The following is a 72,089-nucleotide window of genomic DNA, read 5'->3' on the forward strand; positions in this document are numbered from 1 at the left end:
AAATAAAAATAAAACCTAAGCTAGCTTCAATATAACTAATAGTTATATTGTAGCTAGCTTAGGTTTTATTTTATAGGTAAGTATTTAGTTTTAAATAGGAATTATTTAGGTAATAATTGTAAGGTTTATTTAGATTTATTTTATTTTTATTTAAGTTAGGGGGTGTTAGGGTTAGGGTTAGACTTAGGCTTAGGGTTACGTTAGGGTTAGGTTTAAAGGTTAATAGGTTTATTATAGCGGCAGAGTTGGTGGATGGCAGATTAGGGGTTAATATTATTTGAATAGTGTTTGCGATGCAAGAGGGCTGCGGTTTAGGGGTTAATAGGTTTATTGTAGTGGTGACGATGTCAGGGAATGGCGGAATAGGGGTGAATACATTTTTTAAGTGGCGACGATGTCCTGAGTGACAGATTATATATAAAGGGTTTTTAAAAATCCAGTTGTCCAGTGGTCCAAGACACCTTAGGAATTTGCTTATTTGCAAAAGAGTTTTGTGTTATTTTTTCTTCCCCTCATTTATTATAATCTTATTTATTGCACACAAGTTGCTTTAAACACTGCTCACATGCTTCTAAAACAAAGGGGTGGATCTGGGAAGGCCTTGTGTAGCAGCTGTCACAGAGGATTCTGGAGAGAGTAAAGAACTACCAGGGGCCTCGGCTCACAAGGTAAGGGCTACAGCCTACCCCTCCCTTCCCCTCTGTGCCTTCCCTCACCTCTATGGCTCCCTTCTACTCTGTGCCTCCTCTCCCCTCTGTGGCTCCCCTCCGTGACACCTCTCCCATCTATGGCTCCCTTCCCCTCTGTGGCTCCCTTGAAGCCCTTCCTTCAGCCTGGCTCCTCTCCATTTTGCAGCCCCTCCCCATTTTCACAGCTCCCTTTTGTGCCCCCCCCATTCCCCCCCATTTTCGTGCACCACCGTTTTTGCAGACCCCCATTTTCATGACCCCCCTCTGCCCTCTTTTGCTTCCTTCCCTTCTGTTTCTCCTATTCCCTTTTGTGCTCCCCTTCCCTTCTGTGGCTCTAGTTCTTCCTCTGTGATTCCCTACCACTCCCCTATGTGGCTCCCTACCTCTCCCATCCTCTCTGTGGCTCCCCACCCTTCCCTTCCTCTGTGTGTCTCTCTCCCCCCTTCCTCTGTGTCTCTGTCTCTCTCTCTTCCCATTCCTCTGTGTCTGTCTCTCTCTCTCCCCTTCCTCTGTGTCTCTGTCTCTCTCTCTCTCATTCTCTCTCTCTCTCTCTCTCTCTCACTCTCTCTCTCTCTGACCCCTTCCTCAGTGTGTCTCTCTTTTTCTCTGTCTCTCTTTCTCTGTATATCTCTCTCTGTCTCTCTCTGTCTCTCTGTCTCTCTCCCCTGTGTCCCTGTCTCTCTCTCTCCTTCCTCTGTGTCTCTGTCTCTCTCTTTCCCATTTATCTGTGTCTCTGTCTCTCTCCCCTTACTCTGTGTCTCTGTCTCTATCTCTCTCCCCTTTTTCTGTGTCTCTGTCTCCCTTCCCTTCCCAAACTGGCCCAGAGGAAAGAGAGAGGAGAACTGGCCCAGAGGTAGATGTGGATCTGCTGAAACCCCGGCAGTGAGGAGGCCCTGCGCCACTGACAGAATTAAAGCCCATAATGCTGGCCCTAACCCGAATGTTTGTGCCGTGTGTGGGGGTCTGGAGAAGCGCTCAACTGTCAGCAAGTCCTGGGCTGCAATATGTGAAGACTTTGGGGCTAGTCATGGTCATTGGCAAGCAAGGTAACGGCTGGAGTCTGCTGATTAAATGCATTTTTAAAAGGCTTGCATGTGGTCTCTTTCTTCCTTCCTCTGTCTCTCTCTCTCTTCCTTCCTCTTTCTCCCTTCCCCTGTCTCTCTCTTTCTACCTTCCTCTGTCTCTTTCTCTCTCTATCTCTCTTCCTCTGTCTCTTTCTGTCTGTCTATCTCTCTCTTTCTCTCTCTATTTTTCCTCTCTATCTCTCTCTAAAATTGGGGCAAAATAATGTGAAGGATTCCAATTCTTTGAAGGGGCATTTAAGGGGTAGTATACACCAATTTACATTGAACTGCATGTAATAGACACTACTATAAAGAATAATATGCACAGATACTGATATAAAAATACAGTATAAAACCTTTTAAAAACTTATTTAGAAGCTCCCAATATAACACTGTTAATGAGATAAGCCTGGGACAACCACTGAAAGAGGCTGATAGCAGAACTTCCCCCCTCCCCCTTCCCTGCATATGAAAAGACTCATTATACAAACAGAAGAAGCAGTCTGAAGTCTGTAGAAATCAGTATGCATCTAAAACGTTGGGGCTTTGTAAGGAGTCTGAAAATCAGCACATTGTTATTTAAAAATAAGCAAAACTATAAAGTTTAACAAAAACACACCCAGATGGGCTATATAAACAGACCATCTACAAAACATTTATGCAAAGAAATATCTAGTGTTTAATGTCCCTTTAAGTGAAAGGTTATTCAGGTTTATTCTATTCCTTTAATGGGAACTGTTAAAAATTTAAAAAAAAACAACACTTAGAGGTGTGCAAGACCAGGAGGAGCTTTTCTCAAGCACTTTTAGAGCTTCATATTCATTTTGAGTGCATAGAAAGTGTATTTTTGTTAATACTAATGGGTAATACAAGCATGTATCATGAAAGTTCAATTTTACACATTCCACGACGCAAAAATATAAATGGGACCACTAGCTCTTGGGCAACTTTTTCAACCTCTGGAGAGAACATTGTAATTTAAAATATTTACAGTACACAGTCAGTAAAAAAGATTCCTAAGTGTATATACATATGTATGTATGTTTATGTGGTTTATATGTATATTTATATGCATGTAAATACATATATAAATATTAAGTACACATGCATATGCATGTATGTATATATATTTCTATAGCCCTTTCCATTCCAAAACCTTTACATATGCCATATACCTTTTAACCCTTATATCTTTTTAAAATATTTTTTTATAGTGTATATATTAGTGTAACTGTTATTTTTAATGTATTTATGTTGTGTTTATTGGTTTAGCCCAACCCGAAAATTTTAATATAGCATGCTATTAGTAATCTAGCCCTATAGGTTCAAAATCAAAAGGGCCCCATGTACTAAGGCTGGTGTGGCAAGGACCTTGACTTGGGAACCTGTCTGTGCCGTTTGGCATTGAATGGACAGCGGACAATGTACATCCGCTGCTCATATGTATCATTACACACTCACTTAAAGTTTGAAATTCCACCCCTTTCTATTGCACAACCAATATCGCAAGAGAAGAGCCTGTAAATAAGCCTGAACAAATGTGTTCAGTACTTTGTAATTAGCTGGTGACTGCTCCTTCATACATTATGGAAATATATATAATATACATACACAAATTCATACAGATAGATGATAGATAGATAGATAGATAGATAGATAGATAGATAGATAGATAGATGATAGATAGATAGATAGATAGATAGATAGATAGATAGATAGATAGATAGATAGATAGATAGATAGATATTATTACAGAAGTGGACATGCACAAGGAAATTGGCTAATCATACTTGGTTGAGTGACATACCGTATATCTATTATCATGAGTTCTTCCAAAAAGGCTGCAATCACATCTTGTATTCATATGAGGGAATTGCAGCCAAGTTACATAAATATAGAATGAAGTTGAAGCTTATTTCTCAAGGGCAGTCTGAGAGCAAAATAGGTAAAATCAATGGGTCACAAAGATATAAGACAAACCTCTAACTAATAAATATTGCTTGTTAACAACTATAATTTTTCATGGTTACTTAGAAGTGTGTTAAGTCTCCTGCATCGGTTTCCTCATGACATTGACAAATTGTCCTTATGACTAAAATAATGCAGATCTGGTCATCCAATAACTATCTGTTCTAATAATTAAAAAAAGTATATAAGTAAAAACTTAATTAAATCTCAAATCTAGACTATTTTAAACTGTATTTAAATTGTCAAACAAATTATATCAATTCCAAATAGGCATTTTTTTTTATAATACATTCTTTGCATAATAATTTTTTTATTTTTTTTTATAATACATTCTTTGCATAAGACCTTTTTTATTTTTTTTTTAGTAATACAGTACGGTGTAACCAGGAAATAAAGAAGTAAACATTTTAACACATTTTTTCTATCAAATGAAACTAATAACACCAAACATAATTAAATCTGCTGCTGAAGCTACAATATACATAACTAATTATAGCTGATTAAACATAGGGTAACCTATAGCTTTATTGTTAATTTAACTTGAGCCTGGATGATGACTAACAAAGTTTATTTGCTGGTGGATTTATTAACTCAGGTTTTCTCTTGTTACAAGCTGTATAATCATGGTTGTGCCCAAGAAACCAAGAAACTTTTGATATGCTTTGCTGTAAATAACACATACTGAGGCCTAATTATCAAAGGTCTGTTGGACCTGATCCGAAAGTGCGGATTAGGTCCGACAGACCTCGCTGAATGCGGAGAGCAATACGCTCTCCGTATTCAGCATTGCACCAACAGCTCTTGTGAGCTGCTGGTGCAACGCCTCCCCCTGCAGATTCGTGGCCACCAGCAGGGGGTGTCAATCAACCCGATCGTACTTGATCGGGTTGAATTGTGGCGATCTCTGTCTGCCTGCTCAGAGCAGGCGGACAGGGTTATGGAGCAGCGGTCTTTAGACCGCTGCTTCATAACTATATGTTTCTGGCGAGCCTGCAGGCTTGCGACAAACATGGGCCCCATTTGGAGCTTGATAAATGGGCCTCATTATGTATGTAATAAAAGTTATTTTGAGAATGGTTTATGTTCTGTGAAAAGAAGTCATATTTTTTACAGAAAGGTTTAGTTCATGGAATAAACTTCCATTAGAGGTAGTAAAGACAAGAATTGTGAAGAACTTCAAGAATTCCTGGGATAAGCATAAGGCTGTCCTACAAATAGGGAGACTTAATTGGCCTATGATTTGTATCTGTTATCAAAATCTGTTTCTATGTTTTGTGGCACCAAATGGGATCTGATAAATTCTTACTATTCTGTTTAGTTCAAATGTAAAGGATTGAAACAAAAATGGTTTTATTAAATTTATGATTTTAAAGGTGAACAAAATATTGGCTGAAATTGTGTTTTTTGCTTTTTATCTTTTTAAAAGTATAACAACATCTTATATATTTCACATTTTATACAAATATTAGCACTTCCTCTGAAGAAATCTATAAGCTGTATTTTATATGGCATAATCTATATGATTCCTTTTACCAATTTTTTATGGATTCAGCTGTAGAAATACGTGACGTTCGTGCGTGATATGGTTTTCTCACAAACAATTTCTACTGCGCAGATATTACAAATCTTGAAAAAATCGAGATTGCAAGCTCGCAATTGCCTTTTACGCAACAATCCTTTCCACGTTCGAAGAGCTGTAGTTAACATTTTTTTATAGCGAGATATGTATATGAATATATATATATATATATATATATATATATATATATATAATGTTAAAAGAAAACTAGTAACTCTTAGTCCAGCACAATGGGATAGATATAAATAAATTAACCAGGGTTAGTACTTCCTTAGAGAAACACAGTCAGATAACAGATATTGCTGTTTAAACTATTTATCTGCAATCCTGCAATCAAATTATAACAAAAAACAGTTACAATTATATGTGGCAACAATTTTTAACGAAATATCTGAAAGTCCCATATTTCAAGATGAGCAGTATACCTAACCCTATATAGAGGCCTCTATTTCAGGGTAAAACTTGAAAGCTTATTCCTGGTTAACATGTCGAAAAAAACAAGTTCCATTACTAAGTTTCCAAGCAAATTATGCGTCCTGCAATATATAAAAGTCTTTTTATTGACTCTTTAGAGAAGACAGGTAAACTGAGCAGTTCCTCTGGTAGTTACAATTTTCACCACAGCAAGTATAGTGGTATTGGCGGTTTCCCTAAGATTGACTTAGGACAAAATAAACCAATGTCAGTATGGAAAAGACAGGTACATTGAATACTTCCGCTGTTTGATCACATTTTTTCCCAGCAGTAAGTGTAGCGGTCTTGGCGGTTACCCTAAGATCGACTTAGGATCAAGTATTACAATGTCAATCTTTTTCCGCTTCTTATAATAAGAGATAATTTTACCTGTTCTTCTGTCTCCGAGATTTAACAAAGTAGGAAAGGCACTTAGTGGTAGGTTCCACACCTTACTTGTTTGCAGGTCGCTTTGCTCTTTTGCTCCTTACGACTTCATAACCTGATCAGGGCTTCAGCGTGTGCTCGGCAGAGATCAGCTGTTTCTCCACCGGCAATCCAAAATTGCTACGCGCGTTTCACCCACAAAGCATTCGGCTTCTTCTGGCTGAGTTTGTAATTACTTGCAGACCTGTGTTGCCTTAAGTCTGCCTGGAAACTCCTCCTTTTTTCTTACTTTAATTACCAGGTGTGAAAGATGTGTTAACGTTAAAGTACTATGTTGCCACAAATGTTGCCAAACTGCTATATTTTTTACAAAAAACACAATATCTTTCCAAAACATTGTTATACTTCACAGAAAAATACCTCCTTTATACATACAAGATTATTATGTTTTTCCTAATGATATATACAGAAATTTTAATAGAATTTACTAATATTGCTTGTCTGCATATAATAATTCTAACTCATCTTTTTACCCCAATTAGTTATGGGATTCAACAGAGCCCTAAATTTATTACAATTCACAATCTTATTGTAATAGTACAAATTGCCTATACTTCCATCATATTCCTACTTCATGTTCCTTTGTAATTCATAGAAACGGAGCATAGTTAATTTCTTCATTTAAGCCTAGGGGTTTCAATGATTTTAAATTAAATATCCATTTACATTCTAGCTGTAAGAGTTTTTTATCTAGATCACCCCCTCTTCCTTTGAAATCTACTGCTTCAGCCTCTAAATCTTAGTTGTTTTTTATCGCTTTGATGGCATTCTAGGAAATGTCTTGCCACTGCACTTGTTTTTATATTAACATTTTTAATCTCTTTTATGTTCCTTAATATGTTCCCATAGTTCCCCGTAGGTTTTTCCTATATAATACATTGGACATTTGCAGAATAGCATATATACAATTCCCTCACTACCACAAGATATATGCCCTTTGATTTTTATCAGTAAATTTACTATCTGTTGCCATATTCTAGCAAACTGAACAGTGGCTACATTTGTAATTCCCATCTTGTTTCTCCATTTTTCCAACCAAGATGATTTGGATTTATTGCTGAAATGGCTTCTTACTAGATTATCGTTTAAATTATTTGCTTTCCTAGCTGTTAAAGATGGTTTATCTGCTATAATGTCTGCTAAAGATGATTCTGCTTGTAAAATGTGCCAGTGTCTTTCCAAAATTCTTTTTACTGCTTGCCATTTATTATGGTAATTTGTTATAAATCTTACAGGGCTTGAATTTAATGATTTATTCTCATTGCTCATATACAGTAGATCCTCTCTAGTTTTAAGTTTTTAACGATTATAGGCTAATTTTTTTTTTTTTTTAACTTTATTTTTATTGAGGTTAAGTAACATGTACAACATTGAGTATTAACACTTAAAAATGTGAGTTCAGGATATAGCATAAATACCATCTGACATTTTCAAGATGTACAGAGTAAAAAACATTTAAGAATCACTTCACATGCCAAGTAAATTTACGGTATGCCACCCAAGGAAAAAAAATTAAATATATAAATAAAGGAAGTCTGCGTAAGGCGACCATAAAAATGAAGTAAGCTATGTTGCAGTGATCCTTGTCGGTGAGTTACAAGGGTAAAGGGCTAGAGAAAAGTCACCTATGAGTATGAATAATTTATCAAAATCAAGAAATGTGTATAAATTTGATATATGAGGAGTGACAATGGTCTGTTTAGTATAAGAAATAAAAAAGTGGTTAGCGTGCTATACAATATTAATGAGTCAGTGATAATGAGTGTTAATTGTTTCAGGAACCTCATTTTTTTAGTATGTTAGGTCAAGGGTAGGGACAAACAGCAGTCAAGAGCTGCTTTAGTTTAAGGGAGGGATTTTTAGTGTAAAAAGAGAGTATTTGGTCTCAGCAGGGAGGTATATTTCTGGTGGAAGAGTTTTGCTAATTGTTGTAACAATTTAGAATCACAAATAAGGTCTGCTAAAAATGGGGTATACAGTGAACCAGGTAACCACTAATTTCCAAATATTATTGCTGCAAATGGGGGCTAAGGAAACAAGAGGAGAGAGAAAAATAAAGAAATAAAAACAGCCTTAGGTGAAGGTGGAGTGTTCTAGTTATGCAGAATTGCTATATAAATAAAGGTTGAACAAATCTGCTTTTTAGTGACAAATCATCAGAAGGGCATTATGATATCAGCTCGAGAGGGATGGAGTTCGGACTGTCAGATGCATAAGTAGAGTTTTCAATGTGGGCAGTACTAGGCGGAAGTAACCATCAAAGTAAAGTACTAGAGTTAGGCTAAGGAGCTATGTTTGTGAGGTAGGGGAGCGAAGGTCAATTAGGTAAGGCAGCTAGAGAAGGTGTGTGACAACCGTAATAACCAGAGTAAGCTCTAGGGGCAGGGTGTGTATATGGGCTACAGTTAATTGTTAACCAAGGTAGATTGCTTTATTAATTGGGTCTCCTGAGTGTAATGTTAGATGACAGGTATATAGTATGTAGGTCTCCCTCTTAAATATTAATTAAGGGGTGGGTCTATTAATGTATGAGCTTCTAGTAAGCTTCTAGAAAGTTGCTAAGTTCTATGTGTCTGAGCTGATTTAAGTAAATGGGGTATATCAAATCTATGAGTATACCTGTAATAATGTAGGGAGTGACAGGTCAAGCCGGTAGCCATTCATAAATTACGGAGTGTATTTCCATTGACCAAACCCATAGTATAATTACAGCTATTCTAATAGGTTAGCCCAAACAGGCATCCTAACGTGACACTCATACTTAAAACCATATATGAAGAGGGAAACTCTAGAAAATTAAAGAACTGTGTGAACAATAGCAGGAAAGCCTAAAATAAAGGAAGAAAAACAGGCAACTTTACAAATACATCTCTCCAGTATAGAGGAGTACAGTAAACGTGTGTTGAGAGACAAAATCCCTAAGAAAAAAAAGGGTAGCACACATCTCTCCGTGGTATCACAAGTGCCCCTCTCCCTACCCCACACCACATCTGCCTAGAGTGTTCAATTGAGAGAATATATTACTTCCGCAGTGGAATTGCAGCGTGTGCAGTCTCTGTGGAGAGAAACTCACTGTCCCCTGAAAGAGATGGAGCTTGGGTACAAGAGGCCTGGGTGGAGAGATGAGGAGTCCTATGTCGTGAGGAGCTACTGTGGGGTTCTGCAGCACTGTCCACTGTGATTTGTATCCTGGAAGTCTGGAAGCTAAGCTCCTGTCGGCTAGTCGGACCGGGGCTGCTGTGAAGAGATGTATCGTTGCAGGCTGATGTACACTCCGGTATTCAGGAGGATTATGAGAGAGCCAGGGACAATGATCATTCAGGTCGCCCCCCCGGAAGCCGGCCGCATCCCCCCGAGGGGCCACCGCTGGCAAGTCCTCTCTATCAAGCCGGAGCTTATGCGCAGCAGCTGGTGTAGCAGAGTGATCTAGGTCATCAGCTAGCTCCGTATAGTACTGGGTGCTGTGTAGGTGTGGATCAGGCGGGTATTGGTTGTTCAGTGTTAACAGTGGTACCTCGTTCTCTGCAGTAGTGGTCTTGGGTTCATCTCTTCTTATTAATGTATTATCAGGGATAGAGTGAGCCATAAGTACCACCCAAGGGCAGGAGGCCTCCACCTTAGCTTGGGTCTGGGTTGCGGAAGGTGCACCGGGGGCCATATTAGCAGGTTTCAGCGGCGCCTCTCCACTTGCACTCCCTTTGAGTATCAAAATTAGATCGCTGAAGCAATGTTCCATTTGCTGTTCGAAGCTAGAAAGGAGCATATTTAGTGTGCCATAAAATTCCTCCCTGCTGAGAGTGGGCATGATGAGCTTATTTCACCCCGTGCTCCGGGGGGGGGGTTCCGTAGTTAAATGAGATAGGCCGCAGGCTGAGATCTCGTCGGCTGATTTAATCACTATGCAGATATGGAGATTCTGGTATGAATCTGATCAGCAAGTCTTTAGAAAGCCGATGATGTGCTTTGTGGTGAATATTGTTGAGTAAATCAAGCAATATGTCTTGAATCGAGGAGAACTTTGTTAGAGGCTTAAAATATGTGACCTGTCATGGCCGCTGCTTAGACACGCCCCCGATTATAGGCTAATTTTAAAGTTTTCTCAGGGTATCCTCTGTCTCTGAATCTATTTTTGAGATCTCTGGCTTCCAGTCTAAATTTCTCATCTTCTGAACAATTTCTTTTTAATCTTAAATATTGTCCATAAGGTATATTATTTATTAAAGCTTGTGGGTGGTGGCTATTATAGGCTAGTAGTGTATTTCCTGCTGCTGGTTTCCTATATGTAGATGTTTCTATCCTATTTTGAATTATCATCACATTTAAGTCAAGGAATGAAACGGCCGATTTATTTTGTGTAAATGTAAATTTCAAATTCCATTTATTGAGATTCAGCTTTTCCATAAATTTAATTAGATTTTCTTCTGTATTTTCCCAGATAACTAGAATATCATCTAGAAATATTAACCATAATCCTATGCTATTATTCTGGTTGTATTCACTATCAAGAACACAATCCTGTTCCCATTTGCCCAGATATAGGCAGGCATAGGTTGGGGCACAACATGTCCCCATCGCTGTTCCAAGTATCTGTTCGTAATATTTACCATTAAATGTGAAAAAGTTATGTTCCAGGATGAATTTTAATAACTCTAATACAAACTCTGTATGTTTCTCATATATTGGTCCTCTTTGTTGTAGATAGAATTTGCATGCTTCCATTCCTAAATTGTGTGGAATTGAGGAATATAGCATTTCTACATCTATTGCTACCAAAATTGTGTTTTGTTTAACTGTGATATCATCTAATTTTTTGAGGACATCCAGAGTATCTTTTATGTATGATGGTAAATTTTGTAGGTGTGGGCGTAAGCAAAAATCAACATATTGGGAGATGTTTTCTGTGATTGATACTTGGCCTGAAACTATTGGTCTCCCTGGTGGGGGGAACTTCGCTTTATGAAGTTTTTGGATGGTACAAAATGTCGGTACTGTGGGATGTTTGACATAAATATATTGAAATTCTTTTTTGGTAATTAAATTATCTTCTAAGACCTTAGAAAGTATAAATTTTAATTGGTCATTGTATCTTTGTGTTGGATCAGATTTTAAGAGTTTATATTGTTTCTTATCTTTAGTTGTCTTTCACATTCATCAATGTAATCTTTAGTATTGAGCACCACTACATTTCCACCTTTATCCGATGGCTTTATTGTAATGGATGTATCCTCATTTAACTCTCTCATTGCTTGCCTTTGTGCCTGGCTTATATTATCCACAAAGTCACTATCTACATCTAAAAGGTTTATGTCTTTTTCTACCATTTTTACAAAATTATGGACCAGTGGTACTGATGAAAGTGGCGGCATATATTCTGCACAGGTAAAGGGTATGAGATTGGGGGATGCCCCATTAATCCTTTTATTTTTGGGATATATATATATATGTCTAGATATCTCAAGATCTATATGCAAATATCTCTTTGAAAATTCCTCTGAGATACAGAGAGAGAGAGACAGAGAGAGAGAGAGAGAGAGAGAGAGACAGAGAGAGAGACACAGAGAGAGAGAGAGAGAGGGAGACACACAGAGAGAGAGAGAAAATCCCTCTGAGATACAGAGCAAAACATTTTCACAAAACACTTCAAAAATGCATTACAAAGTACAGTTACACTCATATTAACACTGTCTAATAAAAATTATTTTATAAAAATATTACACACAAAAGTTATAAGGGCTAAAAGATAGGCGATCCCGGGTGTTAGAAAAAAAAAGCTAACGCAGGGATTTTACTAGACTTGTCCGCGGTGGAAAAATTTGTTTTGGTTCGTTTTGGACCGATTCGGATATTTTCAAATTTCATTTTCAGATCATTCAAATTTCGGATACATTCAAATGCATTTGTTTCGGATTCATTCGGATTCATTCGGATTCCAATAAATTTAGATGTATTCGGTTCGGATTCGATTAATAGATTTGGAAGTTCGGTATGTGTTTGGTGGGATGTGCTGTGTATTAGACTAGTATTATGTACTGTAATATTAGGTGTAAAACATAGCAGAGTGATATAACCTAATATACTGTACAATACTAGTGTAATTGTGATTAGTCCATGGCCATTCTAATGTAACAAATAAATCCGTTGCTACGGTAATTTGGAAATTCAAATTGATCCAAAGCTCCGAATTTGACAAATTCTTCAGAATTTTTATTTGTAACGAAACGAAAAACACATGTCTAGATTTTACATTGATATACATACACATACATAGAGAATCATGGATTTATATGTATAGAGATATGTTTAACTATGGGGACAATGAAAATATTTCACATTACAATCTTATGCACATTAAACAATATGTCAGAGGGATTTTCAAAGAGATATTTGCATATAGATCTTGAGATATCTAGACATATATATATATATATATATATATATATATATATATATATATATTTATATACACATCTCGCTATAAATAGATATATAAGTCCAAAAATCTTCACATATATAGTGAAATATTTATTTATATATAAATAGAACATATTCCGTTACGAAAACATTCTCGCAATATGAAATATTAGCATTTTCATGTACATTTTTCGAGGAGAAAATGTCATAGGCTTTGAGCAACAGATTAGGGTTTTATTGTTTATTTTTTCTATTGTTCTTCTCCATTGACTTCTATGGGGGAATACATAAGCGAGCACGAGATTTAGCTGTTTGGAATACACGAGTTAACGCGTGCGAAAAATAAGTTATTTTGCAACTTGTAATACCTGCGCAACCCCAAATGCGAAAAAGCGTGTGCAGTGCTTCCACAACTGATTTGCAGCACGGAAAAAGATAGGTGAAGTGATATGATATTGCATAACAAGGAGGTTCCTCAGCAGCGTAAAGGGCGTCTATGAATCTAGCCTACAGATTTCTCTCATACCCAGGGCTTTTTTTTTGTTGCCTTACAAACAAATAAATGTAAATAATAGTAAGTACCATACATTTATGGAAAAATGTTTTCTCTCATGTGTGACCATAATACAGGTTCACTAAAGGAACATGAAAGTCATATTTATTTTCTTCTTTTTTGAAATACATAAGAAAATATTACATTTTGTTTCTTATGTACTACAATTTTCTTTGAAAAATGAATCACCTAGATTACGACTTTTGCGTTAACAGGGGTGCGGTGCTAATGAGCAGTTTATGCTCACCGCTCACTTACAGACAGCGCTGGTATGACGGGTTTTTACAAACCCGGCGTTAACTGCAAAAAAGTGAGTGTAGAGCAAAATTTTGCTCCACATCTCACCTCAATACCAGCGCTGCTTACGTTAGCGGTGAGTTGGCTAAACGTGCTCGTGCACAATTTCCCCATAGGAATCAATGGGGGAGAGCCGGCTGAAAAAAAACCTAACACCTGCAAAAAAGCAGCGTAAAGCTCCTAACGCAGCCCCATTGATTCATATGGGGAAAATACACCCTAACATGAACCCCGAGTCTAAACACCCCTAATATTACACATATTAACCCCTAATCTGCTGCCCGCAACGTCGCCGACACCTACATTATATTTATTAACCCCTAATCTGCCGCCCCAATGTTGCCGCAACCTAACTACATATATTAACCCCTAATCTGCTGCCCCCAACGTCGCCACCACTATAATAAACATATTAACCCCTAAACCTAAGTCTAACCCTAACCCCCCCTAACTTAAATATAATTTAAATAAATCTAAATTAAAAAAATCCCTCTTATTATTTAATAACGTTAAAATAAAGACACATTTACCTGTAAAATAAAACCTAACCTAAGTTACAATTACACCTAACACTACACTACAATTAAATGAATTACCTAAATTTAATACAATTAATTACAATTAAATAAAATTATCTAAAGTAAAAAAACAAACAAACACTAAATTACAGAAAATAATAAAGAAATTACAAGATTTTTAAACTAATTACACCTAATCTAATCCCCCTAACAAAATAAAAAGCCCCCCCAAAATAAAAAAGCCCTACCCTACACTAAATTACAAATAGCCCTTAAAAGGGCCTTTTGCGGGGCATTGCCCCAAAGTAATCAGCTCTTTTACCTGAAAAAAAAATTACAATCCCCCCAATATTAAAACCCACCACCCACACAACCAACCCTACTCTAAAACCCACCCACAACACTAACCCCCTGACAATCACCTTACTGGGAGACGTCTTCAACCAACCGGGCTGAAGTTCTCAACAAAGCCGGGAGAAGTCTTCATCCAAGCCGGGCGAAGTGGTCCTCCAGACGGGCAGAAGTCTTCATCCAGATGGCATCTTCTATCTTCATCCATCCGGCGCAGAGCGGGTCCATCTTCAAGACATCAGATCCTCTTCAAACGACGGCTAAACACAGAATAAAGGTTCCTTTAAATGACGTCATCCAAGATGGCGCCCCTTCAATTCCGATTGGCTGATAGAATTCTATCAGCCAATCGGAATTAAGGTAGAAAAAATCCTATTGGCTGATGCAATCAGCCAATAGGATTGAGCTGGCATTCTATTGGCTGTTCCAATCAGATTGGAACAGCCAATAGAATGCCAGCTCAATCCTATTGGCTGATTGCATCAGCCAATAGGATTTTTTCTACCTTAATTCCGATTGGCTGATAGAATTCTATCAGCCAAGCGGAATTGAAGGGACGCCATCTTGGATGATGTCATTTAAAGGAACCTTCATTCTGTGTTTAGCCGTCATTTGAAGAGGATGCTCCGCATTGGATGTCTTGAAGATGGACCCGCTCCGTGCCGGATGGATGAAGATAGAAGATGCCGTCTGGATGAAGACTTCTGCCCATCTGGAGGACAACTTCGCCCGGCTTGGATAAAGACTTTTTCCGGCTTCGTTGAGGACTTCAGCCCGGTTGGGTGAAGATGTCTCCCAGTAAGGTGATCTTCAGGGGGTTAGTGTTAGGTTTCTTTAAGGGGGATCGGTGGATTTTAGAGTAGGGTTGGTTGTGTGGGTGGTGGGTTTTAATGTTGGGGGGATTGTAATTTTTTTTCAGATAAAAGAGCTGATTACTTTGGGGGAATGCCATGCAAAAGGCCCTTTTAAGGGCTATTTGTAATTTAGTGTAGGGTAGGGCCTTTTTTATTTTTGGGGGGCTTTTTTTATTTTGTTAGGGGGATTAGATTAGGTGCAATTAGTTTAAAAATCTTGTAATTTCTTTATTATTTTCTGTAATTTAGTGGGGGGGGTTTGTACTTTAGATAATTTTATTTAATTGTAATTAATTGTATTTAATTTAGGTAATTATTTTAATTGTAGTGTAGTGTTAGGTGTAATTGTAATTTAGGTTAGATTTTATTGTACAGGTAAATTTGTCTTTATTTTAACTAGGTAGTTATTAAATAGTTAATAACTATTTAATAACTATTGTACCTAGTTAAAATAAATACAAAGTTGCCTGTAAAATAAAAATAAACCCTAAGCTAGCTACAATGTAACTATTAGTTATATTGTAGCTAGCTTAGGGTTTATTTTACAGGTAAGTATTTAGTTTTAAATAGGAATAATTTAGTTAATGATAGTAATTTTATTTAGATTTATTTAAATTATATTTAAGTTCAGGGGGTGTTAGGGTTAGGGTTAGACTTAGATTTAGGGGTTAATAACTTTAAAATAGTGGCAGCGACGTTGGGGGTGGCAGATTAGGGGTTAATAAATGTAGGTAGTTGTCGGCTATGTCAGGGATGGCAGATTAGGGGTTAATAATATTTAACTAATGTTTGTGATGCGGGAGTGCAGCGGTTTAGGGGTTAATATATTAATTATAGTGGCAGCGATGTCCGGTTCGGCAGATTGGGGTTAAAAAAAATTATTTTAGTGTTTGCGATGTGGGGGGGGGCTCGGTTTAGGGGTTAATAGGCAGTTTATGGGTGTTAGTGTACTTTTTAGCAGTTTAGTTAAGAGTTTTATGCTCCGGCGTTGTAGTGTAAAACTCTTAACTACTGACTTTAAAATGCGGTACCAGGCTTGAGAGGAGAGGGTCTACCGCTCACTTTTTGGAAGACTCGTAATACCGGCGCTATGCAAGTCCCATTGAAAATATAGGATACGCAAATTACGTAATTGGATTTGCGGTATTTCCGAGTCTGGCCAAAAAAGTGAGCAGTAAACCTGTAACTTCAAGACTCGTAATACCAGCGGGCATTAAAAAGCAGCGTTAGGACCGGCCAACGCTGCTTTTTAATGCTAACGCAAAACTCGTAATCTAGGCCAATGTTTTTTATTGCTATGTTAGGCAAAGTGCCTCTGTGTCCAACAAGAGAGTTATGAAACTGTTTATCAGCCAGAAATAGTGTAAATAGTGCTTTTTTCACACCTATGATATATATTTTAGGTATAATACAATATCACTTTGAATTCATGGGAATATTTAAAAAAAAATAAAAAAAATAAAAAAAAATGCAAAATTGTCACCTGATTTCTTTTTTAAAAAAAAGAAATCACAGTTCTGTCCCACATTTACCAAAAAATAAATACTGCAATTTGAATGCTTGTCAGCCTTTGATGTGCTCTAATTTATCATCATGAATCAAACTCTTTTCTGCATTCGTCACCTTTTCAACCATTCAAATTGACCTGTTTGAAAATTAAGTAAGCATAGCAATTGTCAAATGCATGGCAAAAATGTCACAGCAATTAGCACTGCTGTTTTGTTACTTTCAAGTTGCAAATTCCATAGAAAATAATCAAAAGGTATTTAAATGAAATATGTGTTTTCACTTTAAGGAACAATGTAATAAAAAACAAAGAAAATAATAAGCAAATTATAGCAATTATTGGAGGATGTATTTTAATGAGTATTAGAGTTAAAATACTGTTTTCAGCTTTTAAATTATAGTCTATGAGTGCTAGTCATATGGCAATTTTATTTATAAGCTAAGGGCGAGATTACATATAAGCCACAGGCTTCAGCGCAAGCGTTGAAACCTGTGCCGTCCGTTATTTCACCTCGCACATCGGGGTATTACATATACGGCACCGTTAGATACTAGACTGTAGTAGGACAAATTTACGATCCTCAGAAATGTGCGCAAATACACATTTCTGCTGTCACAAGTAGCTTATGCCAGTATTATGTCCGTGGAAAGTGTCAATAAAGAGTAGTTTTATGCAAATGAGGATAACGTGTAAATACGAAACCGGAATTGAAATAAAAATGTGACACGTAATTACACTATTCAAATTCATATATAAACCCATGCGCAGCCGCCATTTTCTTCAGTGTGTTTGGATTGTTTGTTGAGCTACAGCACATGGCCCAGGAGTGGAGGATTAGTGAGAGTAGAGAGAGAGGCGCAAACAGAATAGTTAGTTAGGTCGCATTGGTGGATTGAGTAAGCTTGTACACTTACACATATTCTGACATATTGCACACATTTTGCAGACAAACATATACAAATATAACACACTTGTTTTTGTAACACCTCACATATTTTTGTTTAGTTTTACAGTGTGATAGGCTGAGTGTTTGATTGTGATTGTGTGTGACTGAACTGGGAGTGAGTGGGAGTGTGTGTAGTGTGATTAGTGTGAGGATGGCAGGGAGAGGTAGGGATGAGGGGAGGAGGGGTGGTAGGGAGAGGAGTATTGGAGATGACAGGAGGAGCAGCAGCGGGGTCCCCGTCAGGGAGTAAGTGGGGTGGGGAGAGGGAGAGCCAGAAGGGATAATGGGAGGGGAGATGTCCAAGAGCCCCAGAGAGCAGGCACATCCAGGAGAGGGACAGAGGGTGCACCTAGGGACAGAAGGGGGGAGGAGGGAGAGGATAGGGAGGAACCCACACTGCCAGATGTCCCAACTTCTCATTTGAAGAAAATGTTGCCCTAGTCCAGGCCATCATGGACAATTACAGTGCCCTCTTCGGACAGGAGCAGGGCAAAGGCAGTGCCAAAAGAAGAAAGACTGCATGGTTGGCAGAAGAGGACACCATCAACAGTGTGGCCCGCAGAGGAGGACTGTAGAGGGCCTGAAAAAAGAGGTGGAATGACTGCAAGAGGCGGGTCAAAGAAAAGATGTTGGTAGTCATAAACATCACCAGAAAACTATTACTGGTAAGCGACGCACTGGTTGTTATCCTTGCCTTTCCTGTATAAATTGTAATTCTATGATTAAGGGAGGAGAATTTTTTCATCCCTATACAGGTAGAAAATACCGAATTAAAGAATATTTGACTTGTAGGACAGAGTTTATCATTTATGCCGTTAAGTGTCCATGTTCATTGGTATACATTGGACAATCGACAAGAGAGGCACGTGAGAGAATATCTGAGCACAAGTCAAATATTAGATGTGGCAAGGATGCTCCAGTGTCTGCAAATTTTTTACAAGCAGGGCACAGTATTAGCCAATTACGTTTTCAGATCGGAGAGGGGGTGATAGAGAGGCCTTATTGAATAAAAGGGAGGCCTTTTGGATTAATGAACTTAACACCTTATGGCCTAAAGGCCTTAATAGGGAGTGTAATTGGACAACATTTAAAATTTAAAAAATCAAGCAAGACAAATAGGTTAATCCTGTTAGTAAGCTTAGGGGTTTGCATTTCTTTGGTTATATATTTAAATCTAGCATCATACTGGATTATGCCCTAATTAGTAAGTCAAAAAGGGTCATTTGAGTGACATTAATGGACATATATTTTTGGCATTATCTATCTATATACTGAGTATCCATTAGTTTTTAATTTCTGACTTATTGTTATATGGGTGTCCTTTGTTGAAGGATTCCCATATATATCAATTTTTAATTCTATATATAGTCCATTCGGTTGATTGTGATTCTATATATATATGGTAATTAAGAGATTCTGATATGAGTATTGTGATCAATTTAAAATTTTAATATATTTGAATATTTCTAATATACCTATTTTCACTAGTATATTCACATTGAATTTAGTTGTCACTAATATTATTCAATTCTAACTTTTTACTCTCTATTTTTATTTTTATAGGATCACTTGGCACTTTGTTTATGAAGTTGATTTTTGCAATATATACAATGTATAATGTTTTGCAACACATTTGTATTTTTGTAACTGCAAGAAAATGTATTTTGACATGCAATATTCAAGTCCACCACTGGAGGGCGATATATGTGCAATTTCTTCACAATTGTTTGGCACCATTATGGCTATTTAAATGATGGTTTATTTAATTTATGTCAGGCTTGAGAAAGGGCTTATTGTTAGCCCGAAACGTTGCTGTATTTGACCTGTGTTTAAAAAATAAAAAGTCACTTTGTTCACTGCTGGAGACTACCTTCTTTTGCTTGAATCGTCTGGGCTTGGTCAGCCCTCTCCGTGCACTAGTGAGTGGTGGGTGCTGTATCCATTCCTATTTCATTCAAAGAAAAGATGTGTCAGGAAGCTATCCACCAGAAGGGAACAGGCGGTGGGCCAGCCCTGGACATAGAGTACAACACCTGGCAGGAGATGATATGCAGGTCACTGAGTATCACAGCAGCCCATAGACTTTCAGGGGCTCATGACTCAGGGGCTGCAACCACAGCACATCAAGCTCGTGAGTAACATCTCACACACCTATATTATATGTAGTTGCGATATAACATCCTTTAATATCACACATTCATGTACATGATGAGGAGCATGGAATTTGGCCTACTAACAACAAAATCTACAATTATACGTGCCATTACTGCTACATAACACAATGCAATTCATGATATGAGGTGGAATAGTGCAATAATAACATGTCTCAGAGTAACACAGGCTGCAAGCCACATGTAGAGTTTTCATTAAATTGACACTATAGCCATCACAATACTTTTAGCTCAATAAAGCAGGTTCTTTGCCTAGATCAGGCTAAAGTAAATTGTGTGACCATAGTGTCACTTAAAGAACACACTATTTCATCATTGACATAAACACAAAACTAGTGTATGAAACACATCCTTGTATGCTGCTCATATTCAATTCCCTCATAGAACAAATCACAATATGCACATGCATGTTATAGAGTTTGACATGAGAATCAGTAAAGGCCCTAGCATGTATCAATGTACATTGTATGCCCACATGGACATATATCTGACTGTACTAATTCCTCACATCCTTCGACTCCTCCACAGAACCTCCTGTCACGAGGATACAAACAGCCATGCCACCACCACCACCACAACAACAACAACCACCACCACCAGTCTTCAGGCAACCACACGAGCAGTATGCTCCCAGGCATGAGCATAGTTGGATGGCTTCAGTTGAGGACCCGGGAGTGATGCCACCGCCATTGCCATATGACTCCTGGCAAGATTCCTGGCCAGAGGAATATCCTTCCTATGGATTTGAGGGGAAGCCAAGACAGCCACAAAGGGTCCATGTATTTACACCCCCCACAACACAATCTCATGTCAGTCATGGATATTACCCACAGACTATGTCACAACAAGTGCCAATTGTAGAGTCTGAGTGGTCACACACTGGTCATCAGTGGGACTACCAATCAACCATGAGAGCTCCACCATCCTCATCCATTGGCCAAGCTCCACCATCCTCATCCATTAGATGAGCTCCACCATCCTCATCCATTGGACAAGCTCCACCATTCTCATCCATTGGACGAGCTCCACCATGTTCAGATGGCAATACAGCAGAAACTACAGCTGTCCCTCAAGCAGCAGAATATACAGCTGAACCTGCCCCTAAAGCAGCAGAAGATGCAGGTGAACCTGACCCTCAAGCAGCAAAAGAAGCAGGTGAACCTGACCCTCAAGCAGCAGAAGATGCAGGTGAATCTGTCCTTCAAGCAGCAGAAGATGCATCTGAACCTGCCCCTCAAGCAGCAGAAGCTACAGTTGAACCTGCCCCTCAAGCAACTGGCAGCCCTGTTGCTCAAGAGCCTGTGGATGCATTGTATTCTCCCCTGGGTGAGGAATACATTGCACTCCAGAGGAGGCTTGTGACAAGAACTGAGAGCATACAAAGAGGCCAAGAGAGGTTCTTTAGGAACCAAGAAAGGTTCATGAGGAGCTAAGAGAGATTCTTCAGTGGCCAAGAGAGGTTACACAAATGCAGCATAGAGCTGTAGAGGGATATGACAGCATCATTAAGTGCAGTGTTCAAAACCAGTCACAGATGGTGCGAATTCTGTCTGATATGCAGATGCAGATGGACAATGGATGGAGAGAACAAAATCAACTATTGGGTGTGTTGGTTGAGCACTTTACACACCAGCAGGACACTGCCTCCAGCCTATCATCTGTGGCCAGCACACCAGCAGAAACACCAGTCCAGAATATGCTAAAACCAGGAGAAAAAGGCTATCCACTACAGGCTCCCTTTAGCTCCCTCATCCAAGAAGCCAAAAAATAAAAAAATATTATTATAGTACACCATAAAACTTGTCCTCTGTTATTTAACATGTAATTGTCATACACATCCATGTGAGGTGTGTTTTATAACATTACACATTAACATTAAAACATATAATATGACCTGTGTGGAAATGGCAATAAAAACAGGTAATATTGTCATGTTTATGACATATTCTTGTACTATAACTCACATCCACATAGTTGGGTATAAAGAGTATATAGAGTAATATTCATTATAAGATGTAAATCAATGTATCTCACATACAATATAAATTGACACATGGGTATATATAATACTGATGTTACTGATAGGGTGTGCATTATCAGATGTATTAAGGCTGCATGTAAGAGGTTGTGTTGTTTGTGATTGGTTTGACACAATTGCAGAGGAGGAATATTGATTATAATAATTAAGTGGTCAGCAAGGTTTGAATGGACAGTTTACTCATAAATGTTCTTGCCTTTATTTTTTCCCCAATGATCCACTTTATCTTCTGGAGTGTATTCAATTATTTACAAGTATTTCCTTTACCCTTATGATTGCATTTGCAATATTTTATTTAGCCTGTGGTATCCCTACCCATCCTTAAAAGGACAGTCAACACCAGATTTTATGTTGTTTTAAAAGATAGATAATCCCTTTATTACCCAATCCCCAGTTTTGCATAACCAACCTTGTTATATTAATATACATTTTAACTCTGTGATTAACTTGTGTTTAAGCTTCTGACAGCCCCCTGATCACATGACATTTTATAAATTATCTATTGACTTTCATTTTATCCAATTAATGCAGTGTCTGCCACAAACCACGTGCATGATCACAATGTTGTCTATATGGCTTACATGACCTAGCTCTCCCCTGTTGTGAAAAGCAAATAAAAAAGCATGTGATAATAGGCGGCCTTCAAGGTCTTAGAAATTATCATATGAGCCTTCCTAGGTTTATCTTTCAATTAAGAGTACCAAGAGAACAAAGCAAAATTAATGTTAACATTAAATTGGAAAGTTGTTGGAAATTACATGCCCTATTTGAAACATGAAGGTTTTCTTTCACCTTGACTGGGACTTTATATATTTTGGCCTCAAGGCCAAGCTGTGTTAACACACCAAGTACAATAAATTACACTACCAGTGGGTTCTAGAAGAGATAAGGTAATACAATTATGATTCCCCATTGTTCTCTCCAAGTATTGGTGATTGGTTTAAGAACACATTTAAAGTAAAGAAGCAAGTATATGTACACAATGTGATAAAGTAATGAGATCTGATTATACCTACAAACGCAATTCATTTGATTAGGTTGTGGCTTCAAAACACTAAATCAGCTATTTCAAATACACAAATAAACATTAAAAAGCAAATCTCATACATTTTATACTATACTGTCCCTTTAACTATTTGAGATACTGCTTAAATGTATGTGTTTGTTAAGACTTCCAGGGAGTTGCGTTGCTTTTTTAGTCAGTGCAAGGGATGCTGCACCTGCAATGTGTGGTGAGATGAGAATGGAGTAGATTTTCTGAATTCTGCGCGCGTAAGTCCTTACGCTGTATATTGGATCCCGAATTGCTCGCCAGTTCTGTTAGTGTATGGGAGTAAAAAATGCGGCCGACGGGTGAAATAAACACGTGTAACTTGTATGCTACGCCATATATGTAATACCAAAATCAAGTAAAAACCGGTGGCGCCGACTTTCGCGGGGGACGCCGCATGTGTAATGGAGCCCTAAATGTTTTCCTTATTTGACATCATTAAGTATTGATAAATATCACTGCTATAGAACTGAATCTGTTAAAGTTTTGTTATGTAAAAGGTCTTTCAATTTGACTCTGTCCATGTTGAATTGCAACTAAAACATACAGGGTCAGATGACGAGTGGCACACAGGTGTGTTCAAGCAATATCAGGTTTATAACGGCGGCTTGCGTATGTCGGAAATTAAATGCAAACTCTTCAAAGATACATTTAAAAGTACAGTTATACTCATTACAACACCACCTAATAGAAATCATTTTTAAAAAAAATGCATAAAAGAGTTATAAGGGCTCAAAGATATAAGATCTCAGGTGTTAGAAAAAAAAGGCAGGCAAATTGCTTTAACATGAAGATACAAACATACACATGTCTAAATATGTCTATGTATGTATGTATGTATATATATATATATATATATATATTTTTTTTTTTTCATATATATATATATATATATTGTATATATATATATATATATATATATATATATATATGTACATTTATATATATATATATATTTATATACATGTTTATGCATATGTATTTATATGTGTATTTATGTATTTGCATACATAAATGTACTTATAAACACATAAATACATATGCAAATACATATAGACTATATGTATATAGTATATATAGTATATATACGGTATATATATATATATATATATATATATATATATATATATTTATATATATATATATTTATAAGTGCATTGGAACCCTTTGCAGTCAAGTAGATAAAGACATGAGAACGCATATGTATGCAATATTCTTATTTAATAAAGGTTTTAACTATGTATTACTGTAAATATTTCACATTCCAATGCTCTGCACATAGCAGAATATGTACTATGTATTTAAATAGATATTCTGCCACCCACCCCCATAGCCAACACTATATAAAGCTATTAACCCCTAAACTGCCACGCCCCCACATATCTACTACTACAGTAAACCTATTAACCCCTAAACCGCTGGCCCCCAACATTGCTACTACTATAATAAATCTATTAACACCTAAACTGCCGGCCCCCACATTGCTAATACAAAACTAAGCCTATTAACCCCCAAACTGCTGGCCACCCACATCGCAAACAACACCCCAAAATAAAAAAAACTAAGTCTAAAAAGATGCCCCCACGATGGATGAAGATGTCGCCGCCTGGATGAAGATTTCTCGCCGCCTGGATGAAGATGGATGTCCGGTCTTCAGGAACTGTGAGTAGATTTCCTGGGGTTAGTGTTAGGTTTTTTAATTTATTTAGGTGGGTATGTTTTTTAGATTAGGGCTTTTTTATTTTAAAGAGCAGTAAAAGAGCTGAATGCCCATACAAATGTCCCTTTAGGGGCAATGGGTAGTTTATGTTTTTTTTATTAGACTTATTTTATTTTTGGGGGGGTTGGTTGGGTAGGGGGTTTACTGTTAGGAAGGACTTTGTAATTTTTTTAATGTAAAAGAGCTGTTTAACTTAGGGCAATGCCCTATAAAAGGCCCTTTTAAGGGCTATTGGTAGTTTATTGTTAGGTTAGGGTTTTTTTTATTTTGGGGGGCTTTTTTGTTTTTATAGGGCTATTAGATTATGTGTAATTTTTATTATTTTGGATAATTTCGTTTATTATTTTTTGTAATCTTAGTGGGTTTTTTTTTTTTTCGTAATTTTAGTGTTTTTTTGTTTTTTTTTGGTAATGTTAGATCTTTTTTATTTTTTTGTAGTGCTAGGTTTTTTTAAATTTATAAAAAAAAAAATTGAAATGTTGTTATTTTAATCTTGTAATTTAGTTTTTTTTTAATAGTAGTTTATTTTATTTTCTTAAAATCGTTATGTTAGGTTTATTTATAGTCTAATCTTAGTTTTTTTATTTCACATGTAAGATTTTATTTATTTTAAGATAGTTATATTGTAAATTTAATTTAAAGTTTGGGGGGTGTTAGGTTTAGGGATTAATAGTTTAATTTAGTTATTTGCGATGTGGGGGTGGCAGTTTTGGGTTTAATAGGTTTATTATAGGAGTATCAATGTGGGAGGCCGGGGGTTTAGGGGTTAATAGCTTTATATAGTGTTGGCGATGTGGGTAGGCGGCGGTTTAGGGGTTAATAACTTTATTATAGTAGTAGCAATGTGGGGCCGGCAGTTTAGGGGTTAATAGGTTTATTTAGTGTCAGTGATGTTGGGGGGCGTTGTTTAGGGGTTAACAGCTTTTTTTAGGTGTTAGCAATGTAGGTGTGTGACGGATTAGGGGTTAATAATTTTAATTAGTTTTGGCGATGTCGGGGGCGGCAGATTAGGGGTATTTAGACTAGGGGTTTATGCTAGGGTGTTAAGTTTTTACATAACTTTCTTTTCCCTATAGACATTAATGGGGATTGCTTTACGGCGATCTGCATTTCGCGATCACAGGTGTTAGTTTTTTTTTCTAACACTTTCTCTCCATTGATGTCTATGGGGGAAAACGTGCACGAGCATAACGCACCATAACGCGTAACAAAATAAGGTTTTTCAGTAACTTGTAATGGAGTGTGAAATCTGGGTCATAGATTTTTAGGCATATATATTTAGTGTACAAAAATACCATTAGATTTTTGTAGAAATATTTATTTATGAATAAATAGAACATATTCTTCTATTTGAAGAACATTGGATTGTGAAATATTAATATTTTCATGTCGGGTTAGCAAACTTGAAAATATGCGATTGGGTTAGCGTACGAGTAGGGTGTTTGTTTTTTTTCCCATTTCTTTGCTTCATACATTAACACACTTGATATCTGATGTTTGACTTTTTGTGCATTTCGGGTTAGCGCGCAAGCTACCAGACACTCTCAAAAAGCTTACTTCTAGCACAGAGAGCTTGTGAGTGTGAGCGATAAACTTGTAATCTAGCCAACAATGCACAAGTATATACTTGCAAAAATCTTAAATCGTATATGTTAGAATATCCAAAGTTTTTAAATATACACTGTATATTTAATACCATATAGGATTTTTTGTATTAATACTTTGCTGCATTGCCTTAAAGTAATGGTAAACTCTCCTCTTTTTAAAATCACATCCGGTGATACTGATGGAATTTCATTCATCATTTGTAACTTACTTTTAAATATAGATATGAAATGAATATACCCTGCGCACTGCAGCCATCTTCAAAAGTAAATTTTTCTGTGAGCTAACAGTTTGAATTGTTGTCCAATCAGCGCTCTCACCATATGGCACTTTTGTTGTAACTAGAGCACTAATTGGAGAACAATTCAAACCTTTAGCTCACAAAAAAATTGACTTTTGAAGTGGGCAGCAGAGTACCGGGAATTTTAATTCAAATCTATATTAAAAGTAAGTTATAGCGCATTTAAAATATCAGTAAGATACCAGATCTGATTTAAAAAAGGGTAGAGTTTGCCAACACTTTAATAATATCAGTCTCCAAACATCAAATTGCTGGGGAATTAATTATGTTAAATATGTGCTATATGAATAAATAGCAACAACTTATATTCTTGACTTACAATAATACAGACATAACATAAAGACATAGTTTAAATGCAGAACCCATGCAAATGTGATGTTTGCAAGAGAAAAGTACATTTCCAAAGAAATAAAAAAAAATAGAATCCCAATGGCGATAGAGGTATTAGTTGCCTACCTAAAGAGCTTCCTATATGTGCAAAGTACAAACAAAATGACTCCATCCCCAGAGACAGACTGTCTAAACATGAAAAATATGGTGTTTAGATCTACTACTTAGTTTTCAAAGATTGCAAAATGCTTTATTTTTAGCCAGCTTGGAGGTACCATAGCTTTTATTTCTTACAGAACACTCTCATAAAATAAAAATGTTCCTTGCTTTGTATCTCCTGCTGATTTCACTCTTCCTATATGAAAATTGTACTTTGGAATTAAATATCATCATTCACAATAAGAAATTTTAAAGATTATCATTTTGCTGTTATATATTTGTAACAATATATATATATATAATAAGTTAAATTGTGTTGATCCAATAACAATGGCCTAGATTTAGAGTTGGGCGGTAGACGTCAAAACCAGCGTTAGAGGCTCATAACGCTGTTTTTTACCGCCCTCTGGTATTTGGAGCCAGTCATTAAAGGGTCTAACGCTCACTTTCCAGCCGCGACTTTTCCATACCGCAGATCCCCTTACGTCAATTGCGTATCCTATCTTTTCAATGGGATCTTTCTAACGCCGGTATTTAGAGTCGTGTCTGAAGTGAGCGTTAGAAATCTAACGACAAAACTCCAGCCGCAGAAAAAAACCCAGTAGTTAAGAGCTTTCTGGGCTAACGCCGGTTTATAAAGCTCTTAACTACTGTGCTCTAAAGTACACTAACACCCATAAACTACCTATGTACCCCTAAACCGAGGTCCCCCCACATCGCCGCCAATCTATTACAATTTTTTAACCCCTAATCTGCCGACCGCACATCCGCTGCCACCTACATTATCCCTATGAACCCCTAATCTGCTGCCCCTAACACCGCCGACCCCTATATTATATTTATTAACCCCTAATCTGCTGCCCCCTGCTATCGCTGACCCCTGCATATTATTATTAACCCCTAATCTGCCACTCCGTACACCGCTGCCACCTACATTATAGCTATGTACCCCTAATCTGCTGCGCCTAACACCGCCGACCCCTATATTATATTTATTAACCCCTAATCTGCCCCCCTCAACGTCGCCTCCACCTGCCTACACTTATTAACCCCTAATCTGCCGAGCGGACCGCACCGCTACTATAATAAAGTTATTAACCCCTAATCCGCCTCACTCCCGCCTCAATAACCCTATAATAAATAGTATATTAACCCCTAATCTGCCCTCCCTAACATCGCCAACACCTAACTTCAAGTATTAACCCCTAATCTGCCGATCGGAGCTCACCGCTACTCTAATACATTTTTTAACCCCTAAAGCTAATTCTAACCCTAACCCTAACACCCCCCTAAGTTAAATATAATTTTATTCTAACGAAATAAATTAACTCTTATTAAATAAATTATTCCTATTTAAATCTAAATACTTACCTGTAAAATAAACCCTAATATAGCTACAATATAAATAATAATTATATTGTAGCTATTTTAGGATTAATATTTATTTTACAGGCAACTTTGTATTTATTTTAACCAGGTACAATAGCTATTAAATAGTTAAGAACTATTTAATAGTTACCTAGTTAAAATAATTACAAAATTACCTGTAAAATAAATCCTAACCTAAGTTACAATTAAACCTAACACTACACTATCAATAAATTAATTAAATAAATTAACTACAAATATCTACAATTAAACCTAACACTACACTATCAATAAATAAATGAAATAAAATACCTACAAATAACTACAATTAAATAAACTAACTAAAGTACAAAAAATAAAAAAGAACTAAGTTACAAAAAATAAAAAAATATTTACAAACATTAGAAAAATATTACAACAATTTTAAACTAATTACACCTACTCTAAGCCCCCTAATAAAATAACAAAGTCCTCCAAAATAAAAAAATGCCCTACCCAATTCTAAATTAAAAAAGTTCTAAGCTCTTTTACCTTACTAGCCCTGAACAGGGCCCTTTGCGGGGCATGCCCCAAAGAATTCAGCTCTTTTGCCTGTAAAAAAAACACATACAATACCCCCCACAACATTACAACCCACCACCCACATACCCCTAATCTAACCCAAACCCCCCTTAAATAAACCTAACACTAAGCCCCTGAAGATCTTCCTACCTTATCTTCACCATGCCAGGTTCACCGATCCATCCTCGGATGTCTTGATCCAAGCCTCGGAAGTGTTGATCCAAGCCCAAGCGGGGGGCTGAAGAGTGACGTCCATCCTCGGGCTGAAGTCTGGATCCAAGCGGCGGCTGAAGAAATCCATCATCGGGCTGAAGTCTGGATCCAAGCGGCGGCTGAAGAAGTCCATCATCGGGATGAAGTCTTCTATGAAGCAGCATCTTCAATCTTCTTTCTTCCGGAGCCATCATCTTCCAGCCGACGCAGAGCCATCCTTCTTCACCGACGGACTAACGACGAATGACGGTTCCTTTAAATGACATCATCCAAGATGGCGTCCTTCGAATTCCGATTGGCTGATAGGATTCTATCAGCCAGTCAGAATTAAGGTAGGAAAATTCTGATTGGCTGATGGAATCAGCCAATCAGATTCAAGTTCAATCTGATTGGCTGATCCAATCAGCCAATCAGATTGAGCTCGCATTCTATTGGCTGTTCCAATCAGCCAATAGAATGCAAGCTCAATCTGATTGGCTGATTGGATCAGCCAATCGGATTGAACTTGAATCTGATTGGCTGATTCCATCAGCCAATCAGAATTTTCCTACCTTAATTCCGATTGGCTGATAGAATCCTATCAGCCAATCGGAATTCGAGGGACGCCATCTTGGATGACATCCCTTAAAGGAACCTTCATTCGTCGTTAGTCCGTCGGTGAAGAAGGATGGCTCTGCGTCGGCTGGAAGATGATGGCTCCGGAAGAAAGAAGATTGAAGATGCTGCTTCATAGAAGACTTCATCCCGATGATGGACTTCTTCAGCCGCCGCTTGGATCCAGACTTCAGCCCGATGATGGATTTCTTCAGCCGCCGCTTGGATCCAGACTTCAGCCCGAGGATGGACGTCACTCTTCAGCCCCCCGTGGGCTTGGATCAAGACTTAGGACCCTCTTCTGGACCGATCGGTGAACCTGGCATGGTGAAGACAAGGTAGGGAGATCTTCAGGTGCTTAGTGTTAGGTTTATTTAAGGGGGTTTGGGTTAGATTAGGGGTATGTGGGTGGTGGGTTGTAATGTTGGGGGGGGTATTGTATGTGTTTTTTTTTACAGGCAAAAGAGCTGAATTCTTTGGGGCATGCCCCGCAAAGGGCCCTTTTCAGGGCTGGTAAGGTAAAAGAGCTTTGAACTTTTTTAATTTAGAATAGGGTAGGGCATTTTTTTATTTTTGGGGTCTTTGTTATTTTATTAGGGGGCTTAGAGTAGGTGTAATTAGTTTAAAATTGTTGTAATATTTTTCTAATGTTGGTAAATATTTTTTTATTTTTTGTAACTTAGTTCTTTTTTATTTTTTGTACTTTAGTTAGTTTATTTCATTGTAGTTAATTGTAGGTAGTTTATTTAATTAATTTATTGATAGTGTAGTGTTAGGTTTAATTGTAGGTAATTGTAGGTATTTTATTTATTTAATTTATTGATAGTGTAGTGTTAGGTTTAATTGTAACTTAGGTTAGGATTTATTTTACAGGTAATTTTGTAATTATTTTAACTATTTTAGCTATTAAATAGTTATTAACTATTTAATAGCTATTGTACCTGGTTAAAATAATTACAAAGTTGCCTGTAAAATAAATATTAATCCTAAAATAGCTACAATATAATTATAATTTATATTGTAGCTATATTAGGGTTTATTTTACAGGTAAGTATTTAGTTTTAAATAGGAATAATTTATTTAATAAGAGTTAATTTATTTCATTAGAATAAAATTATATTTAACTTAGGGGGGTGTTAGTGTTAGGGTTAGACTTAGCTTTAGGGGTTAATCCATTTATTAGACTAGAGATCCGATCGGCAGATTAGGGGTTAATAAATGTAGGAAGCTGGCGGCGACGTTGTGGGGGGCAGATTAGGGTTTAATACAAATAATATAGGGGTCGGCGGTGTTAGGGGCAGCAGATTAGGGGTACATAACTATAATGTATGTTGCGGCGGTATACGGAGCGGCAGATTAGGGGTTAAAAAAAATATGCAGGTGTCAGCGATAGCGGGGGCGGCAGATTAGGGGTTAATAAGTGTAAGGTTAGGGGTGTTTAGACTCGGGGTACATGTTAGAGTGTTAGGTGCAGACGTAGGAATGGGGCTGCGTTAGGAGCTGAACGCTGCTTTTTTGCAGGTGTTAGGTTTTTTTTCAGCTCAAACAGCCCCATTGTTTTCTATGGGGGAATCGTGCACGAGCACGTTTTTTAAGTTGGCCGCGTCCGTAAGCACCGCTGGTATTGAGAGTTGCAGTGGCGTTAAATTATGCTCTATGCTCCCTTTTTGGAGCCTAACGCACTGAAAACCCAGCCATTCTGTGAACTCTAAATACCAGCGGTATTTAAAAGGTGCGGGGGAAAAAAAGCACGCGTAGCTAACGCACCCCTTTGGCCGCAGAACTCTAAATCTAGCCGAATGAAAACAGTATTGCCAAAATACGATTTTTTAGCTATATCATTGTTAAAGTGACATCAAAAATATTTTAATTAGATATGTATAGTATGTATTAGCAATTAGGACATTACCAAGGTTACACAAATAAACAAAAAAAGACCTGTGAATTTTGATTTGTTTTATAGTCAAGGGGCATGAATACTTTTTATCTCATCTGCTGTGACCAAGAAATCGCAGATATAAACAAGCTGGGTTAAATTTTTTGTATTTGGAATATGGAACTCAACCTCTGTTAGGAAATGGAAAAAAAAAACACAGGATTACATTACAAGTGGAGCAAAGTCGATAGTGCAGGGTTATATTGCAATAGATCTTGTGCTAACAATAATGTACAATTTGGTATCACAAGTGGATGATGAAAAATTTTAACTAGAGAATCTTAATGCAACCAAAATTTTTCTAGTGAACCTATACTTTTAATGGATATCGCAGGGAGAGCTATTAGTGGTGATATAAATGTTGCATTTGATCTCAATCTATAGTCTATATATCTCAATTGACCACACAATACATTATAATATAACAGAGATTATAAAACCATATATTTATTTTAAATAGTATAAAACAGACACCCTTGTCTGATTAGGATGCAAGTTGAACAAACATGTATATACAATGGTAGTGAGCCGTAGTGCTGACCGGTAGTTAGATCTTTATACAAAAGGTCTGTTTCCAAATGCATACACTAAATTGCTCCACAACCGTTAGAACGTTAGAAGTTGACAGTATCACAGATATACAAATATACAAGTATACAAGTAAACAGATAAGGAGCACCAAAGGTATAAATCGGAGCTAATAAGGTTAGTTTCGTTGCCCAGCAACCGATTACCTTATGCAGCTCTGTGTATGTTGTGCACTCAAAAACGTGCAGGTGTGACGTGTGGCGGGGGGCGGAGCCTAACGTGTTTCGTAACCAATGGGTTACTTCATCAGAGGTCTACTTGTATATTTGTATATCTGTGATACTGTCAACTTCTAACGTTCTAACGGTTGTGGAGCAATTTAGTGTATGCATTTGGAAACAGACCTTTTGTATAAGGATCTAACTACCGGTCAGCACTACGGCTCACTACCATTGTATATACATGTTTGTTCAACTTGCATCCTAATCAGACAAGGGTGTCTGTTTTATACTATTTAAAATAAATATATGGTTTTATAATCTCTGTTATATTATAATGTATTGTGTGGTCAATTGAGATATATAGACTATACACACACCTCTATACATATAATATCCCCTTACTCCCCTTATCACTGACAACGGATAACGGTGATCCACTGAAAATACACCCAACACTGGAGGATCGTGGACACACGAGAGGGGAGAAAAGGAACAGAGTACAACCATATAAGTGCACTTCTAGTACCTCACTACTTGAGGGTACACCAGGTGAGCGCGGATAATTCCCCCACTGTTTGCTTTTTATGTAACTTCTGTGAACGTATTACACGAAGTGTGCCCCTGTGCGCCTGTCTCCTTCTATACTTTTCCAGACAATTCGAGAAGAACCTCACCTTGCGGGGGATCATCTTTAGACCAGACGGGCTGCCCACACCTATAGCACACGGGAACTAGTTTTGTGGACTATATGGAATATTATACATCCACAGACTTTCCATCCGAATAAGACTGCCATTTGCACTAACTATAAATTGTTGCATACATAGAGACATATATCTATATAAATATATTTATTCTTAATAGTGGATGAGAATATATATTTATTGTAAATAGCAGTTCATACATTAGCTTTGAGCGCTGACCATTCTTTTGTTTATATATATATATATATATGCAAAAAAGAATATCCTGGCACACGATATGCATAAAAAGTACAAATTGCTTTATTGAAGATCCATGATAAAATCATAAACACATCAGCAGAGCATCAGCAATTAAAACCTCCACTACAGACAAACATGGGTAGTGAAGGCAGCTGGGCTATAGTGCAGCAGACATGTTTCGTGCCCTCAGGCACTTGTTCACTGAAAACCCAGCACATGCTCATTTTCTTGTTTGGGAGTACGGCTCAGCAGCCAATTAATGATAAATGTCTTGGAGAAGGCTCATATAGGAGCCAAAACGTCGACAATGATCAGCTACAAATTACATTTTGATATTGTCAGAATAAATATATTCACAGTCTAAATAAAAATCCTGAGAGTGCCTTCCTTTATACACATTTATACAAGTTTCTTTGAGGATTGCACCCAGGTCGGCAACACACCACAAAGGTTGGAGTGCTGGGCCACTTGCTAATTGACTATATATATATATATATATATATATATACATATATATATATATATATATATATATGCAGTTGTGCTCATACGTTTACATACCCTGGCAGAATGTATGATTTATTGGCCATTTTTCAGAGAATATGAATGATAACACAAAAAAATGTTCTTTCACTGATGGTTAGTGTTTGGCTGAAGCTATTTATGATCAATCAACTGTGTTTACTCTTTTTACATCATAATGAGAAACTACCCAAATGACCCTGATCAAAAGTTTACATACCAGTGATTTTGGCCTGATACACAAGTTGACACAAAGGGGTTTGAATGGCTATTATAGGTAACCATCCTCACCTGTGATCTGTTTGCTTGTAATTAGTGTGTGTGTATGAAAGGTCAATGAGTTTCTGGACTCCTGACAGACCCTTGCATCTTTCATCTAGTGCTGCACTGACGTTTCTGGATTCTAAGTCATGGGGAAAGCAAAAGAATTGTCAAAGGATCTGCAGGAAAAGGTAGTTAAACTGTATAAAACAGGAAAGGGATATAAAAAGATATCAAAGGAATTGAGAATGCCAATAAGCAGTATTCAAACTCTAATCAATCAGAAGTGAAAAATGAGGGGTTCTGTTGAAACCAAACCACGGTCAGGTAGACCAACTAAAATTTCAGCCACAACTGCCAGGAAAATTGTTCGGGATGCAAAGAAAAACCCACAAATAACTTCAGGTGAAATACAGGACTCTCTGAAAACATGTGGTGTGGCTGTTTGTAAGGATTGAGGAAAAGTTTGAATGTGGATCTCAACTGCAGAGTTATAAATTGTGTGGTTTGTATCACTTGGCACGAGATTATTATAAAAATAGTAATCCAAAGTTGCTTTAAGTGAGTTAATAAGTGGTAGAGCAATGTATCTGATTTAGCAACATAAAAGAAAGAGTGTTACTATAGATGTATCAATAGATGATAAACACAAATTAGTGCTTGCACAGCAAAATAGGAACCTGTAATCTTCTGATATATTTGACTCACTACAGACAGAAACCAAGCAAAACAGATGAGTGAACTCAGGATGGAAAAAGCAGCAGTAAGAAGCAGGGTTGACAAGACCTCAAACAGAGTACTTAGTTGTATTTTTAGGAATGATCTGAATGAGAGACACTGAAAGAGGCATCACAGGTGGGTGTGTTCAGCTCCGGTAACCGAGTACAGAAACCAGTGTCATGATAGTCAATAGGCTTATTATATATTTTAACAGGTAGTAAGATGTTAGTTAAATAGGAAGTCCATACCAGATTACAGTTGAGCCTGGAGCCGGCAGAGCAGAGTGGAGTGGTCTGACACAGAACAGCTCAGTGATTCCACAAGGAATATTGATCACATAGGATCAGGAAGGTAAGATAAATCTTGAGAGAAGTAATAAGACTTGGTCAAGTTGTAATCCAATAAGCTTCAATAAGCTAAAAATAAACTCCAAATGGGAGAGGAATAACTGGCACAGCACAATGTTAGTAACACAATAACTAAGCAGCTGCGTGATGTCAGAAAGCAGGTAAAATAGAGAAAGTAAACAGGTTTAAAGAGACATATGTCAATTAGTATGCTGAATGAGGAGGAAGTTAGAGAGATTCCTGAAACTGTTTCAAGATGCACAATAAGGAGGCACTTGAAGAAAGATGCGCTGCATGGTCGAGTCACCAGAAGAAAGCCATTACTACGCAAATGCCACAAAGTATCCAAACAGCACAGAGACAAGCCTCAAACCTTCTGGCACAAAGTCATTTGGAGTGATGAGACCAAAATTGAGCTTTTTGGCCACAACCATAAAGGCTACATTTGGAGAGGAGACAACAAGGCCTATGATGAAAGGTACACTATTCCTACTGTGAAACACGGAGGTGGATCGCTGATGTTTTGGGGATGTATGAGCTACAAAGGCAAAGGAAATTTGGTCAGAGTTGATGGCAAGATGAATGCAGTATGTTATCAAAAATACTGGAGGAAAATTTGCATTCATTAGCCCGGAAGCTGCGCATGGGACGTACTTGGACATTCCAACATGACAATGATCCTAAGCACAAGCCAAAGTCGACCTGTCATTGGCTACAGCAGAATAAAGTTAAGGTTCTGGAGTGGCCATCTCAGTCTCCTGACCTCAATATCATTGAGCCACTCTCGGGAGATCTCAAATGTGCAGTTCATACAAGACAGCCCAAGAATTTACAGGAACTGGAAGCTTTTTGCCAGGAAGAATGGACAGCTTTACCATCTGAGAAGATAAAGAGCCTCCTCCACAATTACCACAAAATACTTCAAGCTGTCATTGATGTTTAAGGGGGCAATACACGGTATTAAGAACTGGGGTATGTAAACATTTGATCAGAATCATTTGGGTAGTTTCTGTTGTCATTATGATTTAAAAAGAGTAGACACAGTTGATTGATAATAAATGGCTTCAGCCAAAAACTAACCATGAATGAAAGAAAAGTTTTTCTGTTATCATTCATATTCTCTGAAAAATGGCCAAGAAATAACAAATTCTGCCAGAAATACAGTGTAAACATTATTAATGTTGTAAATGACTATTGTAGCTGTAAACAACTGATTATTAAATTAATATCAACATAGGCGTAAAGAGGCCCATTATCAGCAAACATCTGCCCTGTGTTCCAGTGGCACATTGTGTTTGGAATCCAAGTTTATCATTTAAAAAGGCTAATTGATCGTTAGAAAACCTTTTTGCAATTATTTTAGCACAACTGAAAACTGTTGTGCTGATTAAAGAAGCAATAAAACTGACCTTCATTAGACCAGTGGAATATCTGGAGAATTAGCAATTGTTTGTTTGATTACAAGATTAAGATAGCTGGAAACAAAGGACTATTTTCTGGAACTCATCTTTCTATTCTTGTTCTGAGAAATGAAGACTTCTAACCTTTTCAATGACTATATTTCCTATTTTAACTAATTTCATGTATGTTTTCATGGAAAATAAGGAAATGTCTAAGTGACTGCAAACTTTTGAACACCAGTGTATATATAAAGGGTTCACATGTGTATTTATGTGTTTATATATGTATGTATATGTGCACATACACATTAACTCATAAAAACACATAAATACACATGTACTCTATAAACATATGTAGACATATTTACACCCATACAACACATATTTATCTATCTATCTATCTATCTATCTATCTATCTATCTATCTATCAATCATCTATCTATCTATCTATCTATCTATCTAACTATCTATATATCTATCTATCCATCTATGTATCTATCTATACACATACACATATTTAAACATATATAGATACATACACATTGGAGCCCTTGCACTCAAACAGTTTGCCATATACCATATACCTTTTAACCCTTTTAAAACATTTTTAATACTAATATTATATATATCTCTAAAAAATTACATCTATCTATTATATATATATAAATACATATATACAGTATATATATATATATATATATATATATATATATATATACACAGTATCTCGCAAAAGTGAGTACACCCCTCACATTTTTGTAAATATTTTATTATATCTTTTCATGTGACAACACTGAAGAAATGACTCTTTGCTACAATGTAAAGTAGTGAGTGTACAGCCTGTATAACAGTGTAAATTTTCTGTCCCCTCAAAATAATTCAACACACAGCCATTACTATCTAAACCGTTGGCAACAAAAGTGAGTACACCCCTAAGTGGAAATGTCCAAATTGGGCCCAAATAGCCATTTTCCCTCCCTGGTGTCATGTGACTCGTTAGTGTTACAAGGTGTTAGGTGTGAATGGGGAGAAGTGTGTTATCGCTTTCACACTCTCTCATACTGGTCACTGGAAGTTTAACATGGCACCTCATGGCAAAGAACTCTTTGAGGATCTAAAAAAAAAGAGTTGTTGCTCTACATAAAGATGGCCTAGGCTATAAGAAGATTGGCAAGATCCTGAAACTGAGCTGCAGCACAGTGGGCAAGACCATACAGCAGTTTCACAGGACAGGTTCCACTCAGAACAGGCCTCACTATGGTTGAACAAAGAAGTTGAGTGCTCATGCTCAGCATCATATCCAGAGGTTGTCTTTGGGAAATAGACGTATGAGTGCTGCCAGCATTGCTGCAGAGGTTGAAGGGGTGGGGGCTCAGCCTGTCAGTGTTCAGACCATACGCCGCACACTGCATCAAATTGGTTTGCATGGCTGTCATCCTAGAAGGAAGCCTCTTCTAAAGATGCACAAGAAAGCCTGCAAACAGTTTGCTGAATACAAGCAGACTAAGGACATGGATTACTGGAACCATGTCCTGTGGTCCGATGAGACCAAGATAAACTTATTTGGTTCAAATGGTGTCAAGCGTGTGTGGCGGCAACAGTCAAGCATGGTGGTGGGAGTGTCATGGTCTGGGCCTGCATGAGTGCTGCCAGCACTGGGGAGCTACAGTTCATTGAGGGTACCATGAATGCCAACATGTACTGTGACATACTGAAGCAGAGCATTATCCCCTCCCTTTCAGAAACTGGGCTGCAGGGCAGTATTCCAACATGATAATGACCCCAAACACACCTCCAAGATGACCACTGCCTTGCTAAAGAAGCTGAGGGTAAAGGTGATGGACTGGCCAAGCATATCTCCAGACCTTAACCCTATTGTGCATCTGTGGGGCATCCTCAAACGGAAGGTGGGGGAGCACAAGGTCTCTAACATTCACCAGCTCTGTGATGTCATCTTAGAGGAGTGGAAGAGGACTCCAGTGGCAACCTGTGAAGCTCTGGTGAACTCCATGCCCAAGAGGGTTAAGGCAGTGCTGGAAAATAATGGTGGCCACACAAAATATTTACACTTTGGGCATAATTTGGACATTTCAACTTAGGGGTGTACTCACTTTTGATGCCAATGGTTTAGACATTAATTGCTGTGTGTTGAGTTATTTTGAGGGGACAGCACATTTACACTGTTATAAAGGCTATACTCTCACTACTTTACATTGTAGCAAAGCATCATTTCTTCAGTGTTGTCACATGAAAAGATATAATAAAATATTTACAAAAATGTGAGTACTCACTTTGTGAGATACTGTTTATATATGTGTGTGTGTGTGTGTTGGTGTAATACTTGTGTATGGTTTTTGATATTTGACCTCTGGTGCAAAGAGTTAGATTGGCCACGAATCTGCAGGGGGTGGCATTGCACAAGCAGTTAACCGTGTCAAGAAAGAAACAGCGATGCAGGGCGGACATGATTCGCTACAGGAAATCATGTCCGCCCGGGGTATGATAAATCTACCCCTAGGTATTAAGACATGTGCTGTGTATTAATGGTGAACGTTTATTTCAATCAATTAAAAATATACAACTATGTTTATTTACAATATTAAGTGATGATCATTTGAAGGAAAAAAAGATTTAAAGAAGCTTCAGTGGAATGTTTTAAGTGAGGTTTAAGGTCACATTACTGGAATAGGATAATGTACAAAATAATGACTTACTTTCTTATATCAAAAGAGTTGTATGCTTATAGATGTGACACACTACTATTGACTTTTCATTCCTTTTGTAAAAACAAAACATTTGTTTACCAAAGTTTGGAGTCCTGAAGATTCTTATATAAGAGAGTAAACTTTAGAGCTATTACATAGCTCCTACAAATGTGAGTAAAACTACAGATAGAAACAAGGAAAGACATGTTCTATATGCTTTGATATTTTTTCTATGTGTGATTATATTTGAGCTGAATTTTCAATCAAATTGTCTTTACAAGTTCCGAGACATTTTTATTATTACACATGACTATAAATATTCAGTGATAGCATCACTTTTTTATACACTTTTTCTAAACTTTATTTTTTCACAAAAGAACCCTTTTTTAATTATTAGTTTAGTAAACTTACATGAAAACTATGAAAAGTTTTTTGGAAATGTTTTTTTGGATATTGACATTACAAGCATATAGGAATCTAACTAGTGTGCTTAAAGGGCCATAATACCCAAATGTTTAAACACTTTAAAGTGCTGCAGCATAGCTGTAAAAAGCTGACTAGAAAATATCACCTGAACATCTCTATGTAAAAAAGAAAGATATTTTACCTCAAAAGTTCCTCAGTAGCCACCTCCCATTGTAAAGGATTTCTAAGCAGCATTTTAGTGTGTCTGTCCTGGGACAGCTGAAAGGATGAGCATCGTGAACTCTCATATTATTTCACCAATCAGGTAAAGGAAGCTTACTATGAAATCTCATGAGAGTTAAGTCAAATCTCATGAGATCACAGTAAGAGTTCATGACCTCAGCACTGCTGATGCTGATTGGCTGCTGTTCATTTCTTCATTTTTTTTATATTTTTACCTGCAGCTGGGAGCAGGTGAAGTATAACTTTTTACACAGAACTTACTCTGCTGAGCTGAGGAGATTGTGAGGTAAAATATCTTTCTTTTTTACATAGAGATGCTCAGGTGATATTTTCCTGTCAGCTTTTTACAGTTATACTGCATCAGTTTCAAGTGATTTAGCATATGAGTATTATGTCCCTTTAAGTACAAATTCTTAACAACACAGATTTTCATGAAAATGAGGCCACAAGGAATATTACCTAAATTACCATTAAACCTGAAAGGCACATCATTGTCTATGTCATTGTGTAATGTCTTGGACCTGACAACCAGTAATTATAATGTAGAAGTAAATGTTGCTCAGCAGCAAATAATTAATGACACCACTAATGAATAACTTACCATTATTATTTACCAAGCATCTCATAATAGTTATAATAACATTACTGATGCTAATAACATACCTGATAAAGATCAGCAATTTTATAATGATGTGAAGGAATTTTGATTTATACAAATACAGAACAATGAGCTGGCAGCAGAATGAGCTGATGCAGGAAAATATATGGAAATTAATAATACTGCTGATTTGTTAAACAGTAATTTAAGAAAAATATAAGTCTCAGAGTTTCTTTAACTGATAAATCACTATATGGCTAAATTACAAATATGCAATACCAAAAGTCTTAAAATTCTAAAGATTTCAGTTTTATTCGAAGTATCTCATGACAAATGTATTAATTTTTCTGTGACTGCATTAAAGAAAACTACAAAGAATATTGTAGTCAAATATTAACTTCTACTGTATGTGAAATAGATAGAGAAAGTAAAACAAAATTAAAACAAAAATTTTTTTAGATATGTGCATGGCGAAAAAATTTGGTTCGGTTCAGATCGATTCGGATTTTTTCAAATTTCGGTTCGGATCGATTCAAATTCGGAAAAATTTGAATCAATTTGGTTCGGATTTGTTTCGGATTCATTCGGATTCGAATAAATTCAGCTGGATTTGGTTCGATTCGGTTCGGAAATTCGGAATTCGGTGGGATGTGCTGTGTATTAGACTAGTATTATGTACTGTATATTAGGTGTAACCCATAGCAGAGTGATATAACCTAATATACTGTACAATACTAGTGTAATCCATGACCATCCGAATCTACCGAATAAATCTGAATAAATTCAAACTAATTTGGATTTATTCGGTAAATTCAGCACTATTTTAATTCGGAAATCCGAATCGATCAGAATCCCGAATTTTACGAATTCGGACGAATTTCCGTATCGATCCGAAACGAATCGCACACCACAACAAAGCTTTTAAATACCACTCCCCTTACCCACCACCCCCAGTCATTCGACCAAAGGGAAATTAAGTAATATAAGGTACAGAGGTGCCTGAGGTTTATGTAAAAATAAACTGTCTGAAAATACAGGCCGGGCCGTGGACTCACTATGTCAAGAAAGAAACAAATTTATCAGGTAAGCATATATTTTATTTTCTTTCCAAATGACACGGTGAGTCAACGGACCATCATAATTACTATTGGGAATTAATACACAAGCTAGAGGAAATGGATGATAAGGGAGGGACAAGGCAGTTAACCTAAACAGAAGGCACCACTGCTTGAAGAACGTTTTTCCCAAAAACAGCCTCAGCTTAAGCAAAAGTATCAAATTTGTAAAATTTAGAAAAAGTGTGTAAAGATGACCAAGTGGCAGCCTTGCAAATCTGATCTATAGAAGCACCGTTTTTGAAAGCCCAGGTAGAAGAAACAGCCCTCGTGGAGTGAGCCGTGATTTTCTCAGGAGGCTGATTACCAGCAGTCTCATATGCCAGGCAAATAATATTCCTGCCACAGAAAAAACAACTTCTGCACAGAAGGAACCTCAAAAAACGTATTAAGCTTACTAGTTTTCTTGGGAGTAATAATGACCGACGAGTCAGTCATCCAAGGTAGCCAAAACCTCCCTGAGTAACAAATGGAGATGCTCCAGCTTAAATCTGAAAGAAACCACCTCAGAGTCAGCAGAAGGAGTTATACTATCAGAGTCTGAAATTTCAACCTCAGATGCTACTGAAGTATCTTCTTCCTCAGACCTATGGGAAGAAACATTTGACATAACTGCAACAGAGTCAGAAACCTTATACTTCCTTTTGTGCTTTCCCTGCAACGGAGGAAAAGCAGACAAAGCCTCAGATACAGCAGATGATATGCGAGTAGCCATATCCTGCAAAGAAAAAACAACCTGAGACGAAATGCAGGGCACTGCATGTGATGAGGATAATGATTGGGATGATTGGGGAGAGAGCTGTGGTATAGCTTGAATAGGAGACTCCTGCACAGCATTCTCCTTAGAAAATGAAGGCTCTGAATCAAAAAGTCTATCCCTATACTGTAATGTTCTCTCTATACATGAGGAACAGAAAGGAATAGGTGGCTCCACATTAGCATCTAAGCATAAATTGCAAGTGACTGCTTGCAAATCCTCTTGGTCCATCTTAACAAAAATAAATAAAAAGATACAATTTTTCCAAAAATAAAACATTACTGTCCCTTTAAAAAAAAATTAACGAAAAATAAGAGCCCCAAAACAGCAAACCCTGAGCTCTATTAAGCACCTCTACACACTAACAAGCCCAACTGAGGTGCTAAACCAACCTCCTACCGACCGAAGTAGATACAGACTTCCAAACAATCCGGACCTCACTTCTGAAAACAACCGCTCCAACGAAGTAACATCCAGCACCGGAGCAGCAGCAATATAACCTCTCACTTCCGTAGTATACACACACTAAGAGGAAGAGTGCACAACACTCGCACCAAACAAACTCCTCCATTTGTGGGTGTCTACACAATCGCCCAGCCGGCATAACAGCTACTAACAGTAAAAAAATGCCGCCAGGAGAAAAACACTCTGAGTGCCTATAGGAAGCTGCCTGCACTTAGCCAAAACATATTAAAACGTAAATGCTCTGTTTTAAACATACATAAGAGCCAAACAAGGAGTAAAAACTTCCCCCCAAAAACAGTCTCTACTGCCATCCAACTCCTCACAGTGCCCCACAATACTGCCATGAGTAATAAAACCTGAACACTGTCAGGAAGATATTAACCCCCTAAGTGCCAGACTTTCTATACTTCATAAAAATAAAAAACAGCACTTACCTCAATAATAATCTGCCCAGCAGCAGGGCAGCTCACAAAGTTTGAAAGGTAACACTCCTTACATGGACCTGAGGAAAAGCAAAACAAAAGACTGAATAGACCTACTCAGACTTTTCAAAAGAAGAGCATCACAAACTATATGGGAGGTGCAGAGGGGAATATCCCCCCAAGTTCCAAAATGCTCAAAAGCCACCACTGCCCTACTGAAGAGACTGACATGGAACACGGCTAAACCCCAAGAAAAAACAGAGCAAACTTGCTCTGCTTTAAAAAAAAAAAACTCTTGATTGAAGAATCAGACACCTAACTTTACCTCTTCTTGTAACTGAAACAAGCAAATAGAATGACTGGGGTTGTGGGTAAGGGGAGTGGTATTTAACAGCTTTGTTGTGGTGCTCTTTGCCTCCTCCTGCTGGTCAGGAGTGATATTCCCAATAGTAATTATGAGGATCTGTGGACTCACCGTGTCATTAGAAAGAAATAACTATTTATTATTGATAAGGAAAAACAAAATAAAATACTATTTTAAAAATTAAATTACAAAGGATTGCCTCTGGGGTCACCTCTTCTTTCATTTGGATTGGTTGTACACTTCTTAATATGCTCTTCATTAAAATTGTCTGTTTTAAATCTTTATAGATTTTTTTTTTAAATTTTGTATTCAAACAATTTTAATACTATTACATTTTCCAGAAGTTCTCAATCCACTTCTATTTTTTTTTCAACTTCTTCTGATCCTGTGGAAATATAATAAAATATGATCAATGTAGGGATTTAAATTAAGTGTATGATTCATGTACAGTATGCTTAATAAAATTCTGATATTTCACATAACATTTTTGTATAAATATAAAAAAATACTTTTACCATCATCAATTTATGTTTATGTTTCTTTATAATTTTACAACTAATTTGTCATCTGCAATATTATCTGTAAAATAATAGTTAAACATTATGTTCTTTAAAAAAATTATATGTTTTAAAAATAGAAAATGTAAACAAACAAAAAAAAAAACACAGAGAAGATTCTTGCGTAAAAATATATATATTTTCTTATGGATCTAAAAAATATATATTTAAATAATTAAATGATCAATTGTAACTCAACTGGCTTTGAAAATTATTAAGCATGATCTATTTTTATTTATGAAAAAGGTTGACTTTTTAATTTAAAATGTCATGAAAGCAAATATAAAATGTTCATGGTTCAGATAGAGCATGCAATTTAAAGAGCACTATTACTTATTTTTTTACTCATGTTATCAAACGAAGGCCTTGATCACAGTCTATCTGCTGAGGTATTTTCAGCTCTTTTTCTGTCTGAAAAGGATTCTTTTAAATTCAATGCAATCCCAATCATGTGTTTTTTGCTTTTTCCCGTACCCAAGATTGTGTTTTCAGATCCTTGCTGTACTAAGAAGTCAAAAAGTTCTCAGCAATCTCAATTAATTTTTGAGTCACTTTTCAACACGTTTTTTTAAGACCAGTTTTGACTTTTCATGTTCGACACCTCAAGGCACTTAATAAGTCCTTGAAAGGGCATTTTGGACATCTTTACCACTATTCCACAATTATTTATAAAAAGTCTATTATCTTAAGCATTTGCAAAACATTCTGAAATGGCCATAAGAGACATTGTACAGGTCTATTAATGAATATATTAATTAAAGCTCTATTTATCCCTATGGTAGAGGCTGTATGCAGTGGACAGGGAACACATTTATATTTGTAGAGATTCATAGACACATGCATATGTGTTCAGTACGTGATGGCCTGTACAGATAAGGGGATCTACAGGAAAAGACACATCGGGACCCCAAAAACTACAAATAGCATGTTTTTAATTTTTAGCTTAATAATTTATTTAAAGTCACTATTTATTAAAGTCACTATCAGTTTTGTCATTAACAGTACTTGTGTTTTAGAAAACATTTTTATAGGAAATGGTGTATTTTTCTCTTGCTATATTTTCACTTTTAAACATTCACAAGTGTTGTTTTATGTGTTTGTTACAGGTCCATCTTAATTTTTGAGTATTCTTAAAAAAAGATGGTGACTATGGGTTTCTATTGAAACAACATATAAAATCTTTTTAAATTGTAAGTGATTGGTACTACTTTCAAAATACAGTGCAATACTTGTGAATGTTTAAAAGTGAGAAAATAGCGATTGAAAAATGGTGACCAGTCTGCCCATGTCAGATCAGACATAGACGTGAAATGCTAAATTAATCACACCTTTATTTTTTTTTAAAAAAAGAGTCCAAAAGCTAAATGACAAGCCAGGAGTCAAAAACAGTGCTGGTAGTCAGACAAGCCCAGTCAGGAGCCAGAGCAAGTAGTCAAATGAGCCGGAGTCAGGAGCACAAAGATCAGCGGAGTCAGGAACAAGCCAGGGATCAGGAACCAGAAGTAAAGTCAAAGAAGCCAGATTAAACACAGAATCAGGAACACAGAAACTCACAGATAACTCAGAGACAACACAAGGGCAAACGCAGACTGAACTGAGGCACTTTAAATGGTAAGTGATGATATTATAATTCTGGGACTGCAACCTGTCTCTCACCGATGATGTTCACTAGTTTGGAAATAAGTGGGAGCCTGAGTGTAGTGAGCAGCATTACACACTCTGTTACAGATAAGGAGAGAATACAGGGGAGAGAAATCGCAGCTAAAACAAAGAGCTACAAACAAGCAAAGTAAGGTGAAACCCTGACAGATCCTCATGTCAAAATACAATTGGTATTCAGATGGTTTAGCAGTGGTGTAGATGGAGACGGATTTCTATGGAACTCACAATTGTCTTAAAACACAGTTTTGAAAATGCAAGTACTGTTAGTGACAAACTTGATAGCGCAATTGTGACTTTAAATCAAATATTAAAAAAATAAATAAAAGCACACCATTTGTAGAAGTTGGGGGTTCTGATGTGTCTATCAAAGTTTGCCTATCATGCCAAGATTTAAATGGCAGTCATATGATTAATAGTGTTTAGAATGGATTCGGATTACAATAGGTTGATGTCACATATGTAAAATGATTATTTCCTATGCACAGTGAACAAAAGTGTTACTTGAATAGACCTTTACTGTATCCTTAAGAGCTGTGACAAGGCTACTGTATTAGTCAGTTTAAGGGGACTCAGTTTCTATTAAAAACAAACAAAAAAACAGGCACTCAAAAAGGTATTTAAAGGGACATGAAACCCAATTTTTTTCTTTCATGATTTAGAAAGAGCATACAATTATACACAACTTTCTAACTTACTTCTATTATCTATTTTGCTTCATTCTCTTGATATTCTTTGCTCAAAGGCATATCTAGATATGCTTAGTAGCTGCTGATTGGTAGCTGCACATAGATGCCTCCTGTGATTGGTTCACCGTGTGCATTGCTATTTCTTCATTAAATTATAGCTAAAGAATGAAGCAAATTAGGTAATAGAAGTAAATTGGAAAGTTGTTTAAAATTGTATTCTCTACTTTAATCACGAAAGAAAATGTTTGGGTATAGTGTCCCTTTAAGGCAGATTTTCTATTGAAAATGTGCTTTCTGCGGCAGGCTTTAAAAAACAGATACATTTTGCACTGTGATCACCTCAGAATCTTTACAACCAATTCATAGAAAAACAAAGCCATTTCAGGAACAAATCATAGATAGTTTGTGAATGACTCCTTTTGTTCTCTTGGTATTGTTTTTTTTGAAAAACATGGTAGGTTCAGGAGCAGTAATTAAGTAGTTGGACCTAGTTGGTGATTGGTGGCTAAACATATATTTCTCTTGCCATTGGCTGTGTTTAGCTAGCTTCTAATAGGGCATTGCTGCTCTGGAGCTGACTTTAATTATGTATGTGTTCCCTCTACGGGGTATTAAATACATAGGCATCAATTTCAATCTTCCAAGTTTTTTCTTTATATTAGGAAAATAGGAATAGACTCTGTACCGCAAGCATTTTAGCCTATAACGCAACTTCAGTCCTGCACTAAAAAAAAAATTATATATTTTTTTGTGGGACTTCCATAGCACAGCCATTACCAATTTTGCGGTGAGGCTAAAAAGCTTGCGTTGCAGCCTATATCGACAAGATCTGTACCGCCATTTGAGAGCAAAATATATGAGTTTTACGAAACATAAAACTCATAACTAAAGTGTTACAAAGTACTGTACACTAAACACCCATAAACTACCTATTAACCCCTAAACTGAGGTCCTCCCGCATCGCAATTACTATATTAAACTTATTAACTCCTAATCTGCCACTCCCGACATCTCTGCCAATAATACAATTTTTTAACCCATACTAAAATTGCCACCACTATACTAAAGTTATTAACCCCTAAACCGCCACCCTCCCACATCACAAACACTATTTGAATATTATTAACCCCTAATCTGCTATCCACCCACATCGCCCCCACTATACTAAAACTATTAACCCCTATCCCACCGCTGCCACTATAAAAAAACCTATCAACCCCTAAACCGAAAGCCCCCCACATCACAATAAACTAATTTAAACTAGTATCCCCTAAACCTAACGCCCCACTTACTTTATATTAAAATTACAATTTCCCTATCTTAAATTAAATTAAAACTTACCTATCAAATTAAAAACGATTAAACTAACAATTAACTAATATAACTATTAAACTAAAATAAAACTAACTACCAATTAAAGAAAACTAAAATACACATTAAAAAATCCTAACACTACTATGAAAATGACAAAAATATCTAATTACAAAAAAATAAAAAATACTAAATTACAAAAAATAACAAACACTAACTCACGAAAAATAACAAATGACATTATCAAAAATAAAAAAAAGTTACACCTAATCTAATAGCCCTATAAAAATAAAAAAGCCCACCCAAAAAAAAACCTAGCCTACAATAAACTACCAATAGCCCTTAAAAGGGCCTTTTGTGGGGCATTGCCCTAAGTTAAACAGCTTGTTTACCTGTAAAAAATATACAAAGACCACCCAACAATAAAACCCACCACCCAACCAACCCTCCAAAATAAAAAACCTAACTCTAACAAAAACCTAATCTACCCATTGCCCTGAAAAGGGCATTTATATGGGCTTTGCCCTTAAAAGGGCATTTAGCTCTTTTTCTTGATCTTAAAAAGGCATTTAGCTCTTTTAAGAAATGCCCAACCCCTAATCTAAAAAAAAGACCCACACAAAAAACTTAAAAAACCCTAACACTAACCCATCTTTAGGTACTCACTGTTGCTGAAGTCCCGCATGAAGGATCTTCATCTCGGCTGCTCCATCTTCATCCAGATGGCGTCTTCTATCTTCATCCAGGTGGCATCTTCTTTCTTCATTCCGGCGGCATGGAGCGGGTCCAGCCTTAAGACATCCGGCGCGGAGCATCCTCTTTATACAGTCGCCGCCGTATAATGAATCTTCAATGCAAGGGATGCGATTCAAAATGGCATCCCTTGCATTCATATTGGCTGATTTGATTTTGGAAATTCAAATCAGCCAATAGGATAAGAGCTACTGATATTCTATTTGCTCCGTGCCAGATGTCTTCAGGATTGACCTGCTCCACTCCACCGGGATGAAGATAGAAGACGCCGCAGGGATGAAATTAGAAGATGCCGCCTGGATGAAGATGGAGCCACCGGGATGAAGATCCTTCAAGAGGGACTTCAGCAACTGTGAGTACCTAAAGAGGGGTTAGTGTTAGGGTTTTTTAAGTTTTTTTGGGTGGGTTTTTTTTAGTTTAGGGTTTGGGCTTTTCTTAAAAGAGCTTAATGCCCTTTTCAGGGCAATGCAAAAGAACCAAATGCCCTTTTAAGAGCAATGCTCATACAAATGCCATTTTCAGGGCAATGGGTAGATTAGATTTTTTTAGATAGTTTTTTAATTTTGTGGGTTTGGCGGTCTGGGTTTGTAATGTTAGTGGGTCTTTGTATTTATTTTTCAGGTAAAAGAGCTGTTTAACTTAGGGCAATGCCATGCAAAAGGCCCTTTTAAAATGGTTATTAGAATAGGAATAATTGTTATTATTTTGGATAATTTGTTTGTTATTTTGTGTAATTTATTTTGTTTTGGGGTGGGTTTTTATTTTTAGATTAGGGGTTGGGCATTTCTTAAAAGAGCAGAATGCCCTTTTGTGGGCTTGGGGTTTGGGGTTTGTATACTGTTAGGGGGTGTTTGTTTTTCTTTTGAAGGAAAAAAACTGTTATCTTTATAGCAATACCCTACAAAAGGCCCTTTAAAGGGCCCAAAAAAGGCCATTTTAAGGGCCCTTGTTAGTTTATTATATATAAGGGTTTTTTATTTTGGGGTGTTTTTTTTTTTTTTAAAGGGTATTAGAATAGGAATAATTTTTATTGTTTTGGATAATTTCATTTGTTATTTTTTGTAATTTTAGTGTTTTTTATTTTTTGTAATGGTAGTTTTTTTTATTTTTTGTAATGTTAGGTTTTAGTGTAAGGCAGCTAATAACTATTTACTAACTAATCTACCTAGTTAAAATAAATACAAACTTACCTGTGAAATAAAAATAAAAGATAAGCGGGCTACAATATAACTATTAGTTATATTGTAGCTATCTTAGGTTTTATTTCACAGGTAAGTATGTATTTAGTTTTAAATAGGTATTATTTAGTTAATAATTGTAACTTTAATTTAGCTCTATTTTAATTATGTTAAAGTTAGGGGGCTTTAGGGTTTATGGTTAGGGCTACGGTTAGGGTTACAGTTAGGGTTAGGGTTAGAGTTAGGTTTAGGGGTTAATATAGTTTAATTTAGGTTGTTGCAATGTGGGGGGCTGGCAGTTTAGGGGTTAATAAGTTTATTTAGTGGTAGTGATGTGGAGAGCAGAGGTTTAGGCGTTAATAACTTTATTTAGTGGCGGTGATGTCTGGGAGCAGCGGAATAGGGGTTAATAGATTTATTATAGTGTGGGCGATGTTGGGGTGCAGGGGAATAGGGGTTTATAACTTGAGTATAGTTGCAGCGATATTGGGAGTGGCAGATTAGGGGTTTATAGATTTATTTAGGTGGCGGCAATATTGGGAGCGGCAGATTAGGGATTAATAACATTATGTAGGTGTCGGCAATGTCGGGGGCAGCAGATTAGGGGCGTTTAGACGTGAGGATTATGTTAGGGTGTTAGGTTTAAACATAATTTTTTTTTCCCATAGACATCAATGAAGCTGTGTTACGGAGCTTTTCATTCCGCGATCGCAGGTGTTAGATTTTTTCTAACCTGCTTTCCCCATTGATGTCAATGGGGAAAGTGTGCACAAGCAAGTCAAAACTGCGCTTGTATTTTGTGCAGTATGGAGCTCAACACAACCATATCGCAAGCACAAGGAGGCTGCTTCAAAACTTGTAATGGCAGCGCTATGGAGGGTGAAATAATGCAACTTTTCTTGCGTTCATTAAAAACCCTCTAGCGTGCATAACTCGTAATCTACCTGAAAGTTATTACAAACACAGCCAATATTGTGTAAGAAAATTAAATCTGTATTTTCTTACAACATCAACCTATAATGAATATAGATCACGGAAATGTAAAATGGGTAAATTGACTTAATGACATCTATGTGTGTGGTCTGCTATTGGATAGAGTTGTGGTTATATGTGTTAAATAATTTGAATGCCATTTGTACATGGGTGGATGGGGATACTGTGCATGTGTCCTCAATTATGTTTTTAAAACGTTTAATATTTTAAAAGTATTTTTTTTTAGTTTTTTTTTTTTATTCATTAAGTAAACCTTGCTTTTTGTTTTTGGGAGATTTTCATCTAATACCATAAGTAGCCACTGGAATCAAATTCTGTCAGTCACAGTTTACACATAGTTGTAAGGGTAATTAAAATAAATGCAGTTATTAAAAATTCTTCTCAAGAACCAGGAGCATATTTTGGCCTAGGCAAATGAGGCACTTGCCTAGGGCCGGCAGATTTTGGGAGGGCAGCACTTTTTGAGTCTCTATCTACACAAACTCACTTTATCCACACATACAAGCACACTGCACTACAGACAGACACATGCACTTGAAAATTTACTTTGGAAATGCCATAAAAATAAAAGTCATGTTACACCCTCACCAAAAAATATTATGGCCAAAAAAAGGCCTAAAACCTTAGGGGGGAGCAAAATTTTGAGCACCTAGGGCAGCACAAAACCTAAATATGCCACAGTCAAGATCATCTGGATTTCCCTTGGAAAGGTGTGTTAAAGCACAGCCTGATTGGGACAGCACTAAATTTAAATTTTATATTTTTTCTACCGGAGATCATAGTAACAGCAATTCTCACTAGAGAATGGGAAAAGTGAGGCCTACAACAAGTGCGAGGTGCCAGAATTGTGTTACGGATTGACAGCATGACTCCTCAGCATAAAATTATTCAAAGAAAAAGGTAGGATGATAAAACTTAACTTTTAATTAAAATAGTTAAAACAAATGAAAATTAAAAACCACAGTGTGATGAACTGAGTGGAAGACCAATTACGGGTTAGGACCCAGAGGGTATATGTCTCTGGGGATAAGGTAAGAAACCTTAAAAAGAGGATCTAGCAGGGACCTAGACTGGGTGTAATTAATTCAAAACAAGACATCCGTGGGTAAGCTGGAGCAGCAGAGTGGCCACTGGGTGGCCAAATAATTATTAAGACCTGGGACAACTCCCAGGAATGGATATAAAAATAGGCTCACCAGAGATACGCTAAATACTCAATATATGTTACTGTTAATGCATATACTTAGGCGTTGTGCCTATGTTATAACACTCCTCACATCAACAGCTAACAGTTACAAACTCATATTACAGCAGCACTGTGTCTTACCTGCAAGAACTAATTCATTAACCTGATTAATTTCATCCAGGCCCTAACTGCTCACTAAATCAGTTGATAAATTTACGCTATACAATCAGCTAAATTATTTTTATAAACTATATATAGTTTGAAAATACTTAGTAATTTGGTTACTAGCATCCAAGCTGGGGCGTGTTTGTAACAACTGCAGTTACTGTATAATAGTTGTATAACATTTAACTCCAATCAGAGAAACATAACAGTTTAACTAATAGTTATAAACTTATACTACAGCAGTATCGCAGTTCACCTGTGAGAACTAATAGCTAATTTTTGGGCCTTTACTTTAGAAGTTGGGAGCTACTTAAGAGTGGCTCGTAACGGTACATACCACCCCTATACTAAGTACATTTGTATTTATCGTCCAACCATACTTTGTGCCACCGGTATTTCTACACTATCCTAGATATTAATATTCCAACTGTTAACCAGTTTCATTCACATTAGTACTCTGAAATATAATACAATTAATTGATCGATACTAGTTTCCCCTTGCTCTAACAGATTGGAATCTAAGTACTACGTGACTGTCCATAGTGTCGGAAGTTACTCACACATACTATATCAATTGTGTACTTTGATGAGAATTTTCCAATAGTGGGTCCTTTTTGACATTTAGTATTAGTATTAACAGTTTGGTTTAAGTAACACTTATAATAAGGGGGCCATTTTGGTTTCCACCTATATTAACTGAACTATCTGTCTGAACAAACTTGGGTACAGGGTAGAAACTGACTCTGAGTGTTTGTTACCTCACTGTCAACAATATTATTCTTTTATTCACCTGAACATACCCATATGTTACTCCATTGTGTTACACTTCTCCTTTGTAATTACTGGGTAATAAATATTAGTATTTTAACTTCCAGTACCATTTATAATGGTTCAATCCTTGATGTGAGCAGTGTTATAACATAGGCACAACGCCTAAGTATATGCATTAACAGTAACATATATTGAGTATTTAGCGTATCTCTGGTGAGCCTATTTTTATATCCATTCCTGGGAGTTGTCCCAGGTCTCAATAATTATTTGGCCACTCAGTGGCCTCTCTTGCTGCTCCAGCTTACCCACGGATGTTTTGTTTTGAATTTATTACACCCAGTCTAGGTCCCTGCTAGATCCTCTTTTTAGGGTTTCTTACCTTATCCCCAGAGACATATACCCTCTGGGTCCTAACCCGTAATTGGTCTTCCACTCAGTTCATCACACTGTGTTTTTTAATTTTCATTTGTTTTAACAATTTTTATTAAAAGTTAAGTTTTTATCATCCTACCTTCCTATTGGGTGGTCTCCTATTGTATTATCCAATGGATGTTGACTGCTATTTATGTACATACTTTGCAATTGTCTGCAGTTGCATTTTCTCTAGATTGCCCTCTTTATAAGTACAGCACTGCGGTCCCCCCATGTACTTTATGATTATTCTCTTTCCCTATATTTTTAGGGTAATTATTATATGGGTATTGGGACACATCCCTTGTAGTGCCATTGTTATTCTTTTTTTCCTCTCATATACTACAGTTGGCTGGTTACAGTGAGCTGGACTACTGCAAAGTTCCAGCCTGCCCCATTAGCACCATTGGGTGCATTGGGTGCATCATGTACATTTCTTGTCCTTATCATTATCATTTGTTTTGGTTGTACTAGGCCATTGTGGTGCCTCTGTTTCTTTTCCACAGATCATTATTTATCAAGATTTGACCATCCTTTGACAGAGAGCTGCCTTGATCTGGAATTTATGGATATTCTGTTTTGTTTTCATATGTTGTTTTGAGTATGCTCTAGTATTAAGTAGAAAGCGACCACTATGGGATTATTTGTGCTGTAGTGCATTGATCTCATTTATTCATATCACCTACATAGACACCAAGGGGGCAAAAGGAAGTGTAATCCATCACTTCTCTTACAGGGACTTATATCTCAAGTTATAATGGTATTTTTTCTGTTTTGAATTTGTACTGCAGATATAGGATGAAATTTTAGATGCATTCAACTGCACTGGCGGTTTTGATGTGGTAACAACCATGCATAAAAAGATAAGAAACATCACTGTTCTTATTTATGTCTGAGATGGGAAATATTTGTATTGGAATATAGGCATCACCACAGTTATATATCACGTTTATTCAACTGAAACCTATTTCTTCTATCAAACAATCCCACTCCAATATGAAGAGAAAAACACAATCAATAAAAGAATGTCTATCCAAAGATCAATCCAAAACAAATCTACTCCCCAAGATTCTACTTCTAAATCAGGAATGGAAGAACTAGAAACTACTAGTGACAATACCGCAGAAGTGGATATTAACCAGCCTAATAATGATTTATTTAAATAAATAAAAACAGTATTTCATGAGGAGCATAAAGCAGTGACACAGGATCTTAAGCAAAACATTTTAGAAATGGGCAATAAATCTGCTGAGCTAGGTCGATGATATTGATGTGGATGTGATTCCTACTATTTAAACTACTCTGTATGATCAACATATTTGTGTTCAATAACTAGAAGACCAGTTGGAGGACCTAGAAAACAGGTCCTGAAGATCTAAAGTGCGCTTGAGAAACCTCCCTGAATCAAATATTAAACGGCAAGAAATAATTGTAGCAATTATACACCGTCTTCTACCAGAAATAAAAGATCAATTTTTGTTAATTGATAGGGCTCATTGTGCTTCAAACAAACTGCCTACTCCTAATAAAGCCAGAGACATTATTGTCAAGTTCCACTAATATACAGACTAGATTAATCTGTAAATCCATCAGTGGAGCAGTCACTGCAAGCGGTTCTCAGACAATGCTGAAGCACATTTGTCCATCAGACATATGTCTGAGATACCATATTCCTAGTGGAGCCGAACAGCGCAATCACGTTATTGTGCAAAAAAACACAATTATGTCATCATTTCAAAAAGTTAAAAAAAAAAAAAAATATATATATATATATATATATATATATATATATATATATATATACTGTATATATTGTATATATTGTGCACTACTGAGGAAAAAGGGGTTATTAATTGAATACATTAAACATGAGAATACAAATGCTTCAATAAAAAAATTAAACAACCATATCAAAGTAAAAAAATAATAATAATAATAAATAATAATTAATAAAAAAGAAAATGTAACATATTGGAGATGTGGAGGAAGGCTAAAAACCATAAATTATATAACTGAAAAAGACGCATCAAATAATTCACATCTGCCTGATGCTGCAAGAATTTTATCTCTGAAAACAGTTGAAAAAATAAAAGAAGTGGCTAAAATGTCAGAGGAAGTAACATCAAGCATAATACAAAATTGCACATGTAATTTCCCACTTGAAGCAGCAGGAGCACTACCTAAAAAAGAAACTCTTGTCAGAATGATACGTAGACAGCGAACAACAGGTAATGGAAACATTTTAAACAATGAATTAAGAAAAACAACCAGAGGAGATTTCATCATGCAAAAAAGTGAAAATGTAATCATTCTGTCAAATAAAAAAAAAAATTAGATCTTCTTTCAAAAAACCACTGGCTCTGTGACGGAACATTTGACTCAGCTCCTTTAGGTTTTCTTTTGTATACAATACATGTTTTTATAGAAGATAACCATACCATACCATTAGTATACTGCATATTAAAAAATAAAATTCAGAAAACTTATAAATTTAATTTTTAGTATTATAAAAGAAACAAATCCAGATATTAATCCTACAGTGGGTAGTAAAAATAATCACCCCACTTGAAAATAATCACATTTTGTTGCTTTACAGCCTGACATAACGACAGACACAGTTTTTGTTTATTCAGTTATAATTACTCAGTTCAACTGAGTTCATCCAAGTGAGTTCAACTGAGTTCATCCAAGTGAAAGATATAACACCAACATGTCAGGGAAAAATAAAGAGAATTCAAAAACAGAATCACTTAGTTGGAAAAAGGATCACCCCCTTGTGTCAGTATTTTGTTGAACCACCTTTTGCTTTAATTACAACCTTTAGTCTGTTGGGATATGTCTTTACTAACTTTGCACATCTAGACTGCGCAATATTTACCCACTCTTCTTTGCAGTACTGCTCCAGTTCCATGACATTTGATGGTGCCTGTTTGTGGAGCACAGTCTTCAATTCATGCCACAGATATTAAATGAGGTTTAAGTCTGGGCTCTGACTAGGCCAGGCAAGGACATTCACCTTTTTCTCCTTCAAACACTGTGTGGTCATTTTTGCTGTGTGCTTTGGGTCATTGTCTTGTTGGATGGTAAACTTTCTTCCCCTTGACAACTTCCTGGCAGAGGGCAGCAGATTTTCCTCAAGAATTTGACGGTATTTTACCCCATCCATTATTGTGCCAGTGCCTTCTGCAGAGAAACACCCCCATAACTGGATATTACCACCTCCATGCTTTACTGAAGGTATGGTGTTATTTGGATGGTGAGCTGTATTGGATTTCCTCCAGACATATCGTTTGGTGTTGAGGCCAAATAATAAAATTTTAGTCTCATCTGACCATAACACCTTTTTCCATGTGGCCTCAGAATCTCCTATGTGTGTTATGGCAAAGCTCAGTCGTGACTGCATGTGGCCATTCTAAAAGAGTGGCTTTTTTCTTGCAACCCTCCTAAACAAGCCACATTTGTGGAAAATTTGCGATATTGTTGTCACATGCACACAATGACCACTCTTTTTCATAAATTCCTGCAACTGTTTCAGAGTTGCTGTGGGCCTCTTGGTAGCCTCTCTGACCAGTATCCTCCTGGCTCTTTCATCCAGTTTAGAGTGACGTCCTGATCCAGAAAGGGTCTGTGTTGTACCAAATACCTTCCACTTCTTAATGATAGGCATCACTGTGCTTCTAGGCATTGATAAAGACTTTGATATTTTCTTGTATCCATCTCCTGACTTGTGTATGTCTGCAACATTATCCCGGAGATCTTTTGACAGTGCCTTGCCACCCATAGTTAATTGTTTGCTTCAGTTGCACTACCAGGGACCGAGATGCTCCAGGAAAGCTATTTTCATGCTAAGCTAATCAATATGCCCACAGCTGATCACAGTTTAAGGTCAAATGGCTTTGTGTGCCATTGAGAAGGTTATTCATTACACCTTATTGAGTTTACAAGTAATTTTAGGAGGGGGTGATCCTTTTTCCAACTCAGTGATTCTGTTTTTGAATTGTCTTTATTTTTGCCTGACATGTTGGTGTTATATCTTTCACTTGGATGTTATAAATTGCACTGAGCAATGACAACTGGATATGCAACAACTGTGTCTGTCTTTATTTTAGGCTGCAAAGCAACAAAATATGATTATCTTCAAAGGGGTGATTCTTTTCAATAACTAATGTATATCAATTACCCTAGATTTTGAAAGAGCAGCAATAGATTGCTTGACAATTTGTTTTCAAAATACAATCCTTTATGGATGCTTTTTTCATTTTCTGCAATGCCTGTGGAGGAAAATACAATCTTTGGGCCTAAAAATATGGTATAATAATGAAATAAATGCTCTGACCATAAAATGCTTAGAAGCATTAGCATTTGTACCGGTGGAAGATGTAATCAAAACATTTAATGACTTTGTAAAATCATTAGAAAAATAAAACAGTAACATTTTATCAGAATTTTTAAATTATCCTGCTTTCAACATTACAATGTGGAACACTTTTGAAAGAACTAAACTAGGGTTACCTAGAACAAATAACTCTCTAGAAGGATGACACAGAGCATTTGACCAATGAATGTATGTAACCCACACAAGCATTTGCCAACTAAATTCAAAAATAAGAATGGAACAAGCAGAATGGGAGTTAAAAATGGAAAAATTGATTCTGGAGTTGAACAGAGAAACCAAAAAAAAAAAAAAATATATGAAATCATAAACAACAGGATAAAGAAAATTTTATATAAATACAGTGAATACTCAATATTTGATTTTTTAAAGTCAATAGCACATAATTTATAAGATTTACTTAAATTAAAACAAGGAAACATTCGCCCGAGGGCAGATATGCTCCAAAGATTTCTGTTATAACTGCCTCTGGGAAACTCTTCATCATGAGTCCCTACCCTCACAATGTGCTTTTAACACATTATTTAATTATAAGTTAATATATTATAAGAAATAAAAAATATGTAAGTTAATATATTATAAAAGCTAATTTAATTGTTTTATGTTTGTGCTTTTTGTAATAATTTAACCAAAGTTTGCACATAATTATAAGTTAATATATTATAAAAAACAATAAATATGTAAGTTAAAATATATATATAGATATAGAGTATATATATATATGTGTATGTTTGTAAGTTAATATGTATAAGCGTGTTGTCACTGATGACTGAAGTCCAGCGAGTGCTTATTTGATCTCTGAAATTATATATATATATATATATATATATATATATATATATATATATATATATATATATATATATATATATATTATATAACCTGTGGTTGTTCTTGACAGAAAACAAATACAATGTATACCTAAGTTGTTAATAAAACATTATTTTTAATAACATTAATTTGAGCAATTTATTAATATTTTAAACAGGTCTAAAATTTAAGAAAATTGTATTTATACCCAGTCCACTATTATTAAAAATGTTTTAGCCTCATTCCTACCCAGAAGCCAAACAAATGTCCGTCGGATTATTATCTGACGCACAAATGTCTGTCAAACAATTGTCCGTCGGATAACAGTCCGGCTGCGCTGCACGCTGTTGACTTGAATGAATGAATATGTTGGCTGCTCCATGAAACACTTACATAATTATTTTCTAATTTATCTCGACCTTTACAGGACCAGTTAGTTATTCTTGATTTGTGTTATGGATGTTTTATGATCTGAAAAATTCAGTGCTATTTAAAGGGACATTAAACACTTTTAGATGGTAATATAAAATGATAAATTGTATATAATAAAACAACTCTGCAATATACGTTCATTATTTATTTTGTCCTCTTTGCCTGTAATTCCATTCTGAAATTGTGAGCTTTTCAGTTCCTGTTAGAAATGGAAGTGCAGAACACTGTTAAATCCATCACAACCATTGGCTGCACACTCTAATGACCTATTTATAACTGACCCTAATTGGCCACAGCAGAGAAGGTAACACAAGTTACAACATGGCAGCTCCCAGTGTTTTATAGACACTAAAACTTTACACTGATTTTGTCACTTTTTAAACAACTAATGAAACTTTAAAAAATACATCTACATGTTAGTCATGGACTAATCTTTTCTTTAAATGCATCATTGTATCTAGCATGTATTTAGTGTTTAATGTCCCTTTAATAATTTTCTTACACATAGTAGATAAAGTTGAAAAAAGACCAAAGTCCATCGAGTTCAACCTATACAAATCTAATATACTTACAAAAAGCTCCAGTTGAGCTTAAATTAATCCCACTAAAAGGTGACCCAATCATATCCATGAATTTTGTTTCTAGCCAGAAATGTATCCAAACCAATTTTAAATGTCTTTTCATTCACTACCTCTTTGGTAATGAGTTCCACAATTTTTTGCTCTTACAGTGAAAAAAATGTTTCCGTTGCAGGAGAATGAATCTCCTTTCCTCCAATCTTAAATTGTGTTCTCTTGTCACAAACAATTTTCTCTGAATAAATAGAGCTTCTGCTATCTCTGTATTTGGGCCTTGAATATATTTATAAAAAGTAATCATGTCACCTCTCAAGCACCTTTTTTTCTAGAGAAAACAGACCCAGCTTGGCTAGTCTATCCTCATAGCTTAAATTCTCCATTCCACTTATACAGTATGCTTTGTGGCCCGTCTCTGAACTTTTTCTAGTTCTGCAATATCTTTTTTTGCGATCGGTTCCTAGAACTGCCCTCCATACTCAAGGTGAGGTCTTACCAGGGATTTATATAGTGAGAATTATGCTTTACTCTGTTTTCCTCCCTTGAATCAATGCCTTTTTTAATACATGCTAGTATCTTAATAGCCTTTGAAGATGCTGCCCTGCATTGTGCACCCATCTTTAGCTTGTTATCTATAACTACTCCCAAATCCCTTTCCTCCTCTGTTTGGCTAAGTCTTGTCCCATTTAAATAATACATTGCCTGCTTATTTTTACTTCCAAAATGTAGAGCCTTGCATTTACCTACCCATACTTAATATTAAAATGAACATGGCCCAGTACTGATCCCTGGGGACTCCACTGATTACCTTTGTCCAATCTGAGTATGATCCATTCACTAGTACTAGTTGCTCCCTATCTTTTATCCAGTTATTTATCCATGAGCTAACATTTTCAGCTATACCCAGCCCCTTAATTTTGTGCATTAATCTCTCATGTGGCACTGTATCAAACGCTTTTGAAAAATCTAAGTATATCACATCAACTGATCCCCTTTATCGATATTTTTACTTACTTCCTCATAGAATCTAATTATATTAGTTTGGCATGATCTATTTCTCATAAAAACAGGCTGATTTGAACTAATAATCTTGTTTACATGAATATGCTCATCAATATAATCCCTTATAATCCCTTCAAATACCGTCCCCACTATTGATGTAAGACTAACTGGTCTATAGCTTCCTGGATCATCCCTGCTTCCTTTTTTGAAGATTGGCACCACATCAGCTTTACGCCTATCCTGGGGTACTATGCCTGAGATTAATGAGTCTTGAAAAATTAAGAGTTGAGGTTTTTTCTTACAACTTAACAATATGGGTGAGGTAGAAAATTTTTGCCTCTGGGCTCTTTAAAAGTTTTCCTAAGAGGACTATTTATTAAAATACAATCTCAAACAAAAAAACGCTCTTCTGTCTTCTTTGCACAGCTACACCAAACACTCAGAACCCTCATAGCAGAACATAAAATAACGTTAAACCAACAGCTCCTCTGGTTTATAGCTTCAACTAAAAAATCCCTCCAACTGATTGAAAATCAAAAAATTCAAGAACAACTATGAGAATGCAAACGCACCTTTTACCTTAAGGGGAACAAGGCGGACTACTTACTAGCCAGCAAGCTAGGGGATCAGGCCGCTCAAGCTTGGATCCCATAATTGAAAAATGGGAGATCAACCTTAACAAACCCTAAAGACATAGGCTCTGAATTTGCAGTGTATTACACACAATGATATAATTTATGCTCTACATACCCCCAAAATACTCCAGAAAGTGACCAAATAAGGTCATTTCTCTCCCAAGTCTTACGCAAGATCAAATAGACAGTATAAATTCTCCCTTTACCATAGAGGAAGTTACTTCTTCCATATCTAAATTAAAATCCCGAAAAGCACTAGGCCCAGATGGGTACATGGATACATGCTACAAAAGATTTATAGATCAATTATCCCCCCCTCCTATTACGAGTATTTAGTACAGCAGGGCAACAAGGCACTTTCCCTCGAAGAGTTCCTTCAAGCCACAATTGTTACTTTTCCGAAACTGGGTAAAACCCCTGACACATGTGCTAATTTTAGGCCAATCTCTTTATTAAACCTTGACACTAAAATGTATGTCAAGATCCGGGCACACCGCCTTAACACTTTAATCCCACACTTAATTAATCCTGACCAGGTCGGCTTTACATTAGGACGAGAGGGACCTGACAACACCAGGAGGTTACTCAACATATTCCTGGAGGCTAGTAGACTTGGTCAACTATGTGTCACTTTGTCACTTGACACTGAAAAAGATTTTTAATGAGTCGACTGACTGTACCTAAAGGAAACATTATTGAAATTTGGATTTCCAAAAACATTTTGTTCCATGGTTATGGCCCTATACTCATCCGTTTCAGCAAAAGTATGCAGATTAGGTTTTTGCTCCCCTACATTTAAAATAACTAACGGCACCTATCAGGTATGTCCTCTTTCCCCACTGCTTTTTGCACTCACAATGGAATCATTTGTGGAAGCTATTAGAATCTCCCCCAAAATACAGGGAGTCTGTCTCGGTAGCACCTTGCAAAAGTGGCATTGTTTGGGGATGACCTTACTATTTTTACCTCACATCCTACCTCTTCATTACCAGCCCTGTTCTCATTACTAAACGAGTTTGCTAAAATTAGCTTTTATAAATTGAATTTCACTAATTTAATAGCTTATGCTTTGAACATCGCAGACAGAGAACTTTTGGGCTTGAGAAGATGGTTCCCGTTTATATGGTCCACTGAAATAATTTGTCATCTCGGAGTATACCTAACACATGACATCTCTACAACAATATCAAGTAATTTCACTCCATTGCTACAAAAATGTAAAGACCTCATGAACCACTGGAATTCTTCTAGTGGTGGGGTAGAATAGCTGCAGTTAAGATGATCTTGTTACCCAAACTAACCTACTTTTTCCGTTGCATACCGATCCCTATTTCAAAAGCCTTAATTGTACAATTTCAGCAAATCTGTAACTTTTTTATTTGGAAGGGGAAGAGACCCAGGGTAGCTTTGATATATTTGCATAATCCAGTGCTAGCAGGGGGAGCCACCATGCCTAATCTTATTGCATACCACGAGGCAGCTAGATTAGAGCACATTTTGGCCTGGGGAGATACCACAACCAACAGTAAATGGTCCATGCTCGAACAAGCATCAACTTCCTCTAAGATAAATCTCTATGACCTCATTTGGATGCCTAAACATATGAGAAAAACAAATCTGAGAATTTCATAGTTAACTCCAACCTAAAATTTTAGGACAAGATCCACCACACGACTAGAGTCTCAACCCACCCTTCCCCGAATCATTTGATCACAGGACAATTAACAGCACTGACGGACTTGCACCCAAACTTGTGGTCAGAGGCAGGGATAGTGTCTGTTTCTGACTTTTTACTAATGGTTCCATCCTCCCCATGACAATCTTCCAAGCTAAATTCCCTCAATCACCTTTACTCCACTTTGAGTTCCTAAGATTGAAAAGTTTTTTAATATCTTGGGGCTTCCTGGATGAGTCTTTGAGACAGGTTACCAACTGGGAAAAGAGATGGGCCATAGGTAAACGAATAACAAAGATGTTCTCCCTATCATATGTGGCTATCCTTAGGTCACCCACTTTATGCAAAACACTATATATTAAATAATGGGAGCGATAATTAAGGTTTGATGTTACCAAACAATCCTGGTAGGCAGCAGTTCTACACTGCATTACATAGTATTTCCTATCTAGAACTGCATTTTAAGATTCTCACCCAATGGCACCTGACCCCCCCCCCCCCCCCAAAGGCTCTTTTAGATTTCTCACATAAATTCCCCGCTGTGCTGGAGAGGTTGTGGGAAAATTGGATCCACCTCACATATGTGATGGGATTGCCCAAAAATTCAATGTATATGGACTAGAGCCTTTCTGTATAGTACACAGTTTGGTATTGATAGAAGCAGAAACTTCCAAATGGGACTTTTCCCTTTGTTCCCTAAATACATCCCATCTTATATCCTCAACTTATGTGTCAATGTATTTATGGCAGTTAAATTGGCTATAGCTAGAGATTAGCGCCGTCCTAAGGGCCCTAGGTGAAACCAAGTTATAAAAATAATTGCACACATTGAAACTATGGAAAGTCCTATATTTTCTGCTCATAACAAAATTGATATACATTGTATGATTTGGGAACTTTGGAGAGACCATCAGAGAGATCACCTACGTTAAATTGCCCTAGAATGAGATAAACAACAACCTGTAATATGATAATCTAAATATGACTATGACACAGTAATAGCATTCTAGCAAAATAAGTAAAATTAATACCAAAATGCGGAGTTGAGAGTATTGGTGAATAGCATCTCCTCCCCTCCCCTCTCTTTTCTCTCTCTCTATCTCTCTCTCTCTCCTCCCCTTCCTCTTAATTTTTACCCACATATTGTAAACGTATTTGACAGAGAAAAACCTTTTTATTTACTAAATCTCATACAAAACAACATTTTGGAGGTACTGTTGGATACAATTTTCTATATCCTCACATATTACTTAGTTACAAAAAAAAACAAAAAACTAATATGAATAAATCAACCTACTTTTCCTGTCCTATCTCTACTTTGTTGAAATGTACCTGTTAATTCGGGATTTTGAGCTATCATATTTATTTTGTGACAGGATTAGTTATACTTTTTGAAAATAATAGTAAACACTGCATTGTCAAAAATGTGTACTACCATGGTATTGCACTGTTAATCCTTGTTGTTGGATTTTAAGAATTGTACAGATTAGTTTTACTTCTTCTGTTTATTGTGTTAAAACAATAAATGCAAAAAATCAATAAAAAATATTATTTTCCTGATATCCTCTAGGTATAACCCAGTTAATGGTATGGGGTGGCATGTTCTAGTTTGCTCCAAAGTATTTTCCATTGGTATACTGAAGAAAAGAACTGGTTTAGTACCTCAGCCTTCTCCCTGTCATTATTTATCATGCTACCCTCCACGTATTTTAATGTACCTATATTGTCCTTCTTAGATTTTTTGCTATTTATGTACTTAAAGAACCTTTTTGGGTTAGACTTAGAATCCTTTGCAATTAATCTTTAATTTTAAATTTTGGCTAATTTGATTGCTTTTTTGCATGCTTTGTTACATTCCTTATAAATATGGTATGTTCAGTCTGTACTATTTTCTTTGAATAATTTAAATGTCCTACCTTTTTTCCAAATTTCTCTTAACACATTTTTATTTAGCCACATTGGCTTGGATTTTTTATTTTTATTTTATAACCATATGGTATTTGTTGATATGTACTGTGTATATTTAGCTGCTGAAGGAAGTATGTTTAAGTGAGTGGGTTCGTCTTGTGTTTTTATAATGTATAACACAGGTAGAATATATCATGATCTTGATCATTTGCCTGAAATCCAATCACTGATACGCAAACAACCTAAAGGCCTATTTGATGGTTTTATTGGTCATTTGGTCTGGGTTCCTGACTAGGAGCCTTAGGTATGAAGATATTAATTGGTATTGCATTTATCATTGTTATTATTCTTGCTTTTTATTTGGTTTATACACTTGCTGTGTACTTAATTAACAAAGTTACGGGTTCTCACAATTCTTTTCATCAGATTTTCTTTCATAATGCTACTAGTAACCAGCAGCAGGATCATTATAATGTTGTGTATATTCATTGATCTTTTTATGTTATTCTGTTAGAATAAAAGAGGGCAATGTAAGAATCTGTAACCAAATTGCATCCATCTTGTCTGTACTCCTCCATTTTCTATCTATTCAGCCATTCTGAACTAACACTGACATTTTATTCTCAAACTTAGGGTTAGATTTATCAAAGCTGAGGCGTACAGGGGCGCGTATATGTGCCCCTGTATGCCTCAGCTCGCCTGTGGCGGGGCGAAATTACCCGCAGGTATTCACCATTGCACACGAGCACAATTTTGCGCTCACGTGCAATCCCGCCCCCTGCCCACGCACAGCCAATCACATGCGGGCAGGAGCTGTCAATCTCCTCGGTCAGACTCGACCGCGGAGATTGAATTTCGCCACCTTAGAGGTGGCGAAGAGTTTAGGGAAGCGGCGATCTGGTGACCGCTGCTTTTTAAATTACGGCGAGCAAGTTCTTATGAGAACTTGCAGTCGTAGGGCTTTAATAAATCGAGCCCTTAGTCTGCTGACATCTTAGGGAATAACATTTTTTGCTAAACATTAACTTCGCACCTACTAGCATAAATATGGTTTCACCACATTTGATTCTTATCTTGTACCAAGGATGAATCTCCACGGTTTCTTGTCTTTTACATAAATAATCTTATGTCTAAACTTCTGTAACTTTCCACTGATTATATTGCAATAAAGGGAGCATATATGAAGACCCTCTGTGTCAATTTACAATGTATGTGATGTATACTATATAACCGCAGTGGTAGTGGTCAATAAACAAAACGGTTGTTACACTTCATTTGTCTGGTCTGACTCCTGTTCCAAGAGATCTCGTGCAGGTGTAATACTCTTCTCCAGCTGATGTTCAGACTACTGACTAGTGATAAGGTTTATCCAGCCCTAAAAAGAACCCCTAACAGTGCTATAAGATGTATTACAGTAATTGTTATGTTTATAAGCTATTGTTATCAACATAAAGCAGATATATCTTAAATAAAGCACTGGAGAATTCAATACTACATCCAAGGGGCTTCATGTATAAAACAACGTAAGCTGCTCCGGAGTCCTTGTGGGGAGGCTCACACATACGAGCCTGCTTCCCACAATATAAGAAGCAATTGTAATTAGAGAAGTTACATAGAGCTTGCTTGAGGTTGATTGAAAGTCCCTTCTCTCATGCGATTGGTAGTCCGAGAGAAGAGGCGTCTTTACACGCTCACTTGTGCATGTAAGCATACATAGGGGCAAGGGATCCTGTTCATTCAGTGCTCAAGGCGAAGCAGACAGCTTCTCAAGTTGTCCGCTCACCTTTAAATATATAGAGCCACTATTATTTATTATGTATTACTGTAAAGCTAGTAAACGTTATCATTTAGAAAAAAAATTAATAATAATAATTATAACAACGTTGCAAATAGACTGGATTTAGTGTGATTTAGGGTGTCAACCATGGCAAGGTTAAAGAAAATTTCCAGTAAGTCAGTAAAAAGGTGAGATTATTACAGAATGATTCTCACCTTTCTAGCAAAGTTTTCATTTTAATATTTACTAAAATGTGATCATAAATGTTTGATGTTTTACATTTTTTTTTGTTTAATAAACCTACCAATGGGAAAATATTTCAGTTGGTCACTATATTATTTACCTGCAGAAAAACCTATGCTAATAATTTCTGCTTTTTATTTATATTGGAAACATAAATTCAGGTTGATTAAAGTAGAGAAACAGTTAAACAATACCACAATGTTTAATATTTATACCATGGGGCCTAATTATCAAAGTGTCAACCGAAACTACGCCAAAATTCTGCATCATAATTGTTGCAAGATTGATACGACCTAGTTATCAAAGCCATAGTAGAATAGATAGGTGTATATCCTGCGCTAAACAGAGAGGGAAGGGAACAGGGGATATCCTCTGGCTCTCCTCAGCAGGTACCCTAGTGGACCCAGCACATAGAACAATAAGAAGGGAGGTGGAGGGAGGTGGAGGGGAGCGCCAAATAAGGCTGAGGATGGGGAGTTGTACAAAAATGGCAATAAATAAGTGCGATGAATGTGTAAAGGTACTAATAACCTAAAATTTTAATCCACAGTAATGTTAAAATATATTAATACGGTTCTCACAAAACAATAAGTAAAAAGCTAATCATGGATCCATGTTACAATAGTTAAGGTTGCATATAAATACTGCACATAAAAAACATATAAAAACAATGATGAATGATAAGAGAGTGGCCTGCAGTGCCGACCCTAGGTGAAAAATGGATACTGTATGGCTCAAAGTGCACAGTGAGTGTTCCTGGTAGTATTAATAGTTCCTGTATGTCCAAACACGTGAAAAAAATGTTGAGAAAAGAAAATCCAAAACAATAGTGGAAAAAATGGTGTCCTATCCTGTGTCCAATAGATGTGTAGAAGGTGAAAAAAAGGTATGTGGTGATGAAAAAAATTCCAATAAAACGGTGAACTGTTCCAAAAGCTTAAAAACTTTAAAAAACTCAAACAGCTTTTAAAAAACTTTAGGAAGCATAACTGATTGTTGAGTGTCTCTCAATCCAAAACCAAAGGTGATTGCGGTGCAATAAAAATGTGGGTAAATGTAAAAATACAAAAAATTACAAAAAATATATATATATAAAAACCTGAAAAAAAGAAAAAACAATACTATAACATATACAATTTTTTAGGTGCATATATCAGTATTTGGCTTACTCAGATCAGTCGATGCTTTTCGGCCTTCTACTCCTGGCCTTTATCAAGACTGGTGATATGAGCAAGCTTTCAGAATTTATAATGACTGTGGCTGATGTTTGGGCGCCAAAAACATATAGGCCACGCCCCTTTCCTGTTGAGATGTATTGTGGGTATGGGCAAGAGTTTCACTGACTATGTGTCATCAAAAATATATATAATATACATCTATCGAAATATTCTATCTGTATTCCCTGAGGCTTTTAGTGAAACTTTCTTTTACAAAACTGTTTTTTTTTTTTAAATCATCTGTAATTTATTAGTGAACTTCCTTTACTTTACTGGTTTATCTACTTCCTGTTATGTTTCATTCATTTACATCCAGTTTTAGTCTCTATTTCCTTTTTTCTCAATTTCTTCCAATTTAAAGATACTGATATCAGTGGATTCTTTGCTTCTGTATTAGGATAAGATAATTCTACATATGTGATTCCTATTATTTATTCTTAATTCTATAAATGTTTCACTGACTTTGTTTACTCTGTTGATTTCCGGTTTCGCTATTTCAGCTTCCGGTTTCGCTATATCTACTTCCGGTTTTGGAGCTTTCAATAAGGGACAGTTTTCTAGGTGCTTTTGTTTACTTCGCTGACTTCCGGTTTCGCTATTTATAGCGCTTCCGGTTCCATAATTCCCTATTTTCTAGTGCACTAAATGGTGTCAATTCCACCATATAACAAAAAAATGTAAAAATGGAAAAATGGAAAATACGGCTGATTCACCATCTACATTGGTCTATTTACAGGTGGTCTTTAATTTTCTTAGAATATAGATTCCGAATTCTTAGCTATATATATAAATGCAATGGTGACAGCATTAAAAACGGTGAGGAAATGCTGCCAATTCTAAAGACACTCTTCACACTGATCAAATAAACAGAACTAGCCATAATGTCTATAGATCAAATAGGTTAAAAACTACAGTTTGATAACACAATTAAAAAAAAACCACAATATAAAAAGTACCATATAAAAATGCAATATAAAAATACACAATAAAAGTGTTTTAAAATGTATTATAAAACACAGTGTGAAAATTATCATATACACAAGGTTTTGATAAAACTCTTATACACAATGTTTTGATAAAACTAGAGGCATCCAATGACATCACTTTGAATGAATGGGAAAGGAAGAAGATAAGGAGATATCAATAATTAAATATAATATAATTAAGCAAATTATAAGTAAAGCACGATGGAATACTTGACATCTACTAAGGACTTCAGACTGGCAAAATGATTGTCTTGTAAAATTATATAAGTGTATTATAAGATTGTATAACATGAGTCATATTGTGCTGTAAAGATATCTTATCAGACAAATGATGATAATGTGTGCAAGGACTGATATAATTAAAAAGATGCTATAATGGTGTGCTCTGAGAATATTCCTCATCCGTCACAGTTCTTAACTTGGAATATATCTATGTAGTTTCTTACACTCATATTAAGCTTAATCTTTAAAATTTAAAATTTAAAATTTAAAATAGGTGCCTAACGGTCAAAATGAGATATGATAAAAAATTGTAACTTATGTATTATTATTGGCTACTAGATGTGCCTTATTTCGTGAGATTGAATAAATGGGAGAGATCTTCTTTATTATTTAAACCCTTAGGGTAAAGGCAGTTTAGGGAAAAAATCCATTTTGACTCTTGTAAAAGTAATTTGTGTTCATGGCTCCCTCCTCTCCAATTTCTTCTCACTATTTCTATTCCACAGAATTTCATATCTCTGATGTTTCCTCCATGTTTTGTGGTAAAATGTTTGTATAGTGCTGTTTCTATGCTCTTTTTCTCTATGCATAGTATGTGCTCTCTCATTCTATCTTTCAATTGTCTGGAAGTTTGTCCTATGTACTGTAATTTACATGGACATTCAATGAGGTATATGACATTGTGGTCAGCATATCTTATCAAGTTATTAATCATAAATGTTTCTTTGGTATGTGCAGATGAGAATGACGTTGTTTTCCAGCCATTTTTACACGCCTTACAGTTCGGGCATGGAAAAAAGCCTTTTATTCTCTTGTTATATTGATCCATCACAGCACCTATTTTCTGTTTAGGGACACTCGGAGCCAGTCTGTTCTTCAAATTACTTGTCTTTCTGTAAACGAATTTTGGGTGTGACATTAGTTTCTCTCCCAAGATGTCATCGTCCTTTAAAAGTGGCCAGTGCTTTCTAAAGATTTTCTCTAAAATATGTTTGTTCTCACAGTATTCTGTGATAAAAGGAACATTAATGATGTCATCCGATAATGTTGTCTTCTCTTTAGTTTTATATTTTAAGAGGGTTTTTCTGTCAATAGCTTTGACTTCTTCTGTTTTTTCTTCTAATAGTGTTTCTTTATATCCTCTCTCTATAAATCTCTGTTTTAGCACCTGTGTTTGTTCTTCCCACTTTATTGGATCCGAACAATTCTTTTTTATTCTCAATAATTGCCCCTTGGGAATATTTTCCTTCCAGGTTTTGTGATGGCAGCTTTCATTATGAATGTAATTGTTACAATCGACCTCCTTAAAGAAGGTCGAAGTTTCAAATCTTCCCTTTCTTGTTTCTATTTTAAGATCCAGAAAATGTATAGATTGTTTATTACATTCATAAGTGAATCTCAGGTTCTTTGTGTTCTTATTCATGACTTCGATGGTGTGATGTAAGTCTTCTACAGAACCTTTCCAAATGAGGAAGATATCAGAGATATGAAATTCTGTGGAATAGAAATAGTGAGAAGAAATTGGAGAGGAGGGAACCATGAACACAAATTACTTTTACAAGAGTCAAAATGGATTTTTTCCCTAAACTGCCTTTACCCTAAGGGTTTAAATAATAAAGAAGATCTCTCCCATTTATTCAATCTCACGAAATAAGGCACATCTAGTAGCCAATAATAATACATAAGTTACAATTTTTATCATATCTCATTTTGACCGTTAGACACCTATTTTAAATTTTAAAGATTAAGCTTAATATGAGTGTAAGAAACTACATAGATATATTCCAAGTTAAGAACTGTGACGGATGAGGAATATTCTCAGAGCACACCATTATAGCATCTTTTTAATTATATCAGTCCTTGCACACATTATCATCATTTGTCTGATAAGATATCTTTACAGCACAATATGACTCATGTTATACAATCTTATAATACACTTATATAATTTTACAAGACAATCATTTTGCCAGTCTGAAGTCCTTAGTAGATGTCCAGTATTCCATCGTGCTTTACTTATAATTTGCTTAATTATATTATATTTAATTATTGATATCTCCTTATCTTCTTCCTTTCCCATTCATTCAAAGTGATGTCATCGGATGCCTCTAGTTTTATCAAAACATTGTGTATAAGAGTTTTATCAAAACCTTGTGTATATGATAATTTTCACACTGTGTTTTATAATACATTTTAAAACACTTTTATTGTGTATTTTTATATTGCATTTTTATATGGTACTTTTTATATTGTGGTTTTTTTTTTATTGTGTTATCAAACTGTAGTTTTTAACCTATTTGATCTATAGACATTATGGCTAGTTCCGTTTATTTGATCAGTGTGAAGAGTGTCTTTAGAATTGGCAGCATTTCCTCACCGTTTTTAATGCTGTCACCATTGCATTTATATATATAGCTAAGAAATCGGAATCTATATTCTAAGAAAATTAAAGACCACCTGTAAATAGACCAATGTAGATGGTGAATCAGTCGTATTTTCCATTTTTCCATTTTTCCATTTTTTTGTTATATGGTGGAATTGACACCATTTAGTGCACTAGAAAATAGGGAATTATGGAACCGGAAGCGCTATAAATAGTGAAACCGGAAGTCAGCGAAGTAAACAAAAGCACCTAGAAAACTGTCCCTTATTGAAAGCTCCGAAACCGGAAGTAGATATAGCGAAACCGGAAGCTGAAATAGCGAAACCGGAAATCAACAGAGTAAACAAAGTCAGTGAAACATTTATAGAATTAAGAATAAATAATAGGAATCACATAGGTAGAATTATCTTATCCTAATACAGACGCAAAGAATCCACTGATATCAGTATCTTTAAA

The sequence above is a fragment of the Bombina bombina genome, chromosome 5 (assembly GCF_027579735.1).
Source record: "Bombina bombina isolate aBomBom1 chromosome 5, aBomBom1.pri, whole genome shotgun sequence".
Lineage (NCBI taxonomy): Eukaryota > Metazoa > Chordata > Amphibia > Anura > Bombinatoridae > Bombina > Bombina bombina.